At 42.0% G+C, this 72,089-nt stretch overlaps 3 protein-coding genes and 2 pseudogenes across 3 annotated transcripts in view; 3 read left to right on the top strand and 2 right to left on the bottom strand.

Annotated features, from left to right (window-relative positions):
- LOC117554839 (extracellular calcium-sensing receptor-like) overlaps positions 1 to 2,749 on the bottom strand; it is a 3,534-nt gene extending 785 nt beyond the window's left edge. The window contains exons 1-6 of the mRNA XM_034229388.1: positions 2,532 to 2,749; positions 2,136 to 2,424; positions 1,055 to 1,852; positions 741 to 968; positions 306 to 429; positions 1 to 111 (exon numbers count right to left, since the gene is read on the bottom strand). The exon at positions 1 to 111 is cut by the window's left edge and continues 785 nt beyond it. Coding sequence (XP_034085279.1) covers positions 1 to 111; positions 306 to 429; positions 741 to 968; positions 1,055 to 1,852; positions 2,136 to 2,424; positions 2,532 to 2,749 — 1,768 coding nt within the window. The remainder of the gene's footprint in view (positions 112 to 305; positions 430 to 740; positions 969 to 1,054; positions 1,853 to 2,135; positions 2,425 to 2,531) is intronic.
- An 18,010-nt stretch (positions 2,750 to 20,759) lies between these two features.
- On the bottom strand, positions 20,760 to 23,758 carry LOC117554828 (extracellular calcium-sensing receptor-like). Its single transcript, XM_034229374.1, has 6 exons — positions 23,655 to 23,758; positions 23,281 to 23,569; positions 22,453 to 23,190; positions 22,139 to 22,366; positions 21,911 to 22,034; positions 20,760 to 21,750 (listed from the first exon to the last, which is right to left on the bottom strand). The coding sequence occupies exons 1-6, from the start codon at positions 23,741 to 23,743 to the stop codon at positions 20,843 to 20,845; spliced, it is 2,376 nt and encodes a 791-aa protein (XP_034085265.1). The 5' UTR covers positions 23,744 to 23,758; the 3' UTR covers positions 20,760 to 20,842.
- Positions 23,759 to 33,085: 9,327 nt separating this feature from the next.
- Positions 33,086 to 42,640, top strand: LOC117554811. Its single transcript, XM_034229347.1, has 2 exons — positions 33,086 to 33,213; positions 40,245 to 42,640. Exon 2 carries the CDS (start codon positions 40,329 to 40,331, stop codon positions 42,297 to 42,299), a length of 1,971 nt encoding a protein of 656 aa, XP_034085238.1. The 5' UTR covers positions 33,086 to 33,213; positions 40,245 to 40,328; the 3' UTR covers positions 42,300 to 42,640.
- Positions 42,641 to 45,717: 3,077 nt separating this feature from the next.
- Positions 45,718 to 50,487, top strand: LOC117554816 (annotated as a pseudogene).
- An 8,317-nt stretch (positions 50,488 to 58,804) lies between these two features.
- On the top strand, positions 58,805 to 62,427 carry LOC117554862 (annotated as a pseudogene).
- The last annotated feature ends 9,662 nt before the right edge of the window (positions 62,428 to 72,089 follow it).

Below are 72,089 nucleotides of genomic sequence, written 5' to 3'. Positions count from 1 at the left end.
GGGCGCCCATGGTTTCGCCATAAGATAGGAACTCGATCACCTTTGGAACACACTGGCTGTGATCTTCATTTGACCAGTACTCCAGTGGGCATGGCGAACACTCGGCAGAATCTGAATAGAAAACATGGACCACTGAAATGTGTTTGTGCTGTAAGCGTCAAGTGAGACTTTAGCTCATACTGTATGAAATAAATAATGGCCTTGTAATGTTTAGAGACTTATTGGATTGACACTGGAATTCATAGACTTTCTACATACAGTATATTAATATAAAATGAGTTACACTATGGAAAGATTCTACTCACAGTTGGATTTGGTGATCTCTCCCGCAGCACAGGCAATGCAGGAGAAACAGCAGATGGGTTTCCCTTTAATCACAGCCTGCCGGAAACCTGGTGGACAACTCTCACTGCAGACGGACACAGGCCTCTGTAAAAACACCACTCAACTCATCAGTTACTCACAGTTAGTTGGCCCTTAATTTATGAATGTTTTTATATTTGAATTGGTCTTTCTTAGTGTCTCTAAACATTTAATTTTTCTAATTAATCTTACACGTATATCTACAACTTGAAAGTGCCGATCCCAGTCAGTAATATAGAGTATACATAGGTAAATATGTGTTTGTTGACAGGAGAATCAACCTTTTTAATTTGGTCATTAATTACTGAAATGTCTCAGGGAACAGTTATGTATTTGAACAATTACCTCCACAATGAGTTATACTAAACTATTTTTACCTTTATGGATCCAGCAGCCCATGTTATGTTTATTCCATTCATTATAAACTGCTTTTCATTTGGTAGTGATGCATCGTAGCTCCCTACAGCCACAAACACAGTATCTCCTGCTGGATTTCTCTGCCAGTTCACCAGCTCATAGGTTGCTGCAGGGTCTCCATTTCTATCAAAATACACACTTTCTCCTGACTGAAGGGTTAAATTCACACTTTGGAGGTGTTTCACAACCTACCAAATGAGAACAGTGGTGAAATATTGTAAGATTATTATTTATTTTGTATTCAAATAATTTACTGAATGTATTAACCTGTTACCTGTTTTGGCTCAAAGTCATCTTTCCAGATACACTGAGGATTCATGGCATCACCACATTTTAACATGTTATGCATGGCATGAGCCACAGCATACACAGCCTTATACACATTGCTGGATATCCTTAGTTCTGACACATCTGTAAAAGTATTGTTGATGTCCTCTAGTATCTCCGAGCCTGAGCACAGGGTCTGACCATGGAGACTGGACTGAAAACTGCAACCAAATGTGGCTTCCCAGAACTCTCTCAGCAGATTATTATGAGGGTCTTGACCTGGGTTTACTTGCAAAAGAAACCCTTTGAGGCCTGTGATCTTTGTTTTTCTGATGGCAAAACCCAGAGTCCCTGTCAGGATTCCCGAGTGCCTCTTAGTTGCCAGACGACCTGCCGTAATCCAGGACTCACTGCCCACCCACTGCAGCCCAGTGAGGTTCTGCTTCAGGGCTTCCTCAACCAGAATGTCTATATCACCCTGGGCTATGAAAGCAACTAAAACTCTTGCAGTGCCACTTTTTATCACTCTGACCACCTTTGCAACGTTTCCACTGGGGCCTGTGCTTGATATGGCTTCTGAGTATTCAATGCAGACCCCCTCCTGGTGTGCGGCTGTGATAAATGTTGCCATGCCATTGTTACCATAATCATTGTCACTTCTAACTGCCCCAACCCACTTCCAGCCAAAATGCTTTACCAATTTGGCCACGGCTCTGCTCTGATAATAGTCACTAGGGATGGTTCTGAAGAAAGAGGGGTACTCCTTTCTGTTACTCAAACAAGCGCATGTGGCAGTGTGGCTGATCTAACAAAAAAGAAGGGAAACAAAACACATTTCTTTAGATTTCAGATAAGTATTAAGTAACACATTTTAGCAAAATAAATGTTGACCATTGTCTGTCTTTTTCCTCAATCTGCATATGTGCAAACCATGTAATCCTAACCTAAGCATAGCCCTGAAACAAACCACAATAATACCAGTATTAAGTCTTTGTTGATGGTTTTTATATGCTAGATATACACAATTGGAAGCCTTTTGCATAAACAAAGTGAAATCAGTCCAAACATGATATATTATAAATATTTACCACTGGTATTTGGAAAATCCCAGAACTTTGTAGCATCACAATTGTTGAGGAGGAATCAGAGGCTCCGATGATGGCATGAACAGATGACTGGCTTGAGCATGTTTTACCCGAAGTCCTTTCCTGTCCATTCAATAGACCCATCACTGCTTGCGTTGAAGTCAGTGTTGAACCACAGCTGTCAAATACCTTATAACCAATCGAGATATTAGGCAGCAATGAGCTGCTATTGTTGATCTCCTGGATGGCAAACATCATTGTTTGGGCAAAATGAAATTCTCTTAAGTGTATTCTGAAAAGAGAAACAATTGTTTTAACTAACCGCTTTCTTACTTACATGATTATTTATTCTGTTGTGAAACCAACAAACAAGAAAAGAGACAAGACATGAAACGGTACCTGGAGCATGTGAGAGCTTCTGGAACATCTGTAAAGGAGAGAGAAGGCTTCGATATTTGGCTATGGATGGAGAAAGCTCCTCCAATTGTAATATCTCCATCCATAGATAACAGAGGAAACACTGGGTCTCCCAGCATCTCACAGTATTCAGTGTTCTCTGCTCCAAAGGCTCCCACAAAAATCACAAACAGTAACATAGCACATAAACGGTCCAGCATCTGGAATAATCTGGCACACACATATACATACACACACACACACCTTTGTTATAGTTACTGTTATTATTACAGACTATATCTCCTTCAGAGCTTCTGTAGGAGATATAGTCGTTGATGATGATGATGATGATGATGATGATGATGATGATGATTGAGGTCCTCTTATCGAATCACTGTTTAATGATGTCAGAGCGCTCTGCTGTTCTGCTGTTCACCGTTTGTAACACCAATATGTCAAAGGAAATTGCATCATATGATGGGGTTACTCATACCCCTTTAAAAATTGAAGCAAACTTTGAAGTTAATAAGTTTTTCATGGCTGAAAATGTGTTATTTGTCAAATAATGAAAAGGGAAAAATAGAAAACAAAATGTAAAATCCATAATCATGAAATATCTGAGGAAATATTAAATACAACTTGTATATTCACTAGGGGTGTAACGGTTCACAAACATTTCGGTACGGTACGTACCTCCGTATTTAGGTCACTGTTCGGTTCGGTACGTTTTCGGCACAGCAGAAAAAATTATCACAAAACACAACATATTTATTATTATTTTTTAATTATTATTAAACTGTGAATAATGTATTCACTCAAATAAATACAAAATATAATAAAATGAACATTAAGGTGCAGCATTTCGATGAACTGAAATAATCTGTATTTGAACGTTACTGTACTAGTAGGCCTACTCACAAAACATAAACTATTAGTTTTGGGTTTTTAATTATTATTAAACTGTGAATAATGTATTCACTCAAATAAATACAAAATATAATAAAATAAACATTAAGGTGCAGCATTTCGATGAACTGAAATAATCTGTATTTGAACTGTACTGTAAGCAGCCAGTTTGACATTAGGACTTGCTTGTCATTGTATTTTCATATTTTTTTAAAGAAAAATGAACTTGTCCACATTGCTTGCTGAAAGGGCAGATCTGCTGGCACTAACAATGTCTCCTGCTGTGGAGAACACCCTCTCGCTAGGGACAGAGGTAGCAGATACAGCCAGGTAGCACTTTGCTAACATGGCAACATAAGGATATTTGGCGTTTGTAATAGCTTTGGCTCGGTCTAAACTTTTTGCGAGTGGTGGAGGCTTAAATGCTAGTGGGAGTTGGTTTGCACTTCAGTCTTTTTTCTTTTGGTACCGGTGATATTCACGTTCGGGTGATGCCTTTTCAAATGAGTGTGCACACGGCCGGACTGGGACAATAAGTCAGGCCAGGCCACTACCAGTTTTCTTTTGTGCCATTTTCTGGATTTATTTCTCAATATTTACAGCGTTGCTGCCCATAGTGATAGCCCTAAACTTTAAATCTACTACCCCAGAATAAACATATGGACATGGGTTACTATTTAAAAAAAAATTGCAAATCTATTTAAGAACCTATCCATGTGAACATATTTTAAGTGGAAGTGGACCTGAAATCCTCTAAGGGGGTCCGGGGGCATGCTCCCCCGGTAAGATTTTTTTTTTTAATGTTGGACTTAAATGCATCAATCTGGTGCATTTTGAGGGGGAAATAAAGAGACTACACCCATATGAAACAGAACTGTATACATTTAAATAATCATAAGAACATGGCCATAACCAATAACATACCATCCAATATGAAAAAACATTGAAACTTGTTTATTTATTTGTTTTTGGTTCATTTATAGTTGTGAGTGTGTCTGGGCTCCTGAACCAGCCTCACCCGTCTCCCCCCTGCTCCTCTTTGAGGCAGCAGCAAAGACTAGTTTTAGCTCTCAACAAGTTTTTTAAGTTTATCTTACCTTTTTTCACCTAGTTAACTTTTTTTTTTTATTATTCATGCGTATTTTACTAATCACTCCCCCTTCAAAAGGAAATATGTGTTTACATAAATGGTGACCAAACCGTTTGAGACCCACAGAGAACTTAGACTAAGTTAACTATCTAAACACTCAAGAGTCAGTTATCAGTTGGCTTGTTTGAGACGAGTTGCGGCTCGCCTCGAAAGTAGACGAGAATAGCCGATCGCAGCCGGGGGAGGTCTCAAAAAGCTCGCCTGAAGTCGGACAGCTCGGAGTCGGCTTCTTCTTCTTCTTCTTCTCTCGGTTTTTTGGCGGATTGCAAACAACTTTAAGGTGCATACCGCCACCTCCGGAATCGGCTTGATTCGGTTTGCATTTATAAAGAATGCACAAATGTGTTTAATCGTTAATGTCAGATATGTACTAAGTAAATACATTTGTTCCTGCTCAAGATTAGATTCAACTTTATTGTTATTGCACATATTACAGGTACTGAGACAACGAAATGCAGTTTAGCTTCTAACCAGGTGCAACAAGCAGTAAAGTGAAAAGTAATGTACACAATAGACAGAATAAAATATAGAATGAATTGAATGATGAATAAACAGTGAGGGGTATGAATACACTAGATATACACAGCAGCCTGTGAGCAGTATGAACAGTGTGTATGAATATGCTAAGATATATAAAGTATAAAAACGGTAAGTAGTGCAAAGTATAGTATAAAATATATAGATATTAATTTCATGATGATAAACAATGTGGAACAATGATGAAAAATGGGAATGGATGTGGCGAGGTAAAACTGACACAAAACAACAACAAACTTTTGCAGAGCCAATTGGAGAGTTTCATCAGCAGCACGTGGTAAAAACCACCAATGAGCTGAGCGCTCATTGGTGGTTTCCCATCAAGCATTTCGCTTCCGCAGCCCGTGGAGAGGAACTGCGCCGCCTCGCCACGCCTCGCTCTCAAGTCTGTGGGCGTCTTTGTCCCGCGAGATTTCAACGTCTCATGTAGGCGAGCCTCCAGAGCAAGTTGGACAAAATGACTAACCATCATGCAACGCACTAGCAAGACGTTGATCGCAATTGCGCAGGTCTGCGCAGGTCTCGCTTGTCTCAAACAAGCCTCTCAGTCTGACAGGAGAGGACTCTCCTCCACCTTGTTGACAGCTCATTATATCCGTTAGCGCAGCTAGCTAGCACCAGATGCTAACAACAACAATACACGTAACCAGTGCGCACGCTTGCTCTCTCGCTCGCTCGCGCAACACATACACTCCCGAGCTTGAATGACACGAGACCAATCGAAGGCATTAGTATGATCTGTAGGAAAGTGGCCATGTCGGCAGGCCACATCATGTAGACAGCCAGTCACCCTCTGTGAGGCAGAGTCAGACCCACATTTAGCAGCGTTGCGTTCACAATACATACAAAAAAAAATTCCTCAGGCCACTTAACAGGCCAGGCCACCGGGAAACCTCCCGGTCCTCCCGATGGCCAGTCCGAGCCTGACTGTGCAAGTTTGATGTATTACCAGCCGCGTAACCAATTATATTTGAACAATGCCGACAAACAGCTTTGGTTCGGTCCACCTGTCTTTGTCTGTCATCCTTGTACGTAACTGCGAAACCAAAATGTTCACAAACCGGAGACTTCAATGATGCTGGAGGATTTTCGAGCTCAACTTTATCTGCGTTCGCCATTTCGACAGTTCCTCAAATTACTAATTACATTTGAACGCATCCCTCTGACCAGCTCTCATAGTATGCCTCTCGTCCAATTAAATGACTTGCTCGCTCTATGACGCGTTGAACCCAATGTGAGCAAGTTACTCTGAATGCTACGATGCAGCACCAAAGATTACTTCCAAAAAGTTGTTCACGTTCTCAATTTGTTACGTTATATTCGTACGTGTACCGTTACACCCCTAATATTCACACAAATATGAAAACCAAATCATGCGATAGTGCATTGGTTTTATAATAAAATTACAAATGTATGAGAACATAATGATATAGTTAAAAAACCAACCCTGTCTCCTAAAAATTACGTTCCCACAGAACTAAACTGCATTCTCAATTACGTTTAGCTAGAAACGTATTTTCTCCCACGTTACGTTTGTTATGAACGTATCAAATATGTTTATTTTCTACATATCTTTGCCATTTATTGTCTTGCTTATGATAATTATTTATAAATATCATTTTAGAGCACACATTTGAAATCAGTAGGCGAGGCTGTAATTTCGCCAGCTGTTACTCTCATGAGCGAGGCAGAAAATAATAGTTTTATCATGCCAAAAAGCTGCTGTGTCGTTTATTGCACCTCAAACATTAAAACAAATCCAGAGTTACGTGTTTCTGTACTTCCTCTAAGAACAAAGGACAGTAAAAGAATATCTCTGTGGCTTCAGGCTTGATCGCCGTTCAAATGACAGCTTGGTTTCCCCAAAAGTGGGCGGGGCTGTAAAGTGACGTAGATTTTACTGAATATATTATTCAAAACCATTCTATTTATTCTAACGTAAATTACATGCCAGTGTTTTATCTTTTTATTTATTTGTTTTTATTTTAAATCGTATAATGTCGGACTTTTTTCGCCGTCTGTGAGGAAAATAAATGGGGTTCAGAGCCTCAAAATACTGAAATCTGTATTTTTTTAAAATCTTTTTTTCCTTCTAATTTGTTATTCTTTTCTAAATAACACACTGTTATTTACTCAACAATAACACACAATTATCCTTGTTTTTATTTATTCGTTTGATTCTATAATCTTGGGCTTTTTAGCCGTAAATAAAGTCACCGGAAAAACAGACGTAGGCCTATAAGGGACATTTCGAACGATACACACCACAAACCACCCATAACAGATTACCCAAGATCCTCAGCTTGAAGCTCGTTGATTGGATGTGTTAGCCGCAATGCATGTTGGGATATGATGTTAATACGCTATGATATCCGAAAACATTTAAAAAAAAAATAATAATACTTTATTCCGATTGTTCTTGCTTTTCTCTTTGAAAGTCATCACATAACTGCATTGTAATACACGGTTCAGCTGCATTAAATATTACACATCTGCCGTAGTTCTCTATTTATAGAGCCCTGATGAGAAGACTTCTGGACAAACAGGAGAACTGCCGCCAAAACTGAATATGTGAAGTGGATCATACATATATCAACAATTAAACAACATCTTGCATTTCTTTTCACAAAATACGTCTCCTTGTAGTATCAATAGTAATTCGGCTGACTTTTATATTTGATACAATTGGTAGATAGGTTATATTTACACCATAACGGTGCACAGTTGATAGAAAAGGACTTGTAGTTTTTAAAGATATTACTGATTTTCTTTGAATATAAGAATGTAAATACTGAGTTGAGAGAATAGTCAGAGGGATTTGGGTGATGGGAGACACATCTTTGGAATCACAATTTCAATAGCTTACCATTAAATGATGGATATACCTTTCTGTCTGATGTTTTACAAATCAGATATTAATGTGTAGAAGTAAAACATGAGAAATAGTATAGCAATATCCTGTAAAATTATGTAAAAACATGAATAAAACTAGTAAACTGCACATCTTCAGATGTTATACATACATAAGTGTCCGACACTAATATTAAAAAGTTATTATTAGTATGCTGTGTGTACCTTGTGTGCACCGCCTAGTGGTTCAAGCATGTTATTGAATTATTTTTGTTGAATAATGTTAATTTTGTTGAATAATGTTATTTGATGAAAAAAATATTAAGAGTACATACTTTCATAGGGGGAAAGTAGAAGGTCAATGATAGAAATATAGAATATAAAAAATCAAGAAGATACTGTAAGTCAGTGGTTCTCAAACATTTTCTGTCATTCCCCACTTTGAACAGGTGGGCCTTTTCAAGCCCCACCTGTTCCTCATCGCTCCAATAAAATGGTAGGCCAAACTTAATATTGTCAAATGTATCGTTCTATAACAGGGGTCCAACCTTTTTTAGGGTGAGAGCTACTTTAAAAAATAAAACAAGTCGTGAGCTACTTTTAGTTTGTTTGCAGTGTATATATTTAGCACATTTTAACATTATTATATGCTTACCTTTAACCTTTGTGTGCTGTTTGGGTCTGTGGGACCCGTTTTCAGTGTTTACTAAAAGAAAATGTATTCAATTTAATTATTTTAACCTGCTTTATTTGGGGGTGGACCTAACCTCCTTTTTTAAATGTTGAAGTGAAATGTATCAATCTGGTGCACTTTGAGCACGACATGAATTTATGGATACAGCTCTCAACACTCATATGAAAGAGAGCTGTATACTTTTCAATACTCCAATCATCTTTAGAATATGATCACAACCAATAACAAATCATTTAAACTTGTTTATTCTTATCTTATGTTACCTAGTTAGCATTCTATCTTTTCATTTATGCATATTTTACTAATCACTCCCCTTTTAAACTGTTTTTTTTACTGTCCTATAGTACACATTGGAATGATTTCTTACTTTATTTCTTACAACTAGGCTATATTAAATATAGAAAGGTGTTCTCTCTCGCTCGCTCTCGCTCGCTCTCGCTCGCTCACAGAGGCTGTGTGCTCCTCCGTGGCGATGACGGCTTGCGTTAAAAAATAATAATAAACATAGGCCTATTTGTAAAGTGGGGGGACACAAACGGGATTTCGAAAAGTGTCACGGTTAAACTCCTTAGTGGTGACGTGCCGCTCCACATTGTTTTTATTCCCGACTGCAACGCTCGTGTGTGTGTGTGTGTGTGTGTGTGTGAGAGAGCATTTCACATGTGTGTATGAGAGACTTTTACATATGTCTGTAAATGATTTTGGTTTCAGTTGTGTGTGTGTGAGCAGAATCGGATTGGCCATCGGGAGATTCTGGACTTTTCCCGGTGGGCCGCTCCCTTCGGTGGGCCGCTGGCTCTGGCATAGGTGGGCCGTGGACTTTCACTGCGCCGGTACCGCACCCGCCGCTACAAACACCCGCCTTTGCGAGGCTCCGGCAGCTCCTGCGAGTCAGGCGCAGTGAAAGCATACAGGTTCGATTCCCACACTTTGAGAAACGCTGCTGTAAGTGATCTCTACAATAATACAGTTTAGTGTCGGATGTACAAAGATATTAATATGAGGATGTGCAAAACAGACAAACTAATTAACCTTTATTAACACATTTAAGAATACTTTAGGTTAAGGTCTTCTTTCAAATAAGAAAAAAGATTTGGGGGTATCTATCGACAGATATATATATTAAGCCTGACAAAGTACTTAACGTCTAATATATTGCTTTCCTGCAATGTTAACTATGTTGAAGCACTTATTTTAACTGATATTATAGACTTTAATTATGCTCTTATGTATGTAGAAAGTATAAGAAATGTGCAGCATTTGACAGTTTAATGGTGGAGGTATACACACATATTGATAGATGTCTTGTAATGCACTGTTGCATAACTACACTGTAGTTGTTTATATGATATGTCAATAAGACTTAGGAAATCTTGAAAGGGATGTGCAAAATAGCAATTATATACAGTTTTTAATTAACTATTAGTAGAGAATAACGAGTAATTAATATGCTTTATAGAGATCTGCAGATACATGTTTAGTCTTCTCAAGCACCAACTATCAAATATCTCTCCTGATTGTTGGCACTTGACAATCACCTTTCCCTGAATTTACTCAGGTGTAACTAAAGTCTGCTTTAAGGGTTGTTTATATTTCACATCATTAATCAGAATCTGCAAAGTAACTAAAATAAATGTAGTGGAGTAAAAATACCAGGTAAACCTCTGAATTGTAGTGGAGTAGAATTACAAAGTAACAATGAGCTGTCATGTGGGTATATATTAATGCTGCCCATTATGGATACAAGCGATTTTCACCCATTTAGTAATTACATGTTTTAAATTTGTACACACCAATGTGTTTCCTATCACCTAAATCTCCATCCTCTCCAACGGTTCAGAGCAACTTTAACAGACAGAGACGGTGACATCATCATCATGAAACATGGCGTCTCATTCAGACGCTAGAAACAGTCGCATTTCTCAGAGCTCTCGCCATAGAATCAAAACAACACGGTTTTGTGCTCATTTCCTCCTCCTGCTAATATGGATTACAGACTCATACCTCAATTCATTAATGAAGCAACACCAATCAGAAGTGGAGAGAAGTGAAAGCAGAGAAAAAGAGACCCATAGTGACTTCTACCTTCTCAATGGCTCGGAAAAGAAACACTTAGCTGTTGGAACTGCGTCTATACACACATTACTAACGGCAAACCCGGTACGTAAGAACTTAACCCCGTCTGGCAGATTGGACCGAAGGACCATGATCATACTGGTCCTGCTACTTTCGAGAGACATTCAATTAAATCCAGGCCCGGTTTTGATGCGAACTCAAGCTAGAAGACTTGGTCTGGTTGCACAGGAGGCGTCCCACGGCTACATCCGCAGCGCGGACGGCGACTTTCCCCCGGAGACGCCTCAGCAGACTGACACGCGTGAGGCCGAGATGAGAGGAAGGGAACCGAGGTTCGCAGCCACCATGATGAACAGCTCGACGACCGGCTCGACGCGGGACACGAACGTCTCGACGCCCGATGACCAGTGGCATGCTGGCATGCTGGCATGCTGGCATGCTGGCTAGTGTTGCTAGCGAGGTCTCAGGGCCGGGGGTCCCCCCCCCTCTTTCTCTCTCTCTCTCTCTCTCTCTCTCTCTCTCTCTCTCTCTCTCTCTCTCTCTCTCCCCATTACATTACATTGCATTTAGCTGACGCTTTTATCCAAAGCGACTTACAATAAGTACATTCGACCAGGAAGACACAACCTGAAGTAAACAGACTCATATAAGTACATTCCCCCCCAGGTTTCATAGAGCCAAACATTTCAAGTGCTACTCAACTGGCTTTAGGTAAGCCACGTCCTTTATTAGTATAAAGTGCTTCGTTAATAGTTCTACACGCTCGAAGTGGAGTCGAAAGAGATGCGTTTTCAGTTTGCGCCGGAAGATGTGCAAGCTATCTGCCGTCCTGATGTCAATGGGGAGCTCATTCCACCATCTTGGAGCCAGGACAGCAAACCCACGTGTTTTCGCCGATGGGAACTTGGGTCCCCCTCGCAGCGAGGGCGCAACGAGTCGTTTGGCTGATGCAGAGCGTAGTGCACGCGCTGGGGTGTACGGTTTAACATGTCCTGGATGTAGGAAGGGCCAGATCCATTCGCAGCATGGTAAGCAAGTACCAGTGTCCTTGAAGTGGATTCTAGCAGTTACCGGAAGCCAGTGAAGGGAGCGGAGGAGCGGAGTGGTGTGGGAGAATTTAGGAAGGTTGAAGACCAGACGAGCCGCTGCATTCTGGATGAGCTGCAGAGGTCGGATGGCACATGCAGGTAGACCAGCCAGGAGGAAGTTGCAGTAGTCTAGGCGTGAGATGACGAGAGCCTGGACCAGAACCTGAGTCGCTTTCTGAGTCAGCTGGGGACGTATCTTCCTGATGTTGTAAAGCGTGTATCTGCAGCAACGGGTTGTAGCAGCGATGTTTGCAGTGAAGGACACTCCCTCCCTCTCTCTCTCTCCCCCCCCCCCCCTCTCTCTCTCTGCCCACTCGCAGACCGGGTGACAACAACAAAGCACCCCCTCCCCCCACCGCAGGACCGGACATAGATGAACAGAAATACCTCCAGCCTGACGACATCAATCAAATAACCAACACAAATGGACTTCATATATTTCACCTAAACACAAACAGCCTGAGACACAAACTGGCTGAAATCAGGCAATTATTCATTAACGGCAAGGCAAACATATTATGCTTCTCAGAAACAAAACTTGACAATTCTGTGACAGACCCAGAAATAGAAATTGAGAACTACTCAGTAGTCAGAAATGACAGGAACATGTATGGAGGTGGTGTCTGCATGTACATACATAAAGACACCAAATTCATTATCCGTACTGACCTGAATCACGAAACCTTTGAAACTGTATGGGTTGAAATTATTTTTGAACGGGCTAAATCAGTATTAGTCGGCACAATCTACAGACCGCCAGAACAGAGTGGCTTTTATGATACACTGGATGGGTGTTTGGCTGGAGTTGGGGGTGGAGAAGCAATTCTTATTGGAGACTGGAACACGGATATGCAACGAAAAGATGCACCCGTTTTCAAGTCCTTCAGTAGGTTTTGTGATCTGCACGGCTTCAGCCAGCTAATCAGCCCAACCCGCCCGGGTATGTGAATCAACACAGACTACCATTGATCTCATTCTGACCTCTGACAGGTCCGGGATCTCCAGTAAAGGGGTTATAGCATGCAGGTTAAGCGATCATTATATGATATTCTGTACCCGCAAAAAGCTAAAACAAAACGCCGGCTGTCACAAAATAGTCACATCTAGAAACCTCAAAACCTACTCTAGCGAGGCCTTTAACCTAGAGCTGGAGAGCCTGGACTGGTCAGAGGAGCTCAGTGGTACACTGGTTGAAGAAACATGGCTTGGTTTCAAAACCAAATTCTCAACAGTACTAAACGACATGGCCCCCCTAAGAACCACCAGGGTAAAAAATCGCGCTGCGCAGTGGATGCACTCCAAAATATTGACCGCTATGAAAACCAGAGACAAAAAATGCTCTGAGTTTCGTAAAAGTCAGTCAAAGCTTACCAAAAGCTCGAGCAGTGAACTCCAAGCCCACGTGACTGAACTCAAACTGCAAAGAAACAGACTAAGAAATGACATAAACTCCATGATCAAAACTGCAAAAAAGAATTTCATCAATAACAAAACTGAGGAAAACAAAAATAAACCCCGTGAACTTTGGAAATTACTCAATAATCAACTAGGCTGCAGTAAAAAACTTAAAACCAGATTTTCAAAAATAAACATAAAGACAGATAACACGCTCATCACAGACAAGCTGGATGTGGCCAATTACTTAAACATTTTCTTCACAAACATAGCCACAACACTGGTAAATAAACTACCCTCCCACTCAGGGCATTTTGGGGTAGAACACATCCTAGCCTACTACAATAACCTAGGGGTCCGCAAAGATGATTTCAAACTAGTAATGGTAAAAACAGCTGAGGTACACAAAAAACTGAGCGCCCTCCAACCTAACAAGGCCACTGGCCATGACAATATCCCCTCCACATTCCTCAGAGACTCAGCAGCCGCCATCACCCCAGTCATCACACACATAATAAACCTCTCCATAAAACAGGGACACGTACCCAAAGACTTCAAAATTGCGAGAGTAACCCCCCTGCACAAAAAGGGCAGCAAATTGGACCCAGGCAACTACCGCCCTGTTTCTATTCTTACCTCCATCTCGAAAGTCATGGAAAAAATAATATACGAACAGGTCGAAAAGTACCTCGCGGAAAAAAATCTAATTTACGAATTCCAATCTGGCTTCAGAACATCCCACTCCACTGACACATGCCTTCTCTATTTGAACGACCACATCAAACAAGAGGTGGACGCGGGCAAATACTGTGGCATGGTCATGCTGGACCTACAAAAGGCCTTCGACACTGTCAATCACTCCATTCTGATTGACAAGCTAAAAGCAATTGGTTTTGATAGTCTATCAGTGAGCTGGATGCAATCCTACCTGGAGGGGAGAGAACAGATGGTGGAGGTAAACAGTACTCTATTCCCCCCCTCCCAGTGAGCTGTGGTGTTCCACAAGGAAGCATACTAGGACCGTTACTGTTCCTAATTTATGCAAATGACATGTCGTCAGCTTGTGACTGCAACTTGTTCAGGAACAAGTTGCAGGTTGAAAAAACCCTCAGCTCGGAACTCAGCAGAATCTGCACCTGGCTCGCTGAAAACAAACTATCATTACACCTGGGTAAAACAGGTATAAACTCAGCAAGACCGACGGCTTCTCAGTTACAGTGGGTGACAATATTGTCACAAGGAAAGATGAAATTACATACCTAGGTTCCATACTAGAGGCAAATCTCTCCTGTGACAAAATGGCATCCAATGTAATCAAAAAAGTCAACCAACGAACTAGATTCTTGTACCGGATCTCCTCTCTGGTAAACAAGAATACCCTGAAGACTCTGGCAGGAGCACTCATTCAAGGGTACTACGACTATGCTTGCACCTCATGGTACCAAAGCACCTCAAAGGCGCTAAAAACAAAATTACAAACATCACAAAACAAACTGGTCAGACTACTGCTTGACCTTACTACTAGAACCCACCTCACCCCTGCCCACTTTGACAACCTAGGATGGCTTAGAGTAGACGACAAAATACTTCCCAAAGGTCAGTGAATACCACGACCACAACACCAGAGGGAGCTCCACAAATCATGTTAAACCCAGATTTGGCTCAAACAAGGGACGAAACACGTTTCGCAATTATGCCACAACAATGTGGAACGCCCTACCCACAGCTGTAAAGGAATGTGAATCACTACCCACCTTCAAAACCTCTCTAAAAGAGCACCTACGGGAGACTGCAATTCGAAACTGGCCCCTGTAAATGTCCAAACCCAACCCCCTACAATATACAGTTTCCCACCCCCCCTCAATGTACAGTTGCAAGAAAAAGTATGTGAACCCTTTGGAATTACCTGGATTTCTGCATAAATTGGTCATAAAATGTGTTCTGATCTTCATCTAAGTCACAACAATAAACAAACACAGTCTGCTTAAACTAATACCACACAAACAATTATATGTTTTCATGTTTTTATTGAACACACCATGTAAACATTCACAGTGCAGGGTGGAAAAAGTATGTGAACCCCTAGGCTAAAGACTTCTTCAAGAGCTAATTGGAGTCAGGAGTCAGCCAACCTGGAGTCCAATCAATGAGACGAGATTGGAGGTGTTGGTTAAAGCTGCCCTGTCCTATAAAAAATACACACCAGTTTTGAATTTGCTATTCTTAAGAAGCATTGCCAGATGTGAACCATGCCTCGCACAAAAGAGCTCTCAGAAGACCTACGATTAAGAATTGTTGACTAGCATAAAGCTGGAAAGGGTTACAAAAGTATCTCTAAAAGCCTTGATGTTCATCAGTCCACGGTAAGACAAATTGTCTATAAATGGAGAAAGGTCAGCACTGTTGCTACTCTCCCTAGGAGTGGCCGTCCTGTAAAGATGACTGCAAGAGCACAGCGCAGAATGCTCAATGAGGTGAAGAAGAATCCTAGAGTGTCAGCTAGAGACTTAAAGAAATCTCTGGCACATGCTAACATCTTTGTTGATGAATCTACGATACGTAAAACACTGAACAAGAATGGAGTTCATGGGAGGACACCACGGAGGAAGCCACTGCTGTCCAGAAAAAACATTGCTGCACGTTTGAAGTTTGCAAAAGAGCACCTGGATGTTCCACAGCACTATTGGCAAAATATTCTGTGGACAGATGAAACCAAAGTTGAGTTGTTTGGAAGGAACACACAACGCTATGTGTGGAGAATCCAAAGGGTTCACATACTTTTTCTTGCAACTGTATATACTCTCTTTTTAGACTCTTTTTATACTCACAAACAGTACTGTATATTTGTAGATCTGGTATGTCATAAATGTCTAGATGTAACAGTACTGTATATCTGTATGTCATGTATGTCATATATGTTATGATGAATTGAAAATGAAAATGTAATCTATCTGTATGTTATGTATGTCATATATGTTCAGATGAATTAAAATGGGGGACCCTGATGTAAACAAGACGAATCTGCATCCCCTTAACAATTGTGTGTATTGAGCTGTACTGTATTGTACCCATTCTGCAATCTGTTAATACAATTTTCAATCAATCAATCAATGTACACAGTTTAATACTGTCAACTTCTAATTTTGGGAAAAACAAAAACATATTTTAAAACTACAATTCCCAGTAGATACGTGCCATAGAGAACATGTTGCGAAACACAATAGCCAGCATGTGTAGTTCTGGGGGGGCGTTCGAGTCCAGTTTTGAATAGTCTGCTGTGGTTTCGTTCCATTTCAAAGAGCTTGACGCTCGGCGTAACCTTGGCGCACTGCCACTCCAACATCCAATCTCAGAGCTTGAAGATTAATCACGGGGTTTGTCAACGGGACTGTAGTCCCAAACGATAGCTGGGGATTATGGGTAGTGTAGTGTCTTCGGATATCATATCGCATTAACAACACCACATCTGGCGTCACAGAGATCTTCTGTTACTGTGCTTTCTTCTTAGAGGAAGTACAGAAACACGTAACTCTGGATTTGTTTTAATGTTTGAGGTGCAATAAACGACACAGCAGCTTTTTGGCATGTTAAAACTATTATTTTCTGCCTCGCTCATGAGAGTAACAGCTGGTGAAATTACAGCCTCGCCTACTGGTTTCAAATGTGTGCTCTAAAATGATATTTATAAATGACTATTATCATTATTATAAGCAAGACAATAAATGGCAAAAATATGTAGAAAATAAACGTATTTAAAATACGTTCATAAGAAACGTAACGTGGGAGAAAATACGTTTCTAGCTAAACGTAATTGAGAATGCAGTTTAGTTCTGTGGGAATGTAATTTTTAGGAGACAGGATTAAAAAAAACTAGGGCCGGGACTCGATTAAAAAAAATAATCTAATTAATTAGAGGCTTTGTAATTAATTAATCGAAATTAATCGCATTTTTAATCACATATAAATATTTGACCTAAGAACAGTGAGAAGCAATTTTTTTCACATGGATTTTAGTATACCATTAGGCGCATTCACACCGCAGTACTTTTCCCACAAAGGTCTATGAGAACTTAGTTCATGAGAACTCTTTGAACCTGGGGGTGGATTAGGCAAATGAAGCCGCTGACGTCACTTCTTCTTCTTCTGCTTTGGGTTTACTGGCAGGCCGCAAACCACTTCACGGCGTATACTGCCGCCCAAAGTCCCCGGCCGGAAGTCCCCGGAGTTGGGGACTGGCTTCAGTAGAAGCTGCTGGGAGTCCCAGTAGCTTCTACTGAAGCCTTCCGAGTAAATCGCCAGAACGCCGACACCTCCTCATCTCCACCGCTCCCATGTTTTATTTTGTGTTGCCATAAGTTAGTCTCTCCGCGTTTCTGCGCTGGGCTAATGCTAATAATGCTAATGCGAGGATAATAAAATGGCGGCTTCACAAAACTTTTTGGGAGTTTTACGGGGCGTGGTTTGCAATCCGCCCAGCCAATCAGAAATATAGCTATTTTCTCACAAGAGAGCCGTACCAAAGTCCCTGCTCTCTAGCAGCTCTCTGCTCTCTAGCAGGGACTTTCGTGGGGGTAAAAAGGTTCTCATGAACTAATTTTAGTACCGGCTCTTTTTGGTGTGAACGCGATAAAAGAGGCTAACGTCCACGCTAGCTGCTATATGTTTTGCATTGAGGTGATACTTGAGGCTTGATGTGCTGCGGTGATATGCGAATTCCTTTTTGCATAATTTGCACACAACCGTGCTCTTATCGACGCTTCCATCCGTCCGTTTTTTAAAACAACATTTCCCACTGTTGTTCACTGTGGTTTGTTGTTGTCTGAAGTCATGAACGTTAGTTGGTGCTCCAGTATAATCGGTACGCCTGAAACTCATCCAGTGAGAAACGTTCCGCGGTGCAAAAATAAGTGCGATTAAAATGCGTTAATTTTTGTGTAATTAATTCATCTTAATTAACGCGTTAAAGTCCCGGCCCTAAAAAAAACATAACATAACTAAACATGCTAATATGTATCATGTTTGTATTGTAGTGCCGAGAGGCGGGAGTCCGAGGCGGTGTGTCAAATGACAAAGCTAGTCTTGTATTATACATGGAACAGAAAAGTAAACAACTCAAGCCCGGGAAATCACTGACCGGCAAAACAGGAAGTCCTGTCAACTAAAATGTCCATGCGGAACAATACCCCCACCCATGGTTCCATGGGTGAATTATGTCAACCCACCACACAAGCCCCCACCAGAATTCAGCCATAGTCAAAATCCTCGCATCGGGGAGGAAGGACCACCCGACCCCGGCGCGTAAGGACCACAGGGGCCGAGGAGGGCGGAGCCGCAGGCGAGGACAAGAGCGCCAACGACCTGGAAACACATGATCAGTCGTCGTAAGGGGGCCGCGGTGGGCGTCGTGACGAATGAAAACAAAATCCGCCGACAGTAGTCCGGGGGACACCCGGAAAGCTGGGTTGCTGTTCTGCCACGTGGGGGCGGGCGTGAATGTCCTGGCGGTCTCCAGCAGGGAGGTGCGCTGCCTGGCTGCAGACCATGGCACCGTGGCGGCCGGAATTAATTCTCCGGGGACTCGTAGCGTCTGGCCATACACGAGCTCCGCCGACGAGGATTGCAGGTCTTCTTTGGGGGCGCACCTGAGACCGAGCATAACCCACGGGAGCTTATCTACCCAGTTGCCGTCTGTCAAGCCGGCACGCAGGCCGCCTTCATGGATCGGTGGAAATGCTCACATAAGCTGTTAGCCTGGGGGTGATATGCGGTGGTGCGGTGCAGCTTGACCCCCGAACCCTCGGCAACAGTGTTCCAGAGTCTGTGGTTGACACAAATTTAAGAGACGGATCACGTTTTGTTCTACAACATTAAATACATCAGCAGTGACCCGACTTGTGATTTTTGAATAGTTTACGTGTCTGAAAAACGATGGTTGTTAACAAGTGGCTGAATAGGACTACAGAAGTTGTCGAGGACGTTGTACGTCATTACGCCAAACACGGAAACACTCCGCTAAGTTTGTTTGCCCCTGTTCTGCTTGAAAGCAAGTACCTGCGCTCTTGCAAACTGTTAAAACAAACGCTTCGACTTTTACAATTTTGAATCTGTATTTTTGAATATCGATCTTAAGTTGGTGTAACGTTGAAGTCGTGCGACCCTGCTGTACTCGGGTTGGTTCGTTTATAGCATAACATTAGCATTTTGGTTCTGGCGATTAGATTTATGATTAGAAAATTATAAAAGTAGGGTAGACATGTGGATATTATCCGGCTGAACAAAACGTGCATTTATCAAACAGGTTCGTTTTCAACAGACCTTATTTCGAGCTATTTTCCAAAATCCTATGGAGAAATCCCATTGCTTTTTTGTCGAGGGAACCAATGCGCAGCTTACTTCCGGGTAAATACGTCATCCCTGCACCACTCTATAAGAACTGGATACAGCGTCGGAGGCGGGGCCTCGTTCATTCCTATGAGAGCTGCTCATTGGCGCATGAGGACAAAATGGACTGATATTTTCTAGAGCAAAACATCACAGATTACCCATCATGCCTTGCTGTCGAGAGCATGGAGCATGCGCAGTTGAGTTTCCCCTTAAGCCCCGCCCCCAAGCTCCCGTTCTTGGCTCACTATAATGAATGGAGAGAGAAAATAAATCTAGATTCGGCTTTTAGTGCATTTTACAACTTTAAGGACCTAATGATTCTAATAAGGGCTACAACATAGTTAATACTGGGTAGTGTATTTAGTTTAAAAAAAAAATTCCGCTGATTTACTGACTCTTTCCCCATGTTAGACAATGGGAAAAAGTCTTTCTGGGCCGGGTGATGTCACAGACTGATAAGGAAATTGTAGTACCGCCGTTTGGACACTAAGAATATTTTCCTCAGGGTCCGGCGCACTTCCTGGGGGCTTAGTGGGTGCCAGAACTGCTCCTATCTGTTGCATTGAAGGGGTGCGGACTGCGCATGCAACACTTTCTGCGCCACAAGCAGGAAACACGTTATTTATCAGTAACTTTAGACATCGTAAAACAATCGTAATCTATATTTTATCGTAGATTATACATTTTACTGAAACCAACTATATAATATGTACCTTGTTAATTAAAAAAAAAGTTTAAAATTAATACAAATGTAAGTATTTTCTTATGACAATGTAGAATGTGGGAAGAGGTGGGGCGGCGCCCTTAGCCGCCCATATGGGCCGGCCACCACTGGAACATGGTCTGCAAAGTAATGTCCCTGAATAAAGTGAGGTTAAGATGTTTTATTTTAATAGCTTTAATATATTTGGGGCTACTAAATAACAAATAGTCCAGGAGAGCTTATAAAACACATTTTTACATGTTTTTGTGAAATATAAATAAAGTTTAAATGAAAACACAGAAAGTCATGGATGGTTTAAACTTTTAATTGATTTATTAATATGAAATACAAATTATTCTAAATGTATTTGATGTCAGTACTGTAGCACCAGATAGCTAGGATTCACTACATGGAATCATCTAAAATGTAATGTTTTGTTTTAGCTAATAATGTTTGTAACGAATAGTGTCACTGCAGAATTAAAACCAAACCATAAAATAAAAATAAATAAAAGACTTATTTTATTTGTATTTAATTTGATTCAGTTTTCCCCATCAGATGTTTTTTTGTGTTCAGTTCAGGTTTAAGTACAATAATAAAACATTTGGGTGCAAATATACAGAATAGTAGCCCATAACTGGAGGCTAGAATAGCAAATATCTCCACAGCCACAGTGAACTTCCCGGGAGAGCTGACATATGCTGGGATAAAGGTGATCCAGACGGCACAGAATATCAACATGCTGAATGTGATAAATTTAGCTTCATTAAAATTATCAGGCAGCTTTCTAGCCAAGAAAGCAAGTAGAAAACATAACACAGCTAAGAGCCCTATGTATCCTAACACAGCCCAGAACCCTACAGGTGATCCCAGGGCACACTCAAGAATAATCTTATCCTTATAGTGGTTCATATTTTTAAAGGGAAACGGAGGATTGATTGTCAGCCAAAGTATGCAAATTATAACCTGTATTACAGTAAAACTCAGAACACTGAGTCTCTGCTGGGCAGGCCCAAACCACTTCATCATATTACTGCCTGGAAGTGTAGCCCTGAAGGCCATTAGAACCACTATTGTTTTCCCCAGAACACAAGAGATACAGAGGACAAAGGTGATGCCGAATGCTGTGTGTCGCAGCATGCAGGACCACTGAGAGGGCCGGCCGATGAAGGTCAGAGAACACAGGAAACACAGAGTCAAGGAGAAGAGCAGCAGGAAGCTCAGCTCAGAGTTGTTAGCCCTTACAATGGGAGTATCCTTATTTATCAGAAATACAGTGGCTATAATAAAAGTAAGGAGCACACCAAACAAAGTGAAAAATACAAGTAATATACCCATAACCTCAGTGAAGTAGAGGAACTCAACATTTTTCGGTATACATGTATCTCTGTTTTCATTGGACCAATACTCTTCAGGACACTTATGGCAGTCATTAGAATCTGTAATAGAAATATTGTCACTATTATTTTAATTGCATCAGTTACATCTTAAAAACGTAAATAAGAGACTGTACCATAGCAAACTTTAACATAATGCACAGAGTGTAGAAAGCAAACAATGTATGAAAATTGCCATATCTCCAGGTTGTGGTACATATACCTGTGCTGTTGCTGATTTCTCCCTCTGCACATGGTATACAGTCATAGCAGCACACTGGCTTTCCTTTCTGAAGGACTTTATGAGTTCCTGGATGACAGCTCTCACTGCACACTGACACAGGCAACTTTGAAAGAAAAACAGTAATAGTATTTTTCAACGTTATTCAAAATAACATATGGTCAAACAAGACACATCAATGTAGATTTTACTGTCAATGAAGATATTTGCCTCTGTATTCCCTCTTGGCCACACTATGTCTTCAGTCTTGAGGACAAACTTCTGTCCAAGAGGTAAGGAGGCATCATAATAGCCAACAGGTTTAAACTGAACTGAGTCATCTGATCCCCGCTGCCAGTTCACCACCTCATAGCGAGCAACAGCTGCTCCAGTGTTATCGAACCACACCTGCTCCCCATTCTTAATAGTAAAATGAACCTGCTTTAAAGACTCAACTACCTGGAAGAGCAGTAAAACAATATGTCAATGAATGAATAAATGAAAAAAGACGAAAAAAAACCACTTTAGTAATATGTACATTTTACCTGCCAGGGAGTAACATTTACAGTGTTCTCACACCCCTGACTTTTGGAGCACTTTAGGATGCTGTGCAGAGAATGGGCCACAGCATAGATGGCTTTGTAGATGTTACTGGAGTATCTCAGCTCTGTCACGTCATCATCATAATCTTTAAGTTCCATTAGATCCTGGCTTTCTTTGCATGGTGTTTCTGTTTTCTCCTTGCAATTGAACTCTGTTTCCCAGAAATCTTTAATCAAAAAATCTTCCAGGCCACTGATATTGGCCTTTTGCACAGCAAAACCCAATGAACCACCCAGCACACTAAAGCTGGTGGGAGTCACAAGGCTGTCAGCTGTGATCCAGGCCTCTACACCAATAAACTGCAGGCCTGTGATGTTGTGCAGAATCAACTGTTCGAGAAGGTCGTTCATTTCCACATGGGCTAGGAAACCAACAATGACCCGGGCAGTGCTCTTTCGGATCACTTCTACCACTTTCATTAGTTTTTCTGGTTCTGTCCTGTGAAATTTCTCTGTATACTCCACACATACTCCTTCCTCTTGGGCTGCAGCAAGGAAGATGGCCATGCCGTTGTTGCCATAGTCACTGTCACTGTTGATTGCCCCGACCCAGGTCCAGCCAAAGTGCTTGACCAGCTGAGCGAGGGCTCGGCTTTGGTAGAGGTCACTGGCAATGGTTCGAAAAAAAGAGGGATACTCCTTTCTTTTGCTCAAACACTCACAAGTAGCTGAATGACTTATCTGAGCATACATAGAGAGAGGGAAAGAAAAAGGAGAGTCACCATTTAATAGATCCAAAACATTACAGATACAAATAGACAAAGCTCTTACCACTGGAATTTTGAATGGTCCAGTAGTGCGTGACAGGACAATGGTTGAAGAGGATTCAGACTCCCCAATTATAGCATGGACAGCTGATTGACCAGAGCAGCTTTTTCCCACAGCCCTTTCGTCACCATTCATCAGAGCCATTACAGCTCGCATGGAGGTAAATGTTGAGCCACAGTTGTCATAAATACGGTATCCAATTGAAATATTTGGGAGAAGAAATTCACTTTTGTTTATTTCCTCAATTGCAAAGATCATTGTCTGGGCAAATCGAAACTCCCTGAGGTTGACACTAAGACACAAAGAGAAAAATACAACTTGTATTCACTGTGAAAGACCTTTATGAGGAAGCATTAATATATAAAGATTAATATTACCTGGAACATGTCAAACGTGTTGGTTTCTCTGTAAAAGAAAGAGGAGGTTGGGTGATTTTGCTATGAATGGAAAAGGCTCCCCCGATCATGACGACTCCTTCTTTAGACAGCAGAGGGAACTCTGGACTCCCAAGGATCTGACAGATAGGAGTTTCATCCTCGGATGATCCAAATGCCAATAGGGGCCCAATGAAAACCAGCAGTGTTATCACATGTGACATGTTCCACTATAATAGGCAGAGCTACCTAGTCAGGTCAGGGTGGAAGTGGACTTAAATGTGACGTTTATTATCTGTGTTGTAGGCAGGGGTCACTGGCCTTTTACTAACCAATCAGACACAAGTGGGTTACTGTAGGACAACCTCTGTTCACAACATGTGATATGTTATAGAATAAAATGTTCGCTGTAAATAAAGGCTTAACAAAAATAAACACTCTAATATATCACACTGAAAGGGCCATTCTGCATACTGTTACTTTGGATGATCCAAGAATACTTCATATTTCTGTACTTTAATTTGAATACATCTGTAAATACTACATATTTTTACATTGTGACGTTTCTACTTTAACTTAGGCAGAGGAGTTAGGTAAGTTCTCCACTGACTGCCGTGGTATACCGGCTCCTTCCCGTTCATTGCTGAATTCTGTCTCCAACATGCAAAAAACCCAGGACCTCCTTGTGTTTTCTGCCAAAATGTTGGAATTCATATATAGCATTTACCTCTGTCACTCACATATAGGTATTTATATTTTAGAAATGATATGATCAGTTTTTACAATAATGATTCTAATGCAAGTCACAGCTACTTAATATATGTTAATTTTAGACACATATTATTCATGGCTATATACAACTAGTTCCACCTTTGCTAAAAATGGAGATAACGTATAAAAAATTCTGATTATTGTATTTTCATTAAAAAAAAGAAAAAGATACACATCACTTTATGCACTACTGTATATACATTTTAAAACATTATCTATTAAAATGCTTCCTTGTTAGGAGTATTAAGGTGTATTTAAAAATAACTACAGGGAGATCTTAGTTTAATGACTAACTGTGAGAATGATACCATCTTTAATAAGTCATAGTTAAATTACTGTCCAATTATTATGCCACATTTACATTTTTATTATTTTACCCTATACTTGTCTTTTTCTGTCCTTTATATTTTGAGAAAAGTATTCTTTTGGTTGAGGGAGTTAAAGTAACACTTTTGACAGCTGATCAAAATAAACAATGCAATACATGAATTTGGCCATGTGAATTTAATTTGGTGTTATTGTTATTTTTCAGTCAAAGAGATGTTTAATTGTCACCTGACATGCCTCCTAATCCCTCTTCAATTAAAAAGAACTTGTTTGTGTTTGTAGCGATGCCTGTTAGTTTATGAAACATTTCAGACCTCTGCAGAGGATTTGTCTTTAGGGGCTCATTTAGAAGAAAAACATGTGATGAAATGTAAGTGCCTCAGGCCTGACTATAACTCAAACCGCAGGCTATTTCCACTCGAAGTGCTTTAACAAACTAACAAACTTCCTCTGAAGTTCACAGTGTCCCCAGCCTGCCTCCACACCTGTCCCCTCAGCCTATACTGGAAACTTCCCCTCAGGCCTGTTGCATCATGATAATCATAATTATGCCCTGGAGGATTTTACCATGATGTTGATTTTCGATAAAAAAACTGTCCACACTGAAGTAAAGAAAGAAAGACTCGTACTTTAAGTGTGTATTGCTTATGTTTTTAAACATTTGGAAGCAGTCTCATTCAAAAACATTAAGTAAGATGTCATATCAATTCCTAGATAAGACCACACTGTTAGGCTTTGACAGGAACTTCACAATGAGATACAAGTGATGGAACATTTACCAATGTTATAGTATTGGTAATGTCTCACAATGTGTGCATGTTGATATAAAAGTTATTTCATTTGGAGGAATAAAAAGTATGCAACCCTCTGACCTTTGAATGTTCTTCCTATGTTTGACGTGTAAGTGCATTAGCACCTTAATAATGCTCTATTTGTTTAACTACTGAGAGTAGCAGTGCCGTAACTCTCAGGCAGGCTGACCGATGATTTGGAAGAGATGGCCATCTGTGTTACGATCTCAGGCACTTAGGACACAGGTGGGAACAATCAGGGGCGGGGCTGACACTGATGAGCACCGGAGACACACAAGGAGTGACAGGTGAAAACAATCAGTGTAAGAGAATATTTTAATCTGATCTGTTTATAGAATCTCTTATTGTTCCTTAGAGTCTGTGATACTGCAAACATCTGCTTGTAGTCACTCAAAGACCCCTCTGTAGGTTGAGGTCACAGGTCAAACGCTTCTCCTATGTCCGAGGGTTGACCTGGCAGCATCTCTTTGAGACAAGCAGATCATTGTCTTGCATCGGCTATTGATTATACGCGGGCTTTCTGGAAGCCCGCCTCTCCTCGTGTTGGTTAGATGTTTTGTGTCTTTTGGTTCAGAGATCGCTGGTGGAGCACTGGACATGTGTGAAACTAAGATGATCTCCCGGCCGTTATTGTCTGTACTTTCTGTAAAGGAAACTTCTGTGTATCTATGCAGTGGGAGTCACCGACTCAGGAAGGAGACACGGGAAGAGCAGTAGCTTTGATGTCAAACACATGATGGTTTATTTGGAGTTAACGGCCGGAGGATTCACATCACAAGTCCAAGAGTCAGAGGTTCTGACTTCACGGTAGAGTTGCCACGTCAATTCTGGAGAGCCTCTCTCTTGCCAGCCCATCTAACTGGTTTCGCAGAGAGTAAACAACATATTTGAGGAGATAGCCTAAACAGTGTGGGAACACAGAGCTACTTGCCTCGGACACTTATGACCTCGAAGATTTTACCTTGGAGTCCACAAATACAGAGAAGGAAGTGTCCCAGTGTACCCACAACACAGACCATCTGTATCCCAGTATTGACCGGTCACAGAATGGGAACAATAACATTATTGGCTAAGCCGCCTGTGTCCTTAAAGAAGGTAAACAGACATCGAGGTTTGTCCTGTATGTTACTAATTGGCGTCTTATGATAATTATTTCCACAACAGTCCTCTCTTTTTATCATTTATGATAACCTAAAAACATTAGTCTAATAATAATTTGGTCAATAATTAACTCAATAGGCGTCTCCAGATTCGAGTGTGGTCTCACCTTACATTAATTACATCACAAAGTAGAATAAGATTGAAACATTCAATCACAATGATTGATACAGCCAATCATAATAGGAAAAATCATCTCTCATCAGTGTTTGATCATCTTTTGTCAAAAGCATAATAATGAACACACATAAAACACAGGTGCACAATGGCTAAATATTTGTTTTTAAACTAATATATTTGATCATTTACCATTAGTTAATTTCATTCATCAAACTATAAAATCAAAACCAGCTTGCCGCTTTAAAGATTTACTTCAAGGCAATCACTAGTCAAAAGCATTTTAAAACTCAGGATTGTAAGAGATCCAGCTAAAAATTCGCAGTTAGAGTATAGAATTCACACTGGTGATTTGATCAATCTGTAATCTGCAAAAGTGCAGTGTCCTCAATTTTAGAATTACTTTTACGTTTACTTAAATACGCTTTAGTCAAGAGTAAGGCACTTAGTGAAATCAATACATTCATTTTAGTCAAGTACATTGTTCAAAATCTGAAAAGGAAAAGTTAGGCAAATATTCAAAGACTTTTGTAAAAACCTGGAAAGGAAGGATTAAACATTTTTAAACCTTGAATTATTACATTTGTAAATGCTACCACTGATCTGTACCAAATTAAGTCTATCAATTATTCCTATTAGCCATACTTACCTGAGCTACTTATGGTACTTGGAAAGGATTCTTCTGTGTTTATCTAATGTTGAGAATATCAATTTCTTTAAATTATACTTCTCTAATTTGAGGATCAAATATGCTACATAATTGTTATATGAAATATTATAAATATTTGTTTTGGGCCAAAACTGAAATTAATCCAGTACTTGAAACATCATTGTAGGTCTTTCTATGCATGGATAATACATTAAAGAGTAGTGTTGTTAAGCCTGATTGCTGGATTCAAATCCACTAGAGTGCATGTACCTATCCAGAGGGGAGCCAGAACTTGATAGAGCTTGTCGCCGCACAACCAAACGTAATCTTGTGGCGAGCTAAACCCCACATCACTGGGCCAGGCCAGTTGTATTGCTCACGGTTGCGTTGTCGTTTTCCCAGGCGAGCCGTCATCACGAGGTGGGAATGCTCCATGGGGTGTGTGTGTGTATTCCCTCGGTCGATGTTGTGACACGGACAGTCAGACTCCGCACACCGGTAACACAAACGAGGAACCAGAGAGCATATGGAACCGCTCAGCTGGCACTTGCCTGTGATACCTTGTGTGTAGTGTGTTTTGGTGTATGTAGTGCAAGTGTGGTGCAAGTTGGTGATTAGGACACATCACTTGTTGTCATCTACTTCTGTTGGTAATTAGGACACATCACTTGTTGTCATCTACTTTTGTTGGTGATTAGGACACATCACTTGTTGTCATCTACTTTTGTTGGTGACTAGGACCTTGCAGTGGCTGGCGTGGACCCACGTAGCTCTCTCTCTGACCCTTGGCCTTCAGAGCTGTCCTACTGTAGTTATTGGGTTAACACTTGATAGGGATGTTTTCCTGAGTGCAGACAACTCAAGGTAATGGATTAGCACATTATCATTTAAATACAAAAATAGGATAGGCCCCTCAGAATTATTTGGGAGCCTTCCTGACACATGCACATGCATAAATGTAAGGTTTGTGTTAGTCATTTAACATGCAAGAATCATAAACTCATCAGTCCAAAGTAGAGAAATGTTATTGTAATTTAAAGGTGAGCTAGTCCCTGCGGATATCACCCCTTCTCAATGATTCTAAATGTTATATTAATTCACCATTTACCGTTTGATAACATATTAGTTTATCAGAAATATTTTCCTCTTCCATAAAACAGGTTTGAGAAATAAATGTTCCAATATAAAATCAATTACTCAATATAATTGACTCTTCCCTCCCTTTTCTTACATATGTCTCATATGAAATAATAACTTAGGAGTCTATTTAAGCATGGTGTAGTTTATAATCTATTAATCGAGAAGACTCAGTATCACCTGTGTGCAGCTTACAAAAAAACAAACAATTGTGAGAAACATATATTATGCAGGAACTGTATACCTTTGTTGAAAAACAAAGCATATCTGATTTGGGAGGAAAAGCTTCATCCCCTTAACATCTGAGTCACTACTGATGGCATAGCATAAATGATAGTGAGTGTCTGAGGGTGTTTTTACTGAGAAATGTCAAACACATTCAAAACCTTACATTTGAAAACAGGTTTGCATTCCTTCTCTTAAAATGACGTTATCATTGGAAACAATAAAAGCTAATTGTTTTGATGTAGAATCTATCAATTGAATTGTTAGAGCAGAACAGAATGGTCGTATTGTAGCCTGAGTACTGTGCAGCCTTTAGTTTCACCAGGTGGAAACATTGTCCATATAATGTGAATACATGTAGAACTAGACATTCAGAGGCCCCTGACATTTAGGCCTATTTTAAAAAATAGTAGGGGCTTTTAACAGCTTGCCAACCTACAGGCATCCTCTGCATAGCAGTATGAATAGCCTTAAAAAACAACCCACTCTGCGGTAACGAGAGTCATATTTCTGAACCAAATGCCCTAAGTTAAGCCGTTAGTCCCATCTGACTGACCCAAGGGTTGGTGCTGGTGTGACCGGGAGTCTTCCAGGTGTTCAGATGTCAAGCTTTCAGTTCATGGCTTGGTGGGGGGAGTGGCCCACGTTAGACAGTATTGTTCAGTCTGAGGAGCGGCATTGTCTCTGGAAGCAGGTAATGGTGTCCATTCTCAGACCAGACCATTAATGTCATTTCATGTAGAGCAGCCATAGCATCTCTGTGACTGCACTCAGAACTGTGTCAGAACTGGGTGATTCTTAGTGAAGCCGTCCAAGGCCATAGACAGAATGGAACCACGTACCAACAAAAGGGACACAAGGTCATCAATGTCTCTCTTTACCATTGGCCTAATTGCACAACAAATTAGTGGGAAAAATGTGGAGCACTAATCCATCATCATGTGAAATGTTGAGTTAATCTAAATAATTCCTTATGGGTTGAAATCAAATTAACATTAGAACTAAAGTCAGTCAAAATTGGACTTTGCACGGGTCAGAATCTAAGCAATACACCATTTCCCCAGCTCTGTAATGAAAAGGATAACAAGATTAGGTACTTTACAGGAGTGTTCCACACCCAAACATGCACACTTATCTTATTCTAGTAGAGATTAGAGGACAAGGTCTAATGTCGTGAACAAAATGATCAAGTCAAAGTTATTTTGTTTATTGTTATGTACCTAATTTAATTTAATAATTAATCTTGAATTACTAATAACTTTAAAGAAGGCAACAATTTACAATTTGGATAAAGTGATTACTCATCCAAAGTGTGTGTGTGTGTGTGCTTGTCTGCCCAAGGTTTCAAACATTTGGGACAGCACAGCAGTGAGAATGTTATGAGAACCAATCTGTTGTTTATACTAAACTCGAAGGAAGCTAGACTGGAACATTTTAAATAAATCAAAACACTTGCACATTAATTAAATACATTTCACATTTAGCTCGAGCTGGGTTCAATACTTTTCTTTATGGTATTTAAAATTGGGCTCGAGTAGAACCCCTGGATTTGGCTTGCAACATAAAGTGATACTGATCTCTGTAGGACTTGGGAGTGTTATGATTCAAAGTGCCTGTGAAAGAGAGGCCCTTGGAAAACAACACCTATTTTGTAACTGTAATTACTTATTTTAAAGAAATTGCAACATTATACTTTTAAAGAATTGCTCAATTAATTTAACACATTTATTATGCACACAATAAAAACTTCAACAAATATATTGATCCTGGCTTAACCAGCGACCTTTACTCTGTTGTTCATAAGCTCGGTTTCAGAAAACTTGTCAGTAGTTTAACAACTATTTTAATGTTAGTATTGTCTATAGAGACCAATTGGTTGATACTAGAAATATTTTCAAGCAGTTTAATAAATAATGTTAAACTATTTTTAAAACTGTAATTGAACTTCAACTTATATTAATTACCTGATTCCAGTGGCCAGTTGGAACAGAATAATTAACACAGTTTCCATTTTGCTGCAACAGCGCAAAAGTTTTCAACAACAATTAGTATTATGTCTGAGTCTAGTTCTGTCTTATCTGCTTTGTTTCGGAATGTGTTCAATACATTACGTTTTTATTCATTATTACTATACAATACATAGATTAAGAATAAATGAAACAAATAATACAACATTGACCTAAAACCAGATTTTGCAACTCTGATCTCCTCAGGCAAGTCTCTGAGGGTCTGGGGGCGCAGGACGGGGCATAGGGTTTATACAAGGTCACAAAGATATCTTAACATACCAGCAATACCATTTAAGAATGGATTATTAAAGCAATATAATCTTATTTTCTTCTTACACCTATAGCGCTCACCCTGAACAGTGTGCTTCTTGTTTACATGTTCCCCTGCACTCAGAGGCAGGACATAAAAACACTTTTTTATTTTTCTCAGGTCATTTACTTTTGGTGAGATAATTAAAGTTTAGTTCATTTTACCCTGTCTATGGACTGATTCATTATTAGTTGTTACAAAACATACACAAGACGGCGGGACAAACCAATATAGACCCCCATACAAACAATCAGACAAACAAAACATGAACTCTTAATAAACACCAGCGCGACAGCAAAGCTCTTCAGCTCAATTTAGTCCGGATTTTAGAGATCTTAGAGGGGGTGGGGAATTCTCTCCAGTGCGGCGTCTTCTCACGCCTCACCCTTGCATACAAGTGATTTATCGGTGCCTGAAAGCCGTCCAAGAACGATAACTAGCTTATCCTCTTGCGACAACCACTAGGCTATTTGTTTCTAGTGGCGCTGTGCCCCCCCGATCGGAGCCCACAGACTTTTTCCCTGCCCTTTCTCTCCAAACAACAGCTCAGTTGACTGTAGTCCGTACGACCAGCCTATATCTACTCGCCATCGAGTTCACCTCAAGGTGAAACACAGTTTGCCTATGCTTGCTTGCCACTACACACCTCTGATCAATTAGCCTATAATTTTATGTATGCACTCCTGACCGCTACCTGCTCCAGAGAGCCGTAGCGCATCGGGTGATGCACGCACTTCGCGCTGGCCCGTCTAACCATGAGAAAAACGGTCCTAAACAACGAGTGCTTTTAGACCGTCCCGTTTGAAGGACGGCGGTGCCGTGAGTTAAAACCTATAGGCAATAAGCTGTGACTTTCTCCCTCTCAGCCTGCACTGCTCCAGCCCCACACACACACGGTGAGGTTTCTTTTACACACACACACAAGGCTGCAGCTGGAGCCGTGTTTTTACAGAGAGGTGATAGCAGCAAATATCTTTGGCTGCTTATTTTCAACTGCTGTGCTTAGCCACTAAGACCCTCAAAATCCGGCGATTTGTCCAATACAAATCTTTTACATTGCTTTCAATTCACACAGAAGCTCCACTTCACTGATGCCCTTTCCTTAAGGTATCTCTAACCATGAGCTGTGTATGCCTGTATGGCACTTCCGTCCCGAGCAGCATACACAGAGGAAATAAGCCAGGACTGAGTCCCCAGACACTGATTCCCTGGGTTTATCATCCCCAAATGTTCATTAACCAAAAGGAAACGCAGCCGATCAGTTTCACAGGTAATTTTAGGATACCGTCAATCACAGATTCTGATAAGGCAATGTCCAAAGTAGATTTGAAAATCACACTTACCACAATCTGAAGATCTGTTGGCATCCTGCCGACAACGCCAATTTGTAAAGGAAACTTCTGTGTATCTATGCAGTGGGAGTCACCGACTCAGGAAGGAGACACGGGAAGAGCAGTAGCTTTGATGTCAAACACATGATGGTTTATTTGGAGTTAACGGCCGGAGGATTCACATCACAAGTCCAAGAGTCAGAGGTTCTGACTTCACGGTAGAGTTGCCACGTCAATTCTGGAGAGCCTCTCTCTTGCCAGCCCATCTAACTGGTTTCGCAGAGAGTAAACAACATATTTGAGGAGATAGCCTAAACAGTGTGGGAACACAGAGCTACTTGCCTCGGACACTTATGACCTCGAAGATTTTACCTTGGAGTCCACAAATACAGAGAAGGAAGTGTCCCAGTGTACCCACAACACAGACCATCTGTATCCCAGTATTGACCGGTCACAGAATGGGAACAATAACATTATTGGCTAAGCCGCCTGTGTCCTTAAAGAAGGTAAACAGACATCGAGGTTTGTCCTGTATGTTACTAATTGGCGTCTTATGATAATTATTTCCACAACACTTTCTCCAATAAAACTCTTCAGTGCTTTTGGCTAACAACGGTTCCAGACTCCTTCATTCTACCTCAACATTGCAACAACAGAAGTTTACCTTCACATTTTGGCGTCTACGAACAGGATACCGAGATTTCTTCAGAAGGCTGGTAAGTGCTTTTTTTCAAATCTATTTGAACAACTGCCTTACCAGACTCTGTGATTGACGGTATCAAAATTATCTGTGAAACTGCGCGAGTGCAATTTGTTTTGGTCTCTCCACTGTACATTTGAAGGCTTAATCATAACCTGAGGAATCGGTGTCAAAAGGGGATTTTATCTTGGCCGGTTCTTCCTGTGAATGCTGCTGGGGCAAGTGCCAACAAAAGCAAGCACAGCTCATGTATAAACAATAAGAATATTTGGGGCTAATAAATAACCTCGGAACATCGACTTTTAACGATTTCCGCTGTGTGTGGTTTCTAGAATTAAATTACTGGACAATCACACACTGCAAATATTCGGAGAGACCTTAAGGAAAGCATCAGCAAGGTGGAACCTCTGTTTAAAAAAAAAAGCAATGTGAGGATTTGTAATTGAAACAAATTGCCGAATTCTGGAGATTTCAACGGGTTTAAATCAGACCAATCCGTTTTCGGGTGTCTGCTCAGGCCTGCAGGAGGGAGGGCGAATTCCCTTCCCCCGTGTGGTGAGCGGCACACGAGTAATGTTTAAGAACACAGACTTGTATTTTCTGTTAATCACACCATAAGCTCAAGAACTAAATTGAGCTATTAAATGGGAAGGGTCGTGGCAGAATATTACGTTCACACTGTGTTTAATAAACTAACGGATTATTGAATTGGCTGTTGTTTAAACAAAAAAAACAAACAAAAAAAAAGCACTGAATTAATTAAAACAATCGCTGCTCTCGGTCGGTTGAGCAGTTTTACCACTACATTTGCATAGTGGTTTTGATTGAGAATAAGGTAGTTTATTGCTCATCAATAGATTGAATATGGCTGAGAAGAGCCCATATTAAACAGATATTTCAGTGCTCCCGTTGACGTTTTCCGTAATTCTCGGACTAAATTAAACTGGATGATTTTTTGGCCAGGGCACTGATTTTGTTGCGAGTACATGTTTGTTTGTCTAATTGCAGTGTTTGTTTTATTGTACTAACCGTTAAACATGGGTAATACTGCCTCCACAAACGATTCAGTTGGTAAGAGGAAAGCCATTTCACGCACAAAGACACTTAAAAAAAACCCGATTGCAGAAAACCCACTACACGCATTTGTTTTCTCCAAACATGCCGTCTGGAATTGTCGGAAGAACTTTGGATTGGTCTAAAGTTATGCTGTTTACATCGTTACTTTGCGAACACTCACAACAGATTAATCAGAAAGGATTGATTCGATTTGATTGGCCTCTGACAGGTAGTTTTGATATGGCCGTGTTGTGGCAAGCATTTAAAACTGGTGGAAGATTAATTCAAATTGTTCATGGGATCAAGGATACATGACAGAATGTGTGAAAGCCTGGATGACTTTGCAGAAAAGCGGGGTTATGAAGAAGGAAAAATGCAAAATCTGTTGGCAGCGAGCGAGGCTCCATTGAGCTCAAGGCGCTTATTGATAAAGTTTCTCAATGTGCAAAAAGTTTTCATTTGCTTAGCCTAGAGGCTGCTTTTGATGTGAGATCAGAAAACATGTCCAGATTCAGGGAAAGACACGGTGAGAATGTTCCAGACATTGCAAAATCCATAATTTATGATTGGATTAAAAGACAAGGTAAAACTCCAACCCCATCTCAGCTCATTTGTATTTTGACAGACGCAGGGCTGTTGGACGGAGAGCAGGCTGTATCTCTCTGTACGAAGATAATTCCCGCGACAGAACTCTCAAATCCCGTTGCGAGAAACTCCGATGATGATCTGTTAATAACAGCTGCAGCTATCAAGAATGAAAATAAATTGAGATATCAGATAGGACAACATGGAGAATTAGAATCGGCACACGCCGAGCAGAGGGCAGCAGCGGGGGAGGGGAATGTTTCACATGGCAGTCCGCGATTGACCCCCACTCCTCGCACTCAGCCACTCCTTTTACGAGATTACCCAGGTTCACCGTACGGCAGCAGTTTTCCAAATAATGTCCAGCGTAAAATGTACACGACAAAGCAAACATCTCAGGATAATAATTCTGAAGAAAGTGTGACTGCCCCGAAAATTCTGATAGGAGATGTTCCAGTTTGCAAACCCTGGACACCCGCTGAGGTCATTGATGTCACTAACCACGCTCCCAGTCCCACTAAAAGTCCAGATGAGTATCTGTCATGGTTGACTAATATTTGTTCAGTTTATAACTGTTTGGTTCATGATGTTAAACAGCTGATAATCTTAACATACAAGGCAGATTGGCCCACGTGCAGAGACGAGTTTAAATTTCCTGAGTGTACAGCCGCAGGGGACTGGCCCACGACACAGACGCGAGACATGTGGATACAAAACGTCGCCGCATTGGCTATCAGAGCATGCGCTAAAACTCACACAGATTTCTCACAAGTGACGGCATGTGTACAAGACCCAGCGGAAAATGTCCCAGAATTTATCCAGCGTTTCATGACAGTGTGGGATAATAATGCGGGAATTAAAAGAGACGGTAATGATTTGTTTGCCATACAGACCTTGTTACATAATTTAATCCCAGAAACGGCTCAGGCCTACATGATGTCGACTCCCGAATGGCAAATTAAATCTTGGAAAGCGACTATCGCCACAATGCGTGCGTTGCATAGGAGCCAAATATTTCTTACTCCCAGAATTTCACAACTGCTTCAACAATTGCCTCAAAACACCCAGGCTTATCAAACGCAGGGACAAAACCACACACAGCAGTATCAAAATCAGGGGAGATCACAGGATTATCATAATAAGAGCAGACAGCAGCAGAACAAAAATCCCAAAAAGTTGATGCCATGTCATGTTTGCGGAGAAACCGATCACTGGGCAGGACAATGTGGTAAGCGGTGGGGGGTCCAGCAGCACACACAGCCCCCCCTCACCCAGCCCCCCCTTCTCCCAGCCCGCACCTCCCCCCAACCTTCCCCAGCAGTCCGGACATCTGGCATTAATGCAGTCTCCACGTTATGACGGACAGAACCAGGGGCAGAACGCTCAACAAAGTGGATTTAATAGAAGATAGGGGTGCCAGGAAGATATAGGGTCAGAATCACAGCATTTACCCATTCAAGCAACAACAATTCGCCTTTCCAATAACCCGCGTGAAGATCCAATTATGCCCGTTGATTTTAGTGGTACGGCTGTAGATATTTTGATTGACAGCGGAGCCACCTTGTCTGCCGTGCGTACTAAGGAGAAAGTGTGTGAAGCAACCAATACATTTGTCACAACCATCGGTGTTGCTGGAATTTCTATGTCCGAACCCATTTCAGAGAACACTAATGTTTCAATTAATGGATCAAACGTGGAACACTCTTTCATTATTTCAGATGGAAGTCCTATTAATTTAATGGGCAGGGACTTACTATGTAAATTACAGGCAACAATACATTGCACTTCAGACGGATTGTTTTTGACAATTCCTGACAGTAAGGTCTATCAGGCTGTCCAATTCATTCAATCATCGCGAGACAACCTTTATTGTTGGTCATTTCCAGATTTCAATATGATTTCTGTTTTCTCCACAACAGGGATTCAGAAGATTGCTAGCATTTCTCCGGTTTGTGCGTCTTTAATGTCTCTTATGCGACCTGTGTTGAATTGTCATTGCACAGCAGCCTTTAATCCGTCAGATGACTACGCGCAATAAGTAAGAGGTTTTTGCAACAAATCAGATCGGTTGACAAGTGAACAATATTTGTTCATTTCCCGACAAGGATGTGTTTTACCCATCAGACTCACAACACCCCAGCAGCTTCTCCAAGTTGAAGAAAGCCTCCCCTACATAACGGTGGCTGTTACGCCAGGCAGTAACCCAAAAGAGGTGGGGGCCATGGCAGCCCGCTGCCAGGCCCAGCTAGAAGCCTCACTTTTTTCACACACACACACACACACGCCTAACGTAATTAACTTTGGAGGGGAGCATTTCCTGCTGCGTCTCGCGGAGCCAATTGCTCTTCCACAATGCACTTTCCTTCATTTACAACCAAACCCCCCCCACAGAGTATGGCCCCCCCCTCAGATTTTTCAGAAGTACCGGCTGCATTATGGGCAAAACACAAGAACCATGTTGGTTTTGTTGCCTCAGCGCCTCCACATCGAGTAACACTTAAAGCCAACGCCAGATTTCCAGCTATCAGACAGTACAATTTGCCCCATAGAGCCATTTTGGGGATTGAAGGAGTAATCCAATCTTTGCTTGATCAGGGCGTGTTAATTTACACGACTAGTCCCTGTAATACTCCAATTCTACCCATACCTAAACACAATCGCCCTGATGAGTGGCGCTTTGTCCAAGATTTGCAAGCTATTAATGCTATTGTCATTCCGACAGCTCCAATTGTGCCGGACACCAATTCGATTTTAGCTTCTCTGCCCCCGGACTCTAAGTACTACACAGTGATTGATTTATGTTCAGCATTTTTCTCTGTTCCTCTGCATCCAGACAGCCAGTATCTGTTTGCATTTACTTTTAAAGGTAAACAAATCACATACACGCGCCTCCCACAGGGGTTTGTTGAGTCGCCTACTGTGTACGCAGCAGCTGTGAGGAGAGATCTGGACACTTTGGTCCTGACAGGAGGTAGTACCTTGCTTCAGTACGCAGATGACCTGTTGTTAGCTTCTGCCAATAAAGACGCCTGTCGCATCGACTCCATTCTGCTCATGAAAAGACTTTCTGAATGCGGACACAGAGCATCCCTGGCCAAGTTGCAATACTGCCAGACTGAGGTCACGTATTTGGGTCACATTCTGAGGGATGGACACCGTCTCCTCTCGCCAGCAAGGATTTGTCTGTTGAACAAAGTACCACCACCTCGCACAAAGAAGGACATGCTTTCCTTCTTGGGCATGGCAAATTATTGCAGACACTGGATTTTTGAGTATGCTGCGATGGATTCTGTCCTGCGTGCTGCCACTCTGCAGGCTGCCCCTAACATTGTTCAGTGGTCTGAGGACATGCACACTGCCTTTCAGGACTTAAAGCAGGCCCTCACATCTGCTCCTGCCCTGGGGCTCCCTGACTACCATCAGCCGTTTCACCTGCACGTCCATGAGAAAGGGGGCTTTGCAACGGGCATCTTGGTGCAGAAGCATGGCTCTAATTTCCGGCCTGTTGCATACTACTCATCTCGACTCTCCCCTGTGGTGCTTGGTATGCCTTCATGCCTGCGGGCTGTGGCCGCAGTGGCGATAGTGGTAAAACAATCCTCTCCCATTGTACTGGCCAGTGACTGTGTAGTACATGTCCCACATGCAGTTTTGCATATTCTGAACACCTCTGCTACTCAGCATATGACGGCAGCAAGGCGATCTGGTTATGAAGCTGTAATTCTTTCAAGTCCACACATCACTCTTAAACGTTCCCCCCCCCTAAACCCAGCTACACTGGTGCCAATTCCAGATTTTGAAATAACACATGACTGCGTCACAACGATTGACATGTCTTCCTCCCCCAGAGCTGATATGTTGCAAACCCCTATCCCTAATTCAGATATGATTCTGTACACAGACGGGTCTGCGAGCAGGCCGTCTGACACAGTACACTTAGCAGGCTACGCTGTTGTGAATGACTGGGAAGTTTTAGAAAGCCGAGCCTTGCCAAATGGCACGTCAGCTCAGGCTGCAGAGTTGTATGCTCTGCTCAGGGCGTGTATTTTGGCTGAAGGTAGAGTTGCAACCATTTTCACAGACTCCAGGTATGCATTTGGTGTGTGCCATGATTTTGGTGTCTTGTGGAAAATGCGCGGTTTCTTAACATCGGCTGGTAAGCCTATTCAACATCATGCGTTAGTAGCTGAGCTATTAGACGCTATCCTGCTCCCTGCACAGCTAGCAGTAGTTAAATGTGCTGCTCACACAAATTCTAATGATCCTATTTCGCGTGGAAATGCGTTAGCCGACACCGCGGCTAAACAAGCAGCAGTTTCCTCCTCTTCTATGGTGCTCCAATGCCCCTCGACACAACCCGCAGAAACCATTTGTTTGCCTTCCTTTAATGATGTCGCGGACATGCAAGCCCGCGCTGATGTTAGGGAGAAAGATTTATGGCTAAGACGAGGTTGTACACTTGACGCTGAGTCCAGCTTGTGGCTCCACCCAGACGGCCGGATGGTCTGTCCCCGTTCATTCCTCCATGTTTTGGCACATGTTGCACATGGCAAATCACATGTAGGAAAAAGGAGGGATGAATGGGATTATAAAGTCACAATGGTTTGCTCCAGGCATTACACTAGCTACACAGACCCTTGTAGATAGATGCATGATATGCCAGCAGACAAGAAGAAGAAAAGGTCCAGTTCAGCATGAACATTTACCGCCCCCCTCGGGGCCCTTTGTAAATATGCAAATTGACTTTTCGCACATGCCACCATGCCAAGGATTCAAATATCTTTTGGTAATAGTGTGCCAGTTCTCCAAATGGGTAGAGGCCTACCCTACCAGAAAAGAAGACGCCAGAACAGTTGTAAAGTGTCTTCTCAAAGATGTTGTCCCTAGATTTGGTGTTCCAGCAGGGATTAACAGTGACAGAGGTCCAGCATTCATTTCTAAGATAACCCAGAGTCTAGCTACAGTGTTAGGGTTCAAATGGCAATTGCATGTTCCCTATCATCCACAGAGCTCAGGCCAGGTTGAGAGAATGAACTTGACTATAAAGGAAAAACTCACTAAAACAATGTTGACCACAGGACTAAAATGGGTAGACGCGCTGCCGCTAGTTCTGTGCTCAATCAGAAACTCACCAAATGCAACGACAGGGCTTAGCCCACACGAAGTATTGATGGGAAGGCCAATGTTCACAGGATCTAGTCCTCCAGTAATGCCCCACAGACTCACTCTTTTGTGGACAGAGGATTACATGACTAACTATGTCAAATATCTAACTGACATGTTGAGAAAGTTTCACAGGCAGGTGGATGACAGGCTCCCCCAGCCTGGTGAGGAGCCCACCCACCCTTTTCAGATTGGTGATAATGTACTAATCAAATCGCTTGAAAAAGATTATTTGTCTCCCAGGTGGAAAGGTCCTTTCCAGGTATTAATAGTGACCAGAACAGCCCTGAGAGTACAAGGTAGAGCGGAGTGGATTCACGCTTCAAGATGTCGTCTCTCTCCTCTACCGGATGCTGGCGTGTGAAGGCAGTCACCATCATCGGCATTCTGGGTTTACTGTACCTGGCCAAGAACGCCCTGCTAGATGAAGCTGTGACAATCCCAACGACAGGTGGCGAGGGACCTCGCCCATCTGAGGGAGAAAATAAGGTGCTCTTATCTAAGAGCGCAGACGACTTGACCCCTCAGGGTCCAGACCCTGAGGGCAAAACAACACCAACGGGCAAAGAAGTGCCTAGCGACAAGGACAGGTTGTATCCAAACACCACACAGACACTCAGTATGGTGCAAGAGACACAAAGAGAGAGAAAAGGAGGGAGAATAAGGAGGATTGTCTCCCTCCCTGATCATAAGTCAGAGACTATTGCCGTTAACTGCCCAAGTTCAATATGTGACTCATCTAACTGTATTATTGTGTTTCCTGTGTTCTCAGTTTACTCAACATGGGAGTTATATCCAGAAAACCAGTACTCTTGGTTCAGGGTCGCACCAGAGGGGGTAAGGATGGTTCTTAACACCATCGAAGAAATGCCCCCAGAACTGTGGTGTAGCACGATAGAACGGTTCGAGGCACTGATAAGGAAGGAGGTAAAATGTACAGTGCGGAAGCCAGATTACCGCATTCCCAATCTAGGTGATACTGCATGCACAGTTACTGGACCAAATAGCAAAACAAATGTTCCATCTACTCCACTTAAACAATCAGGAGGCGAGGTAGATTCTTCAAAAAAGGCCTTAATTACTCCTTATAAACAAACTAAAACTAATTCTGCAGTAAGTTTAATGTTAGACTATGCACATGAACGTAATGTTAGCAACTGTTGGTTGTGCCAAAATATGCCAGAATCAATGCATTCTCCTATGTTTAGCCCAATTCCTTTCACAAAAGCTGATTACGGTTTAGTAAACTGGAATGACATAGCATCTAGAATTAGCGATGAGGCTGGGGATTATTACACTCCTTCCTACCCAATAGACTCTGAAAAACCTTTACAGTACAAGGGCTTAGTCTCTCTCATTGTTGATACAGTAAATAAAGATTACCTGCCTGACGGTTTCAAACGGTTGATGTTTTTTAAATTAATATATATGAAGAAATACGTTAACCTAGCTTTTGAATATAGATTCCAGTTAGCTCTAGCTCAGACTAATTGTTCAGCTAACTTTACAAGTCCAACATGTACAATGCAACCACACACACCCGCTTTGTTAGTGGAAGCGTTGGTAACAGTGGTGCCCTGGTTCGGCTCTAGGACAGTGGACTCCATTGAGGTTAAAATACATGACTGTACGCAGCCAATACCCTTAGGCAAGCCCCCTACACGTGACTGCTCAGTATATGTCCCCCCAATTGTTGTACATGAATGGAAGAATGTGTCCATCTGTTTCCAGAATGCAGTAGGATCTCACACCTCTCCTGATGTGGGACACAGCGACTGTAATGCCATAGTGAGAGTACATATAGCCAGAATTCCCCTCCCACAGAGAGTTTACTTAGTTTGTGGGGATCGCGCGTACGGCTGTGTGCCATATGATGTTTTTTATGGTACCTGTTATCTAGCCTACCTAATCCCTTTAATCCGTAAAGTAGAGGCTACTGAGATTGCAGCAATACTTCCCTCTCTACAAAGGAACAGCAGGTCAATTACCAAGGGACAACAGATAGCTAGCCTATTCTTGCCTTGGTACGGTATTTATGTTACTCAGCAGGAAATTGTCGCATTGTCTAAAGTGGTAGAACATCATTTAAATGTATCCAACACAGCGATGTTAGCTGAACACAAAGAATTGCAGGAAGTTAGGACAGTAGCACTACAGAATCGTATGGCGCTTGACCTCCTCTTAGCTGCCCAAGGAGGAACATGCAAGGTGATAGGAAGTGAGTGCTGTTCTTTCATATCTGATGCCACACCTGAAGTTATGGACATGGCTCATGATACTGCCAGGGGAATAAAATAATTGCATGAAACTCATGGGTTTACATTTGGGGAATTAAGTGGAACTTTTGGATCTTGGGGAGCGGGGCTGGTTAAATTTGTTGTTACTGTTTCAGTGTTTATCTTGGTTGTGCTAATCCTAGTGATCTGTTTGATCACTGTGGTTAAATTAGCCATACGAAGGGTTGCCAAGACTGCCCTCCAGGCCCCACAAAGGCTAGTTGGACATTCAACTGTACAGGACACAATATTAATGTACAATGCCGAGCTTCCGGACCCCTGGGTCTCCATCGTGATCTCCGACCCGTGGGTACCTCCATTCAACGATTGAGATGTTGTTTAAAGTTGATATTCTGAATAAAGAACAGATGTTTTGATAATTGATTACAGTTGATACACTGGATTAAAGGACAAATGTCTGATTTTTCCTTTGCAGGTTGTGATACAAATAAAATGTCTGATTTTCCTTTTCAGATTTTGAACAAGTGTATTTGAATGAAATAAATGTATTACTAAGTGCCTTACTCTTGAATAAAGCGTAATGAAGTAAACGTAAAGTAATGTTAAGATTGAGGACACTGTAACTTTACAGTTTACAGATTGATCGATTCATCACTGCGAATTTATACCTTAAACTAGGAACCTTAGCTGGATCTCTCATGATTCTGATGTATACCTCAATTGGATTTCTCATAATCCTAAATTATACCTCAATTGATTTCTTATAATCCTAATTGTGTTTTTTAATAAGTAATTGCCTTAAAGTAAATCTTTAAGATGTAAGCTGATTTAGAATCTGTGTTTGATGAATGAGATTAACTGAGTGATAAATGATAAAAGATCTTATTTTTGAAACATATATTTTGCTATAATATTTTGTACCCCATGTGTTTATTATTGTACCTTTTGACAAAAATGCCAAGCACTGAAGAGAGATGATTTTTATTATGATTGACTGTGTTCAATCATGGTGATTGAAGTGTTTTTCAATCTTGTTCTATTTTTAATGTAATGAATGTATCTGAGCCCACCCAACTCTGAGGACGCCTATTAATTTTAAGTATTGACTGAAATATTATTAGACTAATGTTAATTGGTTATCAATAGATTGATAAAAGAGTGAATCTGTAAGAGAATATTTTAATCTGATCTGTTTATAGAATCTCTTATTGTTCCTTAGAGTCTGTGATACTGCAAACATCTGCTTGTAGTCACTCAAAGACCCCCTCTGTAGGTTGAGGTCACAGGTCAAACGCTTCTCCTATGTCCGAGGGTTGACCTGGCAGCATCTCTTGAGACAAGCAGATCATTGTCTTGCATCGGCTCTTGATTATACGCGGGCTTTCTGGAAGCCCGCCTCTCCTCGTGTTGGTTAGATGTTTTGTGTCTTTTGGTTCAGAGATCGCTGGTGGAGCACTGGACATGTGTGAAACTAAGATGATCTCCCGGCCGTATTGTCTGTACTTTCTCCAATAAAACTCTTCAGTGCTTTTGGCTAACAACGGTTCCAGACTCCTTCATTCTACCTCAACATTGCAACAACAGAAGTTTACCTTCACAATCAGGAAATTAGACACACCAGGGAAACTAACGACAGACATGAAAACACAGGGAAAGAGACCAGACAATATACAGGGAGGAAAACATGACAAGGAGAACGGAAAAACACCCCACACCTAGACATAGAAACGTGACATGACATAATAATCCTGACAGAACCCCCCCCCTCAAGGGACGGATACTAGACGTCCCTAAACAAAAATAAATAAATCCAAAACGTCCAGCAGGGTGGGTGGAGGGGGTCCGGAGGACGGGCCTTGACTGACAGCCCAGGGCACGGCAGAGGACCAGCAAGGGGTCTCGGGCGGACGGCCCGGGGGTTAAGGCAGAGAGACCATGGATGGGGTCTCGGGTGGACAGCCCGGGGGCAAGGCAGAGTTCAAAAAGGGGAACTCGGGCGGACGGCCCGGGGGCAAGACAGAGTTCGAGGAGGGGTGAAGACCACAAGCGGGCAAACTCAGGGGACCGGGCTCGAGGGCGAAGACCGGACAGCTCCGGAGGCCGGGCAGGGGCAGGAGACGAGGTGCTGGAGTCGGCCGGTACGCCGACAGGACACGGGGAGCTGGCGTCGGCCGAAGACGAGGGGCCTGGAGTCTAAACCATGGCTGCTGGGGCCAGGACTGAGGCTGGAACCATGGCTGCTGGGGCCGGAACCATGGCTGCTGGTGCTGGAACCATGGCTGCTGGGGCCTGTACTGGAGCCGGAACCATGGCTGTTGGGTGCGGAGCGGAAGCCTGGACCCTGGCTGTGTAAGCCAGGTAATGGAGTATGGAAGCAAAGCTGCGTGGGCCGGTACTGGAGCATGGAGGCATGGCTGCTGGGGCCTGTTACTGGGGCAGGAGCCATGGCTCTTGGGGCTCGGGCTGCTAGCTTGGCTTTGCGACTCCTTCTCTTAGCAGCCGCCTGAAGGCTCCGTGGACCTCCATAAGCCAGACCAGACCCCAAGAAAGGGTCAGAACATGAAGACTGGCACTCAGGGCTGCGTGAGAAAACCTTAAGCCACTCGGGCAACAAGCTCCAGAGCCAGGGCTTGCGAGCAACCTCCTGACGTGCCTCCTTCAACGCACGCCTCTCTACCCCGTCTAGATGAGGCGCCTTTCCACGTATAAAAAATGTACTCCAGAGAGTATCCAAGATGTTCCGCCTGTAGCATCAAAAGGGCTGAGTCTGCTGGGTCCATAATGGTCAGTTTGTTCCGTTACGATCTCAGGCACTTAGGATGTTGGACCCAATTGCAGACAGGGAGACAGAGGTAAAGTATTGTAAGATACTTTATTTTTCCATGACTGGCAAAAATGAACAAAAAGGTAACCACCAAAACTCTAGTCGAGATGACAAAAAACAGAGAACAAAAAATGAAGGCGCTCACGCAGTGAGGAGTCAAAAACCTTTCATGAGTACCAGGAGCATAGACCTTACCATGACAATAGACAAGACAAACTGACACTGAACACTGGGAGACAGGGGAATTTAAACACAGGGTAACTAGACCACAGGTGGGAACAATCAGGGTTGGACACTGACACTGATGAGCACCGGAGACACACATGGAGTAACAGGTGAAAACAATCAGGAAATTAGACACACCAGGGAAACTAACGACAGACATGAAAACACAGGGAAAAGAGACCAGACAATATACAGGGAGAAAAACATGACAAGGAGAACGGAAAAACACCCACGCCTAGACATAGAAACGTGACATGACATAATAATCCTGACAATCTGATTTTAGGTGTCAACGAAGACTGTGGATCTGGCTGACTGTCAGCGTAGATGGCCTACTGATGATCTGGCTGTGCATCCGCAAAGATGGCATGGTGAATGCTTTCTTCTAGGAAGAACGTCCTGCAAATGGCAAGGTGAGACATGTTGAGACATGGCCGAAGGATGTCAGGCTTACTGGTCAACAGGTCGACTGAAGGCTCAGAAATACAAGATCAGTCAGAAATTAGGTGGGCTAGCTGGCTCAGGGAAGGCAAGGCAGAAGGCATGGTCCGAATGGCTACCGAGGCCATCAGCTTCCGCTACTGCCCATTTTCTCTCCACCTATGCTGCCAAACCAGAAACATCTACCATCTCATCTGCCATCCCTGCCAAACACCAGACTGATCGTCAAGATCAGCAGTTGGCCATCTCCAAGATCTACCTGATCTTCAGGAAAGCCTTCTTGCATGATGACTTCAAGATAAACATAATCTGGGGCTGTGCTTTCAAGAAACTGCCACCTGAAAAATGTTTACTTAATGAAAAAATCCGGGGTCCTGTTTCCAAAAACTGCATATAACTCTGGATGATCATTTAGAAAAGTCATTGGAAACCTTTCACACAAAAAAGCAAGCTGGAGACTGTGTGCTGAGTCCATGTTTGGTCAAATTATTCTGTCACAAAGGAAATTAAAAGGAAAAGACCCATTAGATCAGATATGCAGCAGCTGGAAAACTCATCAGAGGCCTAGAAAGAGAACCGCTTCAAGCAGAGATACCCCACCTATTCCTTAAGTTGTCAATTAATTATACTGTATGGTCCACAGTGTCAAAAGCTGCACTGATATTCATCGGTGTGCCGAACAGAATAATCTCCTGTATCACCATCAATCAATATATCATTGGAGACTCTGGCTTTAACTATAAAAGGCAACTTGGAAATAGGCCATGGATTTTGGGTTAGAGAAGTTTCAAGATAGGATCTTTTGAAAAGTGACTGAATAATAGTGGGTTTCTTTGCAGATAAATGTCAAATATCAAGTGCCACAACATTCACCCCAGTAAGTTTGGTAAGGCAAATAACCCTTTTACGTTTGGCGCCCTCCTTCCTTTGCCCCCAAGTCCACAGAGATAAAACATCAATGTTCCATTATTCTTTCCCAAGTTCTCCAAAATATATAAATACAAGTGCCCAATTTAAATTTGCATTGGGGTTCATGTGATGCACTGAATTGTTTTGGCTCACTCAACAAGATGTCATCCACACAGAGGTGGCCGGAGCAGGGATGGGCACTCTACATCGTTGCTGGTGGCATCTTTCTCTCAGGCTGAGGAGCCAGTTTGCACACAGAGAGGGGACCCTGAGATCCCTCAGCTGTTTAGGATGGGGACATAATGTTGGGGGAATCTTCTCTTTCCACAGCAGCTGGAAGAACAGAAGGGATTCTACATGGACAAACCACTGCCACTGCAATTGCACCAGGTAACAGTATACCATATCAATTTTGCTTCAAATTTTGAAAGGGTATAACATTAAATATTTAAATGAGATATACTCCTATGTGTTTGGATTTTATCATCAAATACTTCCTTGTACTGTGCCACTCTTTCTACTGCATGGAATTTCTTTAACTAATTATTATTAACTGTTTGCCATCAAGCTTTGGATTTTCAGAGGGTTCCAGTTGCCCAGGCTATGCTATTTGCCGTAGAGGAGATTAATAACAGCACAGACCTATTGCCTGGCATCTCTCTGGCTATAGGATCTATGATTCCTGTGGCTCAATTGCCAAAAGTGTGAGGGTTGCATTGGCCTTTGCAAATGGAATGCAGTTGTATCACAACCCTCTGAAGTACCATGTACAAGACCTGCCCAAGTGCAGGCCATTATGGGAGAAACTTCTTCCCTCTCCCTGCATGGCTATGGCTACTGCCATCGGACCCTTTCATATTCCAATGGTGGGTAAGATTGTTGGATATTATAATATTCAACTCTTGCAACTATGTATAACAAAAGGGATTGTAGTTGGCTGAATAACTACTTATATTCTGAATCTTTACTTGGGATATAACTTGTTTTTTTCTTTTAGATCAGCCACTTTGCTACTTGTGCCTGTCTCAGTGATAAATCCAAGTACCCATCCTTCCTCAGAACAATACCCAGTGACTACTACCAGAGCAGAGCCCTGGCACAGCTGGTTAAGCATTTTGGTTGGACTTGGGTTGGAGCTATTAGAACAAATGATGATTATGGAAACAACGGTATGGCCACATTCACAGAAACGGCCCAGCAGCTTGGCATCTGTCTTGAGTACTCTGTGTCCTTCTTTAGAACCGATCCACCAGACAAAATACAAAAGATAATTGACATTATCAAGGCTTCCACTTCCAAGGTGATCATTGCTTTCCTCTCCACATGGATTTGGATGTGATACTACTTAATCTTTCTCACCACAACTTGACTGGGTACCAGTGGGTAGGCTCTGAGGCTGGATCTTTGATTCACAAATTGCAGCCGTGGATAAGCATCACATTCTAGACGGTGCTATAGGCCTGTCCATCCCCGAAGCACATGTCAGTGGCATGAGGGAGTTCATGTTGGATGTGAGGCCGCTCAATGTATCTAGTAATGAAATGTTTACAACGTTTTATGAGACGTTATTTAGTTGTAATTCAAGCAGTCAAAGTCTTCATCAAGAAATCAGAAAGAATGTACTGGACGTGAAGATTTGACTGAAGTGCAAAACAGCTTCACCGATATGTCTCTGATGCCTATCTTTAACAATGTCTATAAAGGAGTGTATGCTGCGGCCCACGCACTTCATTTTATCCTCAGCTGTAAAAAACATGTAACACCAAGGTGCAGCTAGATCCATTTACGGTGAGTTGAACACCAATGTTACTGAAGTTTTTACATTAACTCACATCAACAAGGAACATGTTTACAATAACGTAAATTAAACTTTTGCTGTCTCTCATGCTGTTAAAAACTTGGACCACAACACATTCTTCAAATTATGTTCTGCATTGACGGATATTTGTTTTTCAGATTTTACAGCACATAAGAACTATTCAGTTTAAAACAAAGGAAGGAGAAGAGGTTTACTTCAATGAAAATGGAGACCCAGCAGCAAAGTATGAAATTATAAATTGGAAGCCAAGAGAAAATGATTGTGGAGTTTGTCACAGTTGGCCTTTATGATGCATCTTTACCTGCAAACAAACAGCTACATCTGCAAAATGAGTCTATAACTTGGACACAGAACTCCCAACAGGTAAAATACCTAAGATCACTGTCGTTGCTAATTACAGTCTTTTTGTTTCATTATAAATATGAAATTGACACTGTTAGTCATGCACGTCATAATGTATGGTTTTTAAATAGAAATATGCAAAGGCAACACAGTAATCAAAGGGAAGGCCGATCTTTTCTTTCTTCTCATAGTCGATTTGATCCCACAGGTGCCTGTGTCAGTTTGCAGTGAAAAATGTCTTCCAGGAACTCGCAAGGTTCTCCAAAAAGGAATGCCTGTCTGCTGCTATGACTGTATATAAGATGTGCAGAGGGAGACATCAGCAACATTACAGGTGTAGTTACATAAATGCAAGACAAAACATGTATGTTCATTTTAAGAAATTGCAGTGGGTTTTTGGGGGATTTCAAAACCATGCAGTCCTTTAAGAAGAAAAAAACACAATATCGTTACATAACAAATAATTGCAAATGATACAGATACTGAGACAGAATTCTGAAGTCAGCTATATAAATATATGCAAAAGTCTTCCTAAGGATTAATGCATTATGTCAAAGCACCAATGTAAAATAAATGTTTCTACTTCAAGTCTAAAATAAATAATTTCATTATTCATAGAATTCATAGAAATCCCTGGGAAGAACTTGTGATTGTACAAATAAGCAAAACATGTATATACTTATTGTGCTGTACTGTCTTGTATGCTTGAAAATATGCAACGTAGGGACAAATACAAAATTAAAAAATAATATACATAATGTTTACCACATTTTTATTTCTTCAGATTCTGTCACCTGTGTGCGGTGTCACCCTGAGTTCTGGTCAAATGAAAGAAGAGATGCCTGTGTAAAGAAGGAGGCAGAGTTTCTGTCATATGAAGAGATTATGGGAGCGCTGCTCACTGCAGCATCCTTATTTGGACATGCATCACAGCTGTTGTGGCATTCATTTTCTTCAGATACAGGAAAACTCCAATGTCAGGGCTAACAACTCTGAGCTGAGCTTCCTGCTGCTCTTCTCCTTGACTCTGTGTTTCCTGTGTTCTCTGACCTTCATCGGTCGGCCCTCAGATTTGTCCTGCATGCTGCGACACACAGCATTCGGCATCACCTTTGTCCTCTGTATCTCTTGTGTTCTGGGGAAAACTATAGTGGTGCTAATGGCCTTCAGGGCTACACTTCCAGGCAGTAATATGATGAAGTGGTTTGGGCCTGCCCAGCAGAAACTAACTGTTCTGGGTTTCACTCTAATACAAGTAATGATATGTATCCTCTGGTTAACAATTTCTCCTCCTTTTCCTTTTAAGAATTTTAAAGACTTCAAAGACAAAATAATCTTAGAGTGTGCTTTGGGCTCAGCTTTGGGCTTTTGGTCTGTACTTGGGTACATAGGACTACTGGCCATTTTATGTTTCATTCTTGCTTTTCTGGCTCGGAAACTGCCTGATAACTTTAATGAAGCCAAGTTTATCACCTTTAGCATGCTGATATTCTGCGCTGTATGGATCACTTTCATCCCAGCGTATGTAAGCTCTCCTGGAAAGTTTAGTGTTGCTGTAGAGATATTTGCTATTCTGTCCTCCAGTTTTGGACTGCTCTTTTGTATTTTCATCCCAAATGTTATATCATCTTACTAAACCCAGAGAGGAATACAAAAAAATATATAATGGGAAAGGGAGCCCTAAAATAATTATGGAACCCTACAATTATATTTGTTTATTTTAGTGTTTCCAACTGTGTGTTATTTTTACTGTGTAAAGTAGCATATTGAGATGACTCCTTTTATTAGAATGCAATGTACCAGCATTTCATACCCAATATCTATATATGCCAGCAAATACAAAAAGAATAATGTATATGCAGACCCCAAAATACCAATCTCCTATGTGATGCAGATTAATTGCCAGGAAATTGTTATTCAAAATTAATAATTTCAACATTTGACTAAATTACATTTAATCTCGTCTCCTGAGACTTATTTTCAAGCAGGACAATTCCCCTTCTTGTTATTGATGGTGTATAAAGGGGTGTCATGAGCTCTCAAGCAGATAGGCGCGACCCTGAAGAGCACAGCCATGCCCTAACTGAGGCCGCTCCTTTTTGGTTTCTGCTAATGGGGCAGAGGGACTCTGTGTTCCGACTGCAAGACTCAGCACAACCCCGCCTGATCTGTTCCTAGATGGTGACCTCTTGTTATTGGAGGCATTTTTTCATTCTGCACGAGGCCAGGATACGTATATTAAACACATTTTCAGACAATTCCAGGAGTACGGAAATGTTAAAAAGTATGTATTGTCAGGCTATTTTCAACGTGGTATGTTCATTGTACTGTATTTGAGACAAACGTATTATTTTGGTTCTATCTTCACAACACCCTAGCTTCAATTTTTGAGAATTCAAATGTTCTCAAGCATTGATTTTTGCTATCAATGAGATCAAAAAATCCTGCCATGCTACCCTAATGTTTAAACTTGGCTACAGGAAACTTCCCTCAGGCCTGTTTCATCATGATAACCATAATTATGCCCCTGGAGGGATTTGACCATGATGTTGACCTTCGATAAAAAACGTTCTACCCCTGAAGTAAAGAAAGAAAGACTCATAATTTAAGTTTATTGCTTTATGTTTTTTAAAACCTTTTGAAGCAATTAAGTTAGATGTCAAATCTAAGGACCATACTGTTAGGCTTTGACAGGAACTTCACAATGAGATACAAGTGAAAATAAAAGTGATAGAACATTTACCAACGTTATAGTTTCACAATGTGTGCATGTCAGTGGCGAACCGTGTCTATCACAACTGGACCCTTCTGTAGATACAAACACACCCTCTGCCGCCGCGCCCCCCCGCCGTCTATAATGTCCGTCTTTTCACCTGAATTGTCGTCTTGAAATGGTTACTCACAACAATTCCGCAAACAACATCATTTTCACCTGTTGCAACTTGCCATTTCAACGTTTAATAAACAATAAAACGTGCATATGAATTGCTTCGTGGCATTTATCTAGATCCTCTTTCTCGAGCCAGTGAACTACCGGCCTTCTAGAAAACCCTGGAACCGAGGAAAACTTTGAGAAAAATCTCCTTAGCCTTCTTACAGTGCAGACGCGTTTCTGCTTGCTCTGCCTCTGCTTACTTTTTTATGGCTGTTTTTCTATTTTTTCTTTTTTCTGAAATCTTTCGAACAGCGCTCCCTGGACATAACTTATCACTGGGACAGTTATTCTTCGTAAATAGACGGAGGGTTTCAGCCATATTTCAATATTTTTACGACCAACCTCAGTCTTACAGTGGCGTGGCCTAGCAACAGCTAAAGCCTGGTACCGCATGCTATTTAGCTCAGCTAGTTAGCAGCAAAATGCCTCCGTTCTCTACAGATGACTTCCACAAACTTCTACAGAAGATGGCCGTGTTGGAAATGAAAATGCAACGGCCTTGGAAGTTAACGTGGAAGTGAATGGACTTGGTTGGAATGACACCACTTTACCAGTGTTGCAAAATAATGGACAAAGGCATGCTAACTCAAAGCTAGTTAGCAGCTACAAGGATTCCAATGAACAGGGGGGCTGTGTACGGGTAATTTAAAATCTAACAGGTTATAAATCTACAAGTGTAGTCCTCCCTGGAACTCTATGGGTGCAAGGCCGAAGAGTAAATCATTTCCATGGGATTTGGGAGGACGAACAACAGGCAGAGCCCAGCGCTCTGAAAACTGTGATGCGACCGATGGCCTGCATTGTTATCACCCAGGAAGAGCGCCTCTTCAACCCCCTATTCATACTAGGAAACAGCCGTGGACAGCTGCTAAAGGAGAACTCACAAAACAATCCTCCTAAACCACCAAGTGGTGCCAATCCAGTAAACAGATACGCTCCGCTGAGCGAGAACCGGAGATCTGATGGCCTGGATAACCTGTCCTCTTCACACAGCAGGGTAAGGACCAATAGCTACTCCAAAAGTAACAGGCTAGAGGGAAAGCTAACGACTGGACCTGAAACTCTGATTGGGGTGACTCTGCTGTAAGAGATGTAAAAAGTCTATTGTAGTAAGAACAACACCAAAGTACTCTGTTTTCCCAAGTATGTGGTCTCTGACTTGGCTGAGAATGATCCTGCATATTGGGGCTGAACATCAGACTGTAAAAAATGTTGGTACTGCACATTGGAACAAATGATGTTGTGAAACAACAGTCAGAAGTGCTGAAAAAGACTTTAAATGTCTGTTGGAAACTGTCAGCTCTCTAAATGCTAGAGGTGTTCATCAGTGGCCTCTACCGCCAGTTCAGAAGAGGAGGGAGAGATTCAGCAGATTGTTTTGCCACTGAACACGTGGCTTTTCAACTGTCTGTACTGACCATTCTGTCCTATTTTATGACAACTTTAACTTTTTCTGAGACCGTAGACATCTTTTTAAGGCAATGGAGTTTGCCTGAACAAGTCAGGAGGTTAAATTGTTTATCTCTAACATATTCAACTGCCTGCGTCATCAATCTGTTCCCTCTGCCAAGGACAAGCAACAAGAGGAATCAAACAAGAGAAAGACAAACAACATCGCTCAGAAAACTTGAAAATCTATCATGCATCCGCCTGAGGAATGTCTTGATTATGGGAGACAAATGGAGGAGTCTCCACCGCCCTGTCACCCCCCCTATCACCTCTGAGGATACTCTTCCTTCACCCCACAGCTCTCTCTACTCTCCGTTCACCCTTTCACCCTCGCCCACCCTCTGGAGATCGCTGAACACATGAAGGAGGTACAGAGGGTTGGCAACCGATTCCTTCCTGGAGTTCAATAACCAAACTAGGGCGATACGCAGGGCTGCAGCATGTTCTTACCCCCCGCTCCTAACGACGGCCATCAAATCACTGAAGCAGAGACGCGCACCACCTCCCCCCGTCTCCGTCACCGTGCCTACGTCAACAACCTCCCTCCCCCTGGACGCGCACCCAAACACCCCCCCCTCACCATGCCTACCACAAATCATCCGGACCAAACGTCCTCCCCCCCTTCAAGACTGCTGTCTCCGAAGCCTGATAAGGAGTGTGTGTGTAAAAAACGCAAACACTGTCTGATAAGTGCTGGGTCCAGGCTCAAGGGCGTATGGCACTCTCAACTCTTTCCGGACATGCCGGGGCCCTGCCTGCCTGTAGCTTTGCCAATATCTGTGTTGATAGGTACTAGATTAAGAGTCGTGGTGAATCAGCTTAGACACAGGAAGCACTCAAAAGTGTGTGTGAGTTTATCAATTTAGAAGTTGATTCCATGTCAGCCCCAGCTTGTTACAAAAAACCTGACTGATGTGTGTTCAACAAACTTAAACTAGCTTTATTAAATGTCAGGTCTTTGCGCAGGTAAAACATTTTTAATCAATGATTTTATCACTGAGAACAATCTTCGATTTTTATGTTTTTAACGGAAACATGGATTGAACAAAATAACAGTGCAGCTGTTCTTATCGAATCAACCCTCCCAACTGTAGTTTATGAGTCAGGAAAGAATGCATAAGAAAGGGGGTGGAGTTGCTATTCTGTTCAATGATTCCCTTCAATGCAGGAAGACATCGTATGGAAAACTTTGATTATTTGAATATGTGGCCCTTCGGCTGAAATGCTCCTCTCGAGCTCGTTCCTAAATATCTATAGACCACCCAAATACTGTGCAAGCTTTTTTGATGACTTTACTGAACTGCTGTCTATAGTGTGTATTGACTTTGACCGTCTAGTCATTGTTGGTGATTTTAACATCCATGTTGACAACCCCCAGGACAGAGGGGCTAAAGAAACTGTTTTGTGTTCTTGATAACTATGGACTGACAGAGCATGTGACGGGCCCACGCACAATAAGGGGCACACTATGGACTTAATTATCTCAAAGGGTCTGAATATCTCGAGGTTGTGGTGACTGATGTTGCACTCTCTGATCATTCCTGTGTTTTCTTTGAGAGCCCTATTTCTGTTCACAAATATTTTCAAAAACAGGTAACCACAAAGCGATATTTAACTGAAAACACTAGGGAAATGTTTACTCAGAATTTTTTTTCCACACTTGCCCCTGCTAACATCTCAGTAAATGAGCTAGTAGATCATTTTAATTCAAAAATTAAAAATGTTATAGATGCCATTGCTCAAACTAGGGTAAAGGAAGTGACTGTGAAGAAAATATCCTGGAGGAAAGGCCAGAGCCGTGAGGTGGCGAAAAAACAAATCTCCAGGTGCACTTTGAAATCTATAAAGAGAGACTAGGCCTTTATAATTTGGAATTGAAATTTGCCCGACAGTCTTTCTTCTCTGATTCATTGCCAAAAACAAACAACGCACGTGCCTTGTTCGCTACCGTCGACCAGACTAACTACCCCCAGTGTCAGTAGCCTCTGAATTTCTATCCACCAGGGCGTGCAATGATTTTGCTCCTTCTTCATGACAAAATTCAGAAAATCAGACAAGCAGTCAGTGCTCTGCATCAGGAACAGCAAATGTTTTGTCTCTGTGTCCACCTAATATCAATTCAGACATCATGACACAATTCCATAAGATTAATGATAAAAACCTAGAGGACATTATACAACTTCTGAAATCCTCCTTGTGCCTTGATATTATTCCAACAGGGTTTTTCAAAAATGTTTTCCTTGCATGGCCTCAGATCTACTTCATATAGTAAACAAGTCTCTTCACTCAGGTGTTTTTCCACAGGCCCTGAAAATGCAGTCATTAAACCGCTCTTAAAAAAGCATAATCTAGACGCTTCAGTAAATGAACAATTACAGGCCCATATCAAACCTCCCATTTCTAGGTAAAATCATTGAAAAAGTAGTCTTTCAACAGTTGAGTAATTTCTTGCATTTAAATAGCTGTTGGATGTGTTCCAGTCAAGATTTCGTCCAAACCACAGCACTGAGACTGCTCTTGCAAAGGTCTTCAATGACATCCACTTAAACACAGACAGTGGCAGAACTTCAGTGTTAGTATATTAGATCTCAGTGCTGCGTTTGACACTGTTGACCACAACATATTACTAGACCGACTGGAAAAACTGGGTGGGACTTTCGGAAACAGTTCTGAATTGGTTTGAATTTATTAAAGGACAGAAACAACTTTGTTTCTATAGGTAAATACACATCTGAGTTGACAAATATGACATGTGGGGTTCCTCAAGGCTCCATCTTGGGGCCTCTTCTCTTTAACATCTACATGCTGGCTCAGATAATGAAAAACAACAAAATAAGTTACCATAGCTATGCGGGATGACACACATTTACATAACCATTTCACCAGGAGACTATTCTCCAGTTAAAACACTGAGTAAGTTCATTGAACAAATCAATGACTGAATGTGTCAGAACTTTCTCCAATTAAACAAAGACAAAACTGAGGTAATGGTCTTTGGAGCCAAGGCAGATTGTATAAAAGTTAGCGCTGAGCTTCAGCCTGCAATGTTCAAAACAACAGATAAAGCCAGAAATCTAGGTGTAGTCATGGACTCTGACCTGAGTTTCAACAGTCACATTAAAACAATGACTAAATCAGCCTATTATCACCTAAAGAACATATCTAGGATTAAAAGACTAATGTCACAGCAGGATTTGGAAAAACTTGTCCATGCTTTTATCTTCTTAGACTGGACTACTGTAATGGTCGTTCACAGGTCTCACTAAAAATCTATTAGAAAGCTTCAGCTGATTCAGAACGCCGCTGCTCGAGTCCTCACTAACACTAAGAAAGTGGATCACATCACTCCTGTTCTGAAGTTTACACTGGCTTCCTGTGTGTCAAAGAATAGATTTCAAAAATACTGCTGCTGGTTTATAAAGCACTGAATAGTTTAGGCCCAAAATACATTTCTGATCTTCTGCTAAATTATGAACCATCCAGATCTCTAGGTCTTCAGGGATTGGTCAGCTTTCTGTCCCCAGAGTCAGAACTAAACATGGTAAGCAGCGTTCAGTTATTATGCTCCAAATATCTGGAAAAAACTCCCAGAAACTGCAGGTCCGCTACAACTCTTACTACTTTTAAATCCAGGCTGAAGACTTATCTTTTTGTTGCTGCTTTAATTGAAACTGAGCCGTTGTGTTCATCAGTAAAGTGGAACTTCTGTGTGAACTACTCATATCTTAAACTGCACTGTAACTTTTATTCATGTACTTTTTATTCATGTATTTTTTCTTTTAATGTTTCTTTATTATCTTTTACTGTTTTTAAATGCCTTTGTCTGAATGTCTTTCATTTTTGTAAAGCACCTTGAATTGCCTTGTGTTGAAAGGTGCTATAAACTTGCCTTGCCTTGCCTTGCCTTGCCTTGCCTTGCCTTTGCCTTGCCTTGCTTGCCTTGCCTTGCCTTGCCTTGCCTGCCTTGCTTGCCTTGCCTTGCCTTGCCTTGCCTTGCCTTGCCTTGCCTTGCCTTGCCTTGCCTTGCCTGCCTTGCCTTGCCTTGCCTTGCCTTGCCTTGCTTGCCTGAAAGAATATGCCCATTGGCTGCAAATCAATAATGATTGGTTGATCAAACTGTCAATCCAAAGCTACGCTCTCATCAGTGCAACGGACAGGGCATTCTATCAAGGATATTGAATACCTTGGTTGAAGAATATTCTACGCAGAGACCCAGAAAAAATCTGATTGGTTACTTTTTTTTCTAACACAAAACCATGAAATGCGTAGTGCATGGACCGAGAAGGACAAACAAATCAACATAACACTGTAATATTACAGATCAACAACACAAGATACGATTCTAATTTATTCATTTACATACATGTCATTTATATAATTAAATCGATTTTTTGGGTTAAGTGTTCCAGGGTATTCTCTGAATACCTTGAAGGCCCTGACGGTTCGCCATGGTGCATGATATAACAGTATTTCATTTGAAGGAATAAAAAGTGTGCAACCCTCTGACCTTGAATGAATGTTCTTCCTATGTGAGTTGTAAGTGCATTGCAAATTAATAATGCTCTATTTTTTAACTACTGGAGTAGCAGTGCAGGGAACTCTCAGGTAGGCTGACCGATGATTTGAAGAGATGGTCATGTTGATTTTAGGTGTCAATGAAGACTGATCTGGCTGCCTGTCAGTGTAGATGGCCTATGATGATTCTGGCTGTGTATCTGCAAAGATGGCACGTGAATGCTTTCTTTAGGAAGAACGTCCTGCCCAATGGCAGGTGAGACATGGCCGAAGGATGTCAAGCTTACTGGTCACAGGTCGATGAAGGCTCACAGGGTTCAGAAAATACAAGATCAGTCAGAAAGTAGTTGGGCTAGCTGGCTCAGGGAAGGCAAGGCAGAAGGCATGATCGAATGGCTACCGAGGCCATCGGCTTACTCTACTGCACATTTCCTTAGATCAATGTTATGCTTTTTTATTTGCATTTTATTTCTAATCCTTAGTAGATTTCTTAAAAAACAAAATGTTAACTGAAGTTGAAGCTGCCAAACCTAAAACATACCATCCAGGCCCGCCCCTCCCTACACGCAGATCACGCAGACTACGTGGGGCCTCATCTGATGCGCTAAAGCGGCGCAATTAAGTGCGCACAGTTCCGGCGCTGCGAGGCTCCGGCGCTCACAGTTCACGTGCATGGCATGCTCCAAGCTGGCTTAAACTATAAATGGCAACTTGGAAATAGGCCATGGATTTGGGTTAGAAAAGTTTCAAGATATGATCTTTTGAGAAATAATTGAATAATAGTTGTTTTTTTAGCAGATAAATCGAGAGCACACAGTACCCGTAAGTTTGGTAAGGCAAATAACCCTTTTCTGTTTGGCGCCTCCTTCTTTGCCCCCAAGTCCACAGAGATAAAAACATCAATGTTCATTATTATTTCCCAAGTTTCTCCAAAATATATAAATACAAGTGCCCAATTTAAATTTACATTGGGGTTCATGTGATGCCAATGAATTGTTTTGGCTCACTCAAACAGATGTCATCCACACAGAGGTGGCCGGAGCAGGGATGGGCACTCTTACATCTGTTGCTGGATCTTTCTCTCAGGCTGAGGAGCCAGTGTGCACACAGAGAGGGGACCCTGAGATCCCTCAGATGTTTAAGGATGGGGACATAATGTTGGGGGGAATCTTCTCTTTCCACAGCAGCTGGAAGAACAGACGGGATTCCTACATGGACAAACCACTGCCACTGCAATGCACCAGGTAACAGTATACCATATCAATATTTTGCTTCAAATTTCTGAAAGGGTATAACATTGAATATTTAAATGAAGATATACTCCTATTGTGTTTGATTTATCATCAAATACTTCCATGTACTGTGCCACTCTTTCTACTGCATGGACCTTTTGTAACTAATTATTATTAACTGTTTGCATCAAGCTTGGATTTCAGAGGGTTCCAGTTTGCCCAGGCTATGCTATTTGCCGTAGAGGAGATTAATAACAGCACGGACCTATTGCCTGGCATCTCTCTGGGCTATAGGATCTATGATTCCTGTGGCTCAATTGCCAAAAGTGTGAGGGTTGCATTGGCCTTTGCAAATGGAAATGAAGTTGTATCACAACCCTCTGAAGTACCATGTACAAGACCTGCCCAAGTGCAGGCCATTATGGGAGAAACTTCTTCCTCTCCTTGCATGGCTATGGCTACTGCCATCGGACCCTTTCATATTCCAATGGTGGGTAAGATTGTTTGATATTATTAATATTCAACTATTGCAACTATGTATAGCAAAAGGGATTGTAGTTGGCTGTATAACTACTTTATATTCTGAATCTTTACCTTGGGATATAACTTGTTTTTTTCTTTTAGATCAGCCACTTTGCTACTTGTGCCTGTCTCAGTGATAAATCCAAGTACCCATCCTTCCTCAGAACAATACCCAGTGACTACTACCAGAGCAGAGCCCTGGCACAGCTGGTTAAGCATTTTGGTTGGACTTGGGTTGGAGCTATTAGAACAAATGATGATTATGGAAACAACGGTATGGCCACATTCACAGAAACGGCCCAGCAGCTTGGCATCTGTCTTGAGTACTCTGTGTCCTTCTTTAGAACCGATCCACCAGACAAAATACAAAAGATAATTGACATTATCAAGGCTTCCACTTCCAAGGTGATCATTGCTTTCCTCTCCCATGGATTTGGATGTGATACTACTGAATTTTCTCACCACAACTTGACTGGGTACCAGTGGGTAGGCTCTGAGAGCTGGATCTTTGATTCACAAATTGCAGCCGTGGATAAGCATCACATTCTAGACGGTGCTATAGGCCTGTCCATCCCCGAAGCACATGTCAGTGGCATGAGGGAGTTCATGTTGGATGTGAGGCCGCTCAATGTATCTAGTAATGAAATGTTTACAACGTTTTATGAGACGTTATTTAGTTGTAAGTTCAAGCAGTCAAAGTCTTCATCAAGAAATCAGAAAGAATGTACTGGACGTGAAGATTTGACTGAAGTGCAAAACAGCTTCACCGATATGTCTCTGATGCCTATCTTTAACAATGTCTATAAAGGAGTGTATGCTGCGGCCCACGCACTTCATTTTATCCTCAGCTGTAACAAAACATGTAACACCAAGGTGCAGCTAGATCCATTTACGGTGAGTTGAACACCAATGTTACTGAAGTTTTTACATCAAATCACATCAACAAGGAACATGTTTACAATAACGTAAATTAAACTTTTGCTGTCTCTCATGCTGTTAAAACACTTGGACCACAACACATTCTTCAAATTATGTTCTGCATTGACGGATATTTGTTTTTCAGATTTTACAGCACATAAGAACTATTCAGTTTAAAACAAAGGAAGGAGAAGAGGTTTACTTCAATGAAAATGGAGACCCAGCAGCAAAGTATGAAATTATAAATTGGAAGCCAAGAGAAAATGACATTGTGGAGTTTGTCACAGTTGGCCTTTATGATGCATCTTTACCTGCAAACAAACAGCTACATCTGCAAAATGAGTCTATAACTTGGACACAGAACTCCCAACAGGTAAAATACCTAAGATCACTGTCGTTGCTAATTACAGTCTTTTTGTTTCATTATAAATATGAAATTGACACTGTTAGTCATGCACGTCATAATGTATGTTTTTATGCATAACATTTTAAATAGAAATATGCAAAGGCAACACAGTAATCAAAGGGAAGGCCGATCTTTTTCTTTCTTCTCATAGTCGATTTGATCCCACAGGTGCCTGTGTCAGTTTGCAGTGAAAAATGTCTTCCAGGAACTCGCAAGGTTCTCCAAAAAGGAATGCCTGTCTGCTGCTATGACTGTATAAGATGTGCAGAGGGAGACATCAGCAACATTACAGGTGTAGTTACATAAATGCAAGACAAAACATGTATCGTTCATTTTAAGAAATTGCAGTGGGTTTTTGGGGGATTTCAAAACCATGCAGTCCTTTAAGAAGAAAAAACACAATATCGTTACATAACAATAATTGCAAATGATACATATACAGACTGAGACAGAATTCTGAAGTCAGCAATATAAATATATGCAAAAGTCTTCCTAAGGATTAATGCATTATGTCAAAGCACCAATGCAAAATAAATGTTTCTACTTCAAGTCTAAAATAAATCATTTCATTATTCATAGAAATTCATAGAAATCCCTACGAAGAACTTGTGATTGTACAAATAAGCAAAACATTGTATATACTTATTAGTGCTGTACTGTCTTGTATGCTTAGAAAATATGCAACGTAGGGACAAATACAAAATTAAAAAAAATTATACATAATGTTTACCACATTTTTTTTTCAGATTCTGTCACCTGTGTGCGGTGTCACCCTGAGTTCTGGTCAAATGAAAGAAGAGATGCCTGTGTAAAGAAGGAGGCAGAGTTTCTGTCATATGAAGAGATTATGGGAGCGCTGCTCACTGCAGCATCCTTATTTGGAACATGCATCACAGCTGTTGTGGCATTTATTTTCTTCAGATACAGGAAAACTCCAATTGTCAGGGCTAACAACTCTGAGCTGAGCTTCCTGCTGCTCTTCTCCTTGACTCTGTGTTTCCTGTGTTCTCTGACCTTCATCGGTCGGCCCTCAGATTGTCCTGCATGCTGCGACACACAGCATTCGGCATCACCTTTGTCCTCTGTATCTCTTGTGTTCTGGGGAAAACTATAGTGGTGCTAATGGCCTTCAGGGCTACACTTCCAGGCAGTAATATGATGAAGTGGTTTGGGCCTGCCCAGCAGAAACTAACTGTTCTGGGTTTCACTCTAATACAAGTAATGATATGTATCCTCTGGTTAACAATTTCTCCTCCTTTTCCTTTTAAGAATTTTAAAGACTTCAAAGACAAAATAATCTTAGAGTGTGCTTTGGGCTCAGCTTTGGGCTTTTGGTCTGTACTTGGGTACATAGGACTTCTGGCCATTTTATGTTTCATTCTTGCTTTTCTGGCTCGGAACTGCCTGATAACTTTAATGAAGCCAAGTTTATACCTTTAGCATGCTGATATTCTGCGCTGTATGGATCACTTTCATCCCAGCGTATGTAAGCTCTCCTGGAAAGTTTAGTGTTGCTGTAGAGATATTTGCTATTCTGTCCCTCCATTTTGGGACTGCTCTTTTGTATTTTCATCCCAAAATGTTATATCATCTTACTCAAACCAGAGAGGAATACAAAAAAATATATAATGGGAAAGGGAGCCCTAAAATAATTATGGAACCCTACAATTATATTTGTTTATTTTAGTGTTTCCAACTGTGAGTGTTTTTACTGTGTAACGTAGCATATTGAGATGACTCCTTTAATAGAATAACCATTTCAACCAATATGTATATATGCAAATAAAAAAGAATAAAATGATATGCAGACCCAAAATACCAATCTCCTATGTGATTTCAGATTAATTGCCAGACATTGTTATTCAAATAATAAAACCAACATTGTCTCGCATAAAACATTTGACTAAACTTACATTTCATCTCATCCTGAGACTGCTTTTCAAGCAGGAAAATTCCCTTCATGTTATTGATGGTGTATAAAGGGGTGTCATGAGACCTCAAGCAGATTGGCGTGACCTGAAGAGCACCGCCATGTCCTTACTGAGGCCGCTCCTTTTGATTCTGCTAATTGGGAAGAGGGACTCTGTGTTCCGACTGCAAGACTCAGCACAACCGCCTGAACTGTTCCAAGATGGTGACCTTGTTATTGGAGGCATTTTTTCATTCTGCACAAGGCAGGATTACGTAATTAACACATTTCAGACAATTCCAGGAGTACGGAAATGTAAAAACTATGCATTGTTAGGCATATTTTCATTGTCGTATTCATTGCAACCCGGTATCACGGCAAGACATGAACATGTGACGATTTACCATGCTGGGAGACGTGAAGATGTCATGATTTCGTCCCTTCAAACGTGACAGTTACACAGTATTGTTAACCCATGTTAACCAGTGGAGAAATACCCGGAAATGCCAAGCAAATGCTACCCCGACGGTCGGTTGTTATTGTCAATATTAATATAATAATGATTTATTTTTTAATAGTCACACTCGATTACACAGATGTTCTTGTGGCCCCAGCTGGTCGACACCTCCTTTAGCAGAAACAAAGGCTACATTAATGTATTAAAGCGATGTTAATCCATGCGTGTGGATGTGGAATTAACGGACTTGACGTTGTGCGATTGCGTTGCCAGGCAACAGCTTCGGTTCATGTTAATTTACAAACTCTTCAACTACAACCGTAGTTATATTTAAAAACATGTTATAAGGCCTCACAAAATACTTTAATGTAAATTAAAATATAAATGTGAAGGAATGTGTGCATAAAAAAAAAAATCCGTCATAAACGAAACTGGAAACAGACGTAGGTAAGATCCTCAGCTCGATGATTGGATGGTTTAGCCGCAATGCACGCTGGGATTTGGTGTTTATGCGATGTGAAATCCAAAAACATTTAGAAAAAAATGAAATATACTTTATTTTGAGTGTGCTTGCTTTTCTCTTTGAAAGTCATCACATAACGGCATTGTAATACACGGTTCGGCTGCATTAAATATTACATATCTGCCGTAGTTCTCTATTTATAGAGCCCTGCTGAGAAGACTTCTAGACAAACAGGAGAACTGCTGCCAAAACTTAAAACGTGACATGGATCATAAATATATTAGCAATTAAACAACATCTTACATTTATTTTCACACAATACGTCTCCTTGCAGTATCAACACTAATTCGGCTGACTTTTATATTTGATCCAATTGGTAGATAGGCTGTATGTACACCATAACGGTGCACAGCTGATAGAAAGGGACACCTAGTGGTTAAAGCAGGTTATTGAATTTCATTATTTTTTTATTAGATATTATAGGATCCGTATAAAGTATATTCATTACTCATTATTTCTACTAATAGTTAATTAAAGACTGTACATAATGACTATTTTGCACATCCCTTTCAAGATTTTCTAAGCTAAGGTTTATTGACATATCATATTATACAACTACGGTGTAGTTATGCAATGAATTAAAAACTTGGGTCGCAGGTTCCTCAACAGTGCATTACAAGACATCTATCAATATGTCTGTATACCTCCACCATTAAACTGTCATATTCTGCACATTTCTTATACTATATACATACATCTTATAAGAGTATAATACATATGTATAATATCAGTTAAAATAAGTGCTTAAACATAGTTAACATTGCAGGAAAGCAATATATTAGACGTTAAGTACTTGTCATGATATTTATCTGACATACAAATGTCACTGTGTGTGCTGTTGCTCTGCATGTGTGACCATTAAAGAGGGTTTCATCCCTCCATATTCTTCTTCTATACCCCCAAAGCTTTTTTCTTATTCAAAAGAAGACCTTAACCTTAAGTATTCATTCATGTTTAATTTAAGCCTGATTAGTTTGTCTGTTTTGCACATCCTCGTATTAATATCTAATAATCAAATAATACAATTCAATAACGTGCTTTAACCACCAGGTGTCCCTTTCTATCAGCTGTGCACCGTTATGGTGTAAATACAGCCTATCTACCAATTGGATCAAATATAAAAGTCAGCCAAATTAGTTGTTGATACTGCAAGGAGACGTATTGTGTGAAAAGAAATGTAAGATGTTGTTTAATTGCTTATATATTTATTATCCACGTCACGTTTTCAGTTTTGGCGGCAGTTGTTCCTGTTTGTCTAGATAATTACGGCAGATATGTAATATTTAATGCAGCCGAACCGTGTATTACAATGCCGTTATGTGATGACTTTCAAAGAGAAACACAAGCACAGTCGGAATCAGTATTATTTAAAAAACAAAAAATCGGATTTCACATCGCATAAACACCAAGTCCCAGCGTGCATTGCGGCTAAACCATCCAATCATCGAGCTGAGGATCTTGCCTACGTCTGTTTCCGGTTTCGTTTATGACGGATGTATTTTGTTTATACACACATTCCTTCACATTTACAATTTAATTTACATTAAAGTATTTCGTGAGGCTTCTAACATGTTTTTAAATATAACTGCGGTCAGTGTCGTTGCGCAATATTTCGGGGCTCCCCCGCAGGTCGGACCATGGGGCCCCGCCCCCTCCCCTAAATCAATAATAGAGTGACATGGGATAGACATCGCGGCCACTTTTTTAAATGTTTATTTTTTCAGGCATCTTTTGTAAACAGTAGGCCTATAGGTCAGTAGGAACTTTCTGTATAGATACATCTGATTTAAACAGTATAGGGTCAGTAGGAACTTTCTGTATAATATACATCTGATTTAAACAGTAAGGTCAGTAGGAACTGTATAATAATATACATCTGATTTAAACATAATTGACAAATACAAACAAGTGGCTGTGTATTTTTTGTAACATGAAGGTATATTGTAGAACGTTATAGCCTATCATCATTGGAGTTCACACAACGGAACGGTTCATATATATAACATTCTGTATAAAAGAAAAGTAGCCTACAAAAAACAACAAATAAAACACATCCTATAGGCTACAGAGGATGCAATCAGGAGCTGCTTTGTAGGCCTATTATTTTATACGAGCGCGTCTCCTGGCATTCTTCTGCGCAAAGTCCTGTATAACAGTCTTTAAATCTATACTGCGCGCGCGTCGGCTCTCAATACTAAGGACTGCTAACCCAGACAGTCTCTCTTGCGACATTGTGCTCCTCAAATATGTCTTTATTAATTTAAGTTTTGAGAAAGATCTCTCAGCACTGGCAACAGTCACGGGTATAGTTAAAAACAATTTCAGTGCTGTGGCAACATCGGGGATACTTGGCAAAATGGACTGATTTTCAATGAGCAGGGTTTGTGCAAGGTCTTTGATTGTTCCACGCTCAATTTTCTTTATAGTAGGCCTAAGAGCATTACGGAGGGACAGGATCTGGAAAGGAAACTCGGCTGACAGGTCGTCTTTATACTGGCCTGATAAAGCACTTGCGGACTCAGACAGATCCTTGTCTGTTGCGCGCAAAAGTTCGCGGGGAAGCAGAAAAGAAAATCGCTGTGCAACTTCGCTCATTCCAACAAATCGATTTTTGAGTTGGGCAACGACAATATCGATATTTGCGTAAAAATGCCACTCTAAAATGCTCCCCTGGGTCTTGGAGCCGCTGGTCCTCGCAAAGCTCTGAAAAGTGCCTCTTTGTGCGCCTTGCGCGTCTGTCTTTGAAGAGACTGTGGACACCCCATGAGGATGCCAGGTCTTGCGCGTGCGCTTTTAAGCCATCAAACTCTCCTCGGAGTTGGGCAAGTGTATCGGTTGCGTTACCAAGCATTGCTGTCGCCTGTAAGAGGTCCACGTCTTTGCGCTGGAGAGCTTGGGACACAATGTTGACTGTTTCAAGGACCTTGCCCTGTATTACAGTCATTACAACAAACTCAAAGCTCTCCATGGCCTTTTTCAAGCCAGTCGCCTCGGCACGTTCCTCGCTTTTTTTGGAGAGCAAGTCTATCTTAGTTAGCGCTTGCATAATGTCAGCATAACGGAACCGCAATGATTGGACGGCGTCTTGTCTTGATGCCCATCGTGTCGGGCATAGTCTCTTCAGTGTAGGCTGGCCAGCCTTGGGCACTGAGAGGTGTGTTTCCAAAAGCTCCCATCGTTTGATGCTTCCACTAAAGAATACATATAGCCTTTCAACAGTGTCGAAGTCTTTTATCTCAGGTATATTTTGGCATGCGTCATTGAGTACAAGGTTTAAATTGTGCGCAGCACAATGAATGTACACTGCGTTGGGCTCTTTATCCCTTATGCGTTTTTGTACACCGGAGTAGACGCCACTCATATTGCTAGCCCCGTCATATCCTTGTCCGCGGCACTTCCCAAGTAGTATCCCCTTTCTCTCCATCGATTCGAGAATTTCTCTCTCTAGACCTGCAGCAGTTTGGTCTGTGACTGCATGGAAGCCCAAAAAACTTTCGTTTATTTTCACCTCTGTAGGGTTTCCATTTTCATCATTTGCTATAGTAACATATCTGAACACTTGACTCAGTTGGTCTACTTTTGAAATGTCCTGGGTAGTATCCATTATAATCGAATAGAATTCTGTATGTCTGTAATGATTGTGTCCTGCACTTTTTTCGATAGCAATGAAATTATTTCGTTTTGAGTTTGAGGACTTAGGTAGTGCACCTTCTTTTTGCTTTCAATAAGCCTTTGCAGAACTGGATCATAACGCGCCATAAGTTCTATGGTAGATAAGAAATTACCATTATCTATATCACCTATTTTCTCTCTGTGACCCCGGAAAGCAGAGTTGCGAGAGGCCAGTGTTAGTGTAACATCAGTTATTCTGGTTAGGACCTCGGTCCAAAACCCCACCTCTCTCTTAAACTCAGATGATATTTGCGCGTCAATGGTCAGATTATTTTTCCACGTATCATACACGACACATGCTGCCAAATGAGAGCGAGATAATTCGTGTTCCTTAATTTTTAGAGAGACCCTGCCAATCATTTATTCCTATTCTCCACGCTTGGTGGAGGTGATGGGCAGACGGTCTGTCACCGCACTGCTCACAGTACACCCGGTCCATAGATGGCGAGTAACATAGCCACTTGCGCTGAATTCTACATCCAATTGGGTGTTTTGTTATAACTCTTTTGAAAAGCACCTTCCCTTCCCATCCCTTTTGAATGGCCCTTCAGGCTTGCATGGCCCGTTATTCAGAATGTACCGTTTAACATCATCGTCTTCTAAATTTATGGGGTATTCAGTCACAGAGTTGTCACTGGCCAACGTGTCCCTGGGGTGGGTGGGAGCTGCTGTCACTGTCGGGGCACGGCTAGCTGGCTGGGCAACCTTGGCTATGTCTGAACTGGCCTCGGAGGGGGCACAGCTGACTTCTTGCTGACCTGCAAAAAGGAACGGATTAGATTCCAATTCCAATGTAACCTGTAGCATACTCTTTAACCGCCACTGGTTATGCGAATAAAACGTTCTATTATTCTAATGTCTAACCTGTCTCGAAGCGCGAGGCACGACTAGCTCGGCTGTAACGGGGCTGCTGGGCTGTCTGCCTGGACTCGGAGCTGACGGCCAGGGGGGGTTGCTAGCGGTCTATCTGCAGTAACGTTAGAGTCTACGTCTACCTTTGCTGCCTGCCGGAACAATGACGTTATTTTAGGTAGTTTTGCCCTCTCCTGTTTGGCTTTCGCTCTCATTTTGCTTTTCTGAGCACCGCTTGGGTAGTGGCGCTTCATTTTTCATGTTTACCGGCAACGCAACTAATGAACGTTATTTATATGAGCAATGCTTCCCGCTTTGTTTTGACACTGCCCAGCCTGCCAATGAACATTAGTTATCAGCCGGCTAGCCCTATGGCAGGTGAGCAAATAATAATGATACACTGTTGTACGCCATGCGTGAACTGTGAGCGCCGGTGCCTCGCAGCGCCGGAACTGTGGGTGCTTAATTGCGCCGCCTTTGCGCATCAGATGAGGCCCCACGCAGTCTGCGTGATCTGCATGTAGGGAGGGGCGGGCCTGGATGGTATGTTTTAGGTTTCGCAACTTCAACTTCAGTAAACAGTTTTGTTTTTTAAGAAATCTACCTAAGGATTAGATATAAAATGCATAAATAAAAAGCATAACATTGATCTAAGGAAATGTGCAGGAGAGGAAGCCGATGGCATCGGTAGCCATTTGGATCATGCCTTCTGCCTTGCCTTCCCTGAGCCAGCTTGCCTAGCTACTTTCTGACTGATCTTGCATTTTCTGAACCCTGTGAGCCTTCAGTCGACCTGTTGACCAGTAAGCCTGACATCCTTCGGCCATTTCTCAACATGTCTAATCTTGCCATTTGCAGGACGTTCTTCCTAGAAGAAAGCATTCACCGTGTCATCTTTGTAGATGCACAGCCAGATCATCAGTAGGCCATCTACACTGACAGCCAGATCAGTCTTCATTGACACCTAAAATCAGATGACCATCTCTTCCAAATCATCGGTCAGCCTACCTGAGAGTTCCTGCACTGTTACTCTCAGTAGTTAAACAAATAGAGCAATATTAATGTGCTAATGCACTTACACGTCAAACATAGGAAGAACATTCAAAGGTCAGAGGGTTGCACACTTTTTATTCATCCAAATGAAATAACTTTTATATAAACATGCACCAGTGACGAACCGTCAGGTTCTTCAAGGTATTCAGAGAATACATTACATTACATTACATTTAGCGACGCTTTTATCCAAAGCGACTTACAATAAGTGCGTTCGAATACCCTGGAACATTCAGATAAAACATATGCCGTTTTATTGTTTTTAACGTTTGAAATGGCAAGTGCAACAGGTGAAGATGATGTTGTTCCGGAATTGTTGTGAGTACCCTTTTCAACACGACAATTCAGTGAAAAGACGGACATTATAACGGCGGGGGGCGCGGCAGCGGAGGGTGTGTGTGTTTACCAAACATTACCAATACTATAACGTTGGTAAATGTTCCATCATTTTCATTTTTCACTTGTATCTCATTTTGAAGTTCCTGTCAAAGCATAACAGTGTGGTCTTATCTAGGAATTATTTGACATCTAACTTAATTGCTTCCAAAGGTTTAAAAACATAAGCATATACATTTAAACTTAGAGTCTTTCTTCCTTTACTCAGGGGTAGAAAGCTTTTTATCGAAAGTCATCATCGTCAAATCCTCCAGGGCATAATTATGATTATCATGATGCAACAGGCCTGAGGGGACGTTTCCAGTATAGGCTGAGGGGACAGGTGTGGAGGCAGGCTGGGGGCACTGTGAACTCCAGAGGAAGTGTGTTAGTTTGTTTTAAAGCGCTTCGAGTGGAAATAGCCTGAGGTTGATCTGAAGCAAATTAGACACCAGTGCCAGTGCAGCTCTCAGTATGTCCATAGTTCCACAGTTATTATAGATACTGTAGCCAAGTTTAACATTAGGGAGCATGTCAGGATTTTTGTTGATCTCATTGATAGCAAAAATCAATGCTTGAGAACATTTGAATTCTCAAAAATTGAAACTAGGGTATTGTGAAAGATAGAACAAAATAATACATTTGTGTTAAGTCTCAAATACAGTACAATGAACCAACCCGGTATCACGGCAAGACGTGAACATGTGACGATTTACCATGCTGGGAGACGTGAAGATGTCAAGATTTCGTCCTTCAAACGTGACAGTTATGTATTGTTAACCCATGTTAACCAGTGGAGAAATACCCAGAAATGCCAAGCAAATGCTACCCCGACGGTCGGTTGTTATTGTCAATATTAATATAATAATGATTTATTTTTTAATAGTCACACTCGATTACGGCGATTTTCTTGTTGCCGTGCTCGGCCTTGCCACCCAGGTCGACCACCAGGTGCTTGTCCCCGTGCTCCAAGACCCGGAAAGGCCCATCATAAGGGGGCTGCAGGGGGCCTCTGTGCGCATCGTGCCGGATGAACACGTGCTCCGCCGAGCGGAGCTCTGCGGGAACCTGGGACACCTGAGTACCGTGCTGAGTAGTAGGGATCGGAACAAAGGCCTCAGCGGCATCACGCAGGAAAGCCCGCTGGGCCGACGCCGACCAGGGAGCCGATGCATTTGGGAGGAAATCCCCCGGAACTCTCAGCGGCTGACCGTAGAATCTCCGTGTAGAACACTGCAGATCTTCCTTAGGTGCGGTCCTCAGGCCCAGCATCACCCAGGGCAGCTTGTCGACCCAGTTACGTCCGTAAGGCCGGCCTTGAGGGCCGCCTTCATGGAGCGATGAAAGCGCTCGCAGAGACCGTTAGCCTGAGGGTGGTAAGCGGTAGTCCTGTGCAGCTTAACCCCCAAACCGCCTGCCACAGCGTTCCAGAGCTCGGACGTGAACTGAGAGCCCCTGTCTGAGAGGAAATGTCTGACGGGGGTGCCAAAACGACACACCCACGTTGCAATGAGGCCCGGGCAACGTCTGCGGTGATGTCGAAACGAGCGGAACCACCTCCGGCCAACGGGTCGTCCTGTCCACCATGGTGAGGAGGTAGGAAAACCCCTGAGAGGAAGGCAACGGACCAACCAGGCAATGTTGACGTGATCAAACCTCCTCTCAGGCACCAGGAAAACGCTCCAACGGGGCCTTCGTGTGGCGGTGCACCTTAGCGCGTTGACAAGCCACGCACCCCTGGCCCAAGTCCTCCGTCCTTTTCAGTCCTTGCCAAACGAAACTTCGCCGCTACCAAACGGACCGAAGGTTTAACGCCGGGTGTGTGACAGGCCGTGCACAGCCTCGAACACAGGACGCCTCCAGCTGGCAGGGACGACAGGCCGCGCCAGGCCGTAGAGACGTCACACAGGAGAGTAATGCCCGCGTCGCCGAACACCACGTCCTCCAAGCGCAGCGCCGCGCTCTCCACCTTCAGGGCCTGGACGCCGGGATCTGTGACCTGGTCTGCCGCCATGCGAGTATAGTCCAGGCCCAACTGGACGACCCTGGAGAGGCAATCAGCAACCAGGTTCGACTTGCCAGCCACGTGCTTAATGTCCGTAGTGAACTCCGATATGTAGGACAGCGCCGCTGCTGACGTGCCGACCAAGGCTCCGCCATTTTGACATGGCAAAGGTGAGCGGCTTGTGGTCGACAAACGCCGTAAATTCACGGCCTTCCAGCATGATGAAACGGAAGTGCCGCACGGCCAAATAAATAAAGTCCGAGGAGCTCCCGGTCAAAGGCGCTGTATTTGCGTTCTCTAGGCGTCAGCTGGCGGCTGAAAAAGGCGACGGCTGCCAAGCGCCCTCCACCCACTGCTCGTGCACGCGCCGACCGCGTAGTCTGACGAGTCCGTGGTGATGGAGATGGGAGCCGTGAGGATGGGTGTGCCAGCAAAGCCGCCTGAGCCAACGCGGTCTTGACCTCAGCA

Source organism: Gymnodraco acuticeps, unplaced genomic scaffold (assembly GCF_902827175.1).
Source record: "Gymnodraco acuticeps unplaced genomic scaffold, fGymAcu1.1, whole genome shotgun sequence".
NCBI classification, from domain to species: Eukaryota; Metazoa; Chordata; class Actinopteri; order Perciformes; family Bathydraconidae; genus Gymnodraco; species Gymnodraco acuticeps.
This window is presented reverse-complemented; position numbering and strand designations above follow the sequence as displayed.

What these genes read in the sequence shown, in the direction of transcription:
- LOC117554811 (XM_034229347.1), top strand. Translation starts at nt 40,329, where the DNA reads ATGTCGTCTCTCTCCTCTACCGGATGCTGGCGTGTGAAGGCAGTCACC.
- LOC117554828 (XM_034229374.1), bottom strand. Translation starts at nt 23,743, where the DNA reads ATGATCGGGGGAGCCTTTTCCATTCATAGCAAAATCACCCAACCTCCT. An exon ending in GACCATTCAAAATTCCAGTG is followed by an intron (nt 23,191 to 23,280) that starts GTAAGAGCTTTG and finishes ATGTATGCTCAG; the next exon opens with ATAAGTCATTCAGCTACTTG. An exon ending in AGAAATCAGCAACAGCACAG is followed by an intron (nt 21,751 to 21,910) that starts GTATATGTACCA and finishes TTTCTATTACAG; the next exon opens with ATTCTAATGACTGCCATAAG.